Source organism: Trachypithecus francoisi, unplaced genomic scaffold (genome assembly GCF_009764315.1).
Source record: "Trachypithecus francoisi isolate TF-2019V2 unplaced genomic scaffold, Tfra_2.0 Lachesis_group10, whole genome shotgun sequence".
NCBI classification, from domain to species: Eukaryota; Metazoa; Chordata; class Mammalia; order Primates; family Cercopithecidae; genus Trachypithecus; species Trachypithecus francoisi.
Window position 1 is genome coordinate 82648595 of NW_022681455.1, and position 66616 is coordinate 82715210.

At 50.5% G+C, this 66616-nt stretch overlaps 3 protein-coding genes across 13 annotated transcripts; 1 reads left to right on the top strand and 2 right to left on the bottom strand.

Moving 5' to 3' along the window:
• Positions 1 to 9856: 9856 nt before the first annotated feature.
• On the bottom strand, positions 9857 to 26808 carry CLN3 (CLN3 lysosomal/endosomal transmembrane protein, battenin). 10 transcript variants are annotated; one of them, XM_033217991.1, is made up of 17 exons: positions 26670 to 26808; positions 25164 to 25339; positions 24857 to 24978; positions 24625 to 24703; positions 21871 to 21967; positions 21124 to 21195; positions 20073 to 20152; positions 19867 to 19952; positions 18982 to 19054; positions 18751 to 18894; positions 16619 to 16731; positions 15493 to 15539; positions 15344 to 15412; positions 15194 to 15249; positions 14972 to 15065; positions 10316 to 10456; positions 9857 to 10214 (listed from the first exon to the last, which is right to left on the bottom strand). In XM_033217991.1, the coding sequence occupies exons 3-17, from the start codon at positions 24900 to 24902 to the stop codon at positions 10095 to 10097; spliced, it is 1317 nt and encodes a 438-aa protein (XP_033073882.1). In that variant the 5' UTR covers positions 24903 to 24978; positions 25164 to 25339; positions 26670 to 26808; the 3' UTR covers positions 9857 to 10094. The 10 variants fall into 10 exon arrangements, with proteins under 10 accessions (XP_033073882.1, XP_033073883.1, XP_033073884.1 ...); XM_033217992.1 differs by having other exon boundaries at positions 25164 to 25429; positions 26670 to 26807; XM_033217993.1 differs by lacking the exon at positions 24625 to 24703.
• Positions 26809 to 27447: 639 nt separating this feature from the next.
• Positions 27448 to 32025, top strand: APOBR (apolipoprotein B receptor). Its single transcript, XM_033217990.1, is given in 5 exon segments — positions 27448 to 27922; positions 28275 to 30618; positions 30621 to 31069; positions 31154 to 31422; positions 31509 to 32025. Coding segments are annotated over 5 exon segments (3384 nt in total). The 5' UTR covers positions 27448 to 27670; the 3' UTR covers positions 31579 to 32025.
• Positions 32026 to 32431: 406 nt separating this feature from the next.
• IL27 (interleukin 27) lies at positions 32432 to 41749 on the bottom strand. Of its 2 annotated transcripts, XM_033218002.1 has the most exons (5): positions 41389 to 41749; positions 38448 to 38620; positions 38265 to 38363; positions 36686 to 36844; positions 32432 to 32984 (listed from the first exon to the last, which is right to left on the bottom strand). In XM_033218002.1, exons 1-5 carry the CDS (start codon positions 41417 to 41419, stop codon positions 32721 to 32723), a joined length of 726 nt encoding a protein of 241 aa, XP_033073893.1. In that variant the 5' UTR covers positions 41420 to 41749; the 3' UTR covers positions 32432 to 32720. The 2 variants fall into 2 exon arrangements, with proteins under 2 accessions (XP_033073893.1, XP_033073892.1); XM_033218001.1 differs by lacking the exon at positions 41389 to 41749 and having other exon boundaries at positions 38448 to 38827.
• Between the last annotated feature and the right edge of the window lie 24867 nt (positions 41750 to 66616).

The following is a 66616-nucleotide window of genomic DNA, read 5'->3' on the forward strand; positions in this document are numbered from 1 at the left end:
TTCTTTTTCTTCCTGTGTATTCTGTTTTACCATTTACATTTTGTAATAATGTACACATACTATTTTAAAGTAAAGAGAGCCAGGCGCGGTGGCTCACGCCCGTAATCCCAGCATTTTGGGAGGCCGAGGTGGGCGGATCACCTGAGGTCAGGAGTTCTAGACGAGCTTGGACAACATGGTGAAACCCCTTCTTTACCAAAAATACAAATATGAGCTGGATGTGGTGGTGTGCGCCTGTAAATCCCAGCTACTCAGGAGGCTGAGGCAGGAGAATTGCTTGAACCCATGAGGCAGAGGTTGAAGTGAGCCAAGATAACACCATTGCACTCCAGTCTGGGCAAGAAGAGCAAAATTCCATCTCAAAAAATTAAAAAGATATTTGTGGATTTACAGATGTGCAGTGAACCCTGAGACAGAATTTTGCTCTGTTGCCCAGGCTGGAGTGCAGTGGTGTGATCTCGGCTCACTGTACCCTCCACCTCCTGGGTTCAAATGGTTCTCCTGCCTCAGCCTTGTGAGTAGCTGGAATTACAGGCATGTGCCACCACGTCCGACTAATTTTTGTATTTTTAGTAGAGACAAGAGTTTCACCATGTTGGTCAGACTGGTCTTGAACTCCTGACCTCGACTGATCCACCCACCTTGGCCTCCCAAAGTGCTGGGATTACAGACGTGAGCCACCGTGCCTGGATGATACTCATTTATTTTTATATTTTTAGAGATGGAGTCTCGCTATGTTGTCCAGGCTGGTCTCAAACTCCTGGGCTCAAGTGATCCTCCTACCTTGGCCTCCCAAAGTGTTGGAATTACATGTGTGAGCCAATGCTCCTGGCTTCAATATCCCCTTTCTAAAATAAATATCTCAAAAGACATTCGGGCTGGGCATAGTGGCTCATGCCTGTAATCCCAGCACTTTGGGAGGCTGAGGTGGGCGGATCATGAGGTCAAGAGATCGAGACCATCCTGGCCAACATGGTGAAACGCCGTCTCTACCAAAAATACAAAAATTAGCTGGGCATGGTGGCACGTGCCTGTAGTCTCAGCTAGTCGGGAGGCTGAGGCAGGAGAATCGCTTGAACCTGGGAGGCGGAGGTTGCAGTGAGCCGAGATCACGCCACTACACTCCAGCCTGGTGACAGAGCGAGACTTCGTCTCAAAAAAAAAAAGACTGAAATTCACAGATAACATAACTTTCTGACACACACAATTTTATTGTATTTTGCTTTGTGTTTAATTTTCTCAAATAGACCTCGAGTACCTTAAAGACAGGAATGTCTTAGTATCCCCCTCAGTGCATTTCACATAGTACATGTTCAATAATGTGTTTTCATTATTATTATAAATTTTTTGTTTGGAAACAGAGCCTTGCTCTGTCACCCAGGCGTGAGTGCAGTGGCACGATTTCTGCTCACTGCAACCTCCGCCTCCGAGGCTCAAGCAATTTTCCTGTCTCAGCCACTGGAGTAGCTGGGATTACAGGCATGCACCACCACACCCAACTAATGTTTATATTTTTAGTAGAGACAGGGTTTCACCATGTTGGCCAGGCTGGTCTCAAACCCCTAGCCTCAAGTGCTCTGCCTGCCTCAGCCTCCTAAGATGCTGGGATTACAGGCATGAGCCACACACCCTGCCTATTATTGTAATTATTGAAAGACAACATACATATAGGTAAATGAACCAACTGCACTAATCAATCACTGGTTTAGTGTCTATCATCTTCTATTAGTTTTGCCTGTTTTTTGATTTTTTTTTTTACTAGAGACAAGATCTCACTTTCTTGCCCAGGCTGGTGTGCAATTGCGAGATCCCAGCTCACCAGCCTTGAACTCCTGGGTTTAAGGGATCCTTCTAGCTCAGCCTCCCAAGTAGCAGGGACCACAGGTGTACACCACCAAGTTCAGCTAATGTGTTTTGTAGGGGTTTTGTTTTTTGTAGAGATAGGGGCCTTACTATGTTCCCAGACTGGTCTCGAACTCCTGGCCTCAAGCAATCATCCTGACTCAGCCTCCCAAAGCACTGGGATTACAAGCGTGAGCCACTGCGCCTGGCCAGTTTTGCTGGTTCTTGAGCTTCATATAAACAGAATCATAAGGCATATCCTCTTTTGTACCTGGCTTCTTTTGCTGACCATAATACTTATGAGATTCATCCGTGTGAAGTGCACCAGTATGGTAGGACATTCTTGTTTGTTTGTTTGTTTGCTGAGACAGAGTTTTGCTCTTGTTGTCCAGGTTGGACTGCAATGGCGCGATCTTGGCTCGCTGCAACCCTGCCTCAAGCGATTCTCCTGCTTCAGCCTCACAAGTAGCGGGGGTCACAGGCATGCACCACCACACCTGGCTAATTTTACATTTTTAGTAGAGACGGGGTTTCTCCATTTTGGTCAGATTGGTCTCGAACTCCTGACCTCAGGTGATCTGCCCACCTCGGCCTCCCAAAGTGCTGGAATTACAGGCGTGAGCCACTGCGCCTGGTGCAGTCATTCTTTTTAAATTCCTGAATGGTTTTCAACTGAATGATGATACCACAATGTATTCATTCTCCTGTTTTTTTTTTTTTTTTTATGGAGTCTCACTGTGTTCTCCATGATGAAGTGCAGCGGCACAATCTTGGCTCACTGCAACCTCCGCCTCCCGGGTTCAAGAGGTTCCGGTGCCTCCCGATTAGCTCAGATTACAGGCATGCACCATCATGCCTGGCTAATTTTTGTATTTTTAGTAGAGACGAGGTTTCATCATGTTTAGTAGAGACCAGGCCAGGCTGGTCTCGAAATCCTGATCTCAGGTGATCCTCCCACCCTGGCCTCCTAAAGTGCTGGGATTACAGGTGTGAGCCACCATACCTGGCCACATTATAAATAAAGCTTGTATCAACATTTTTTTCAATATTTACATCATATGTTTTAAACTTTTATTATTAGGTACAGAGTAGTTTTTGTTATACATCCCTGTTGAATTGAATATTTTATTATTTATTTATTTATTTTTTGAGATGGAGTCTTGCTCTGTCACCCAGGCTGGAGTGCACTGGCATGATCTCAGCTCACAGTAACCTCCACCTCCTAGGTTCAAGCGATTCTCCTGCCTCAGCCTTCCAAGTAGCTGGGATTACAGGCATGTGGCACCATACCCAGCCAATTTTTGTATTTTTTAGTAGAGATGGGGTTTCGCCATGTTGGCCAGGCTGAGACTATTTTATTATTATGAGATGACACTGTTCATCTGCAGTAATACTTTTTGTGTGAAAGTCTATTTTTTCTGATATTAATGTAGCTTTTCCAACTTCATTTTAGTTGGTATTGGCCTGATGTTTTTTATTAATTGCTTTTCAATATTTTTGTATAATGATATTTATACACATCTTGAAATAGCATATAGCTAGTAGCTAGATTTTTTCTTTTTTCTTTTTTTGAGATGGAGTTTCACTCTTGATGCCCAGGCTGGAGTGCAATGGCACGATCTCAGCTCGCTGCAACCTCTGCCTCCTGGGTCAAGTGATTCTCCTGCCTCAGACTCCCAAGTAGCTAGGATTATAGGCACCCACCATCACGCTCAGCTAATTTTTGTATCTTTAGTAGAGACAGGGTTTCATCATGTTGGCCAGGCTGGAATCGAACTCCTGATGTCAAGTGCCTCAGCCTCCCAGATTGGTGAAATTACAGGCGTGAGATACTGCACCTGGCCTATGCTTACCATTTTTATACTTAGAATCATGGTGACTGAGGCACTGCAGTGCAGCTGGTAAGTAATGGATTTTACTATATGTGTTGCCTTCAGTAAAGGAATTGTCCAAGTACAGCGAACAACTCTTGGTAAAGATTCCAATGAAGCAAAATACATCTTCCTTCAATGACCTGAGATTTTAGTCAGCTCAGGCTGCTATAACAAAATACCATAAACAGGGTGGCTTAAAAAACAATATTTATTTTTCACAGTTCTGGAGGCTGGGAAGTCCAAGATCAAGGTGCTGGCAAAATTGATTTGGTGTCTGGTGAGGGCTCTGTTCCTGGTTTGCTGACAGCTGCCTTCTTGCTGTATCGCCACTTGGTGGAGAAAGAGATTACTTGTCTCGTTCTCTTTCTGCAAGGGCATTAATACCATCATGAAGTCTCCCACCCTCATGACATAATCTAGCCCCAATTACCTTCCAAGAGCCTCACCTTCTCACCTTCAAATACTGTCACATTGGGGCTTCAACATATGCGTTTGGCAGGAGAACACAAACATTTAGTTCATACTAATACATGATAGTTGGCCGGGCGCGGTGGCTCAAGCCTGTAATCCCAGCACTTTGGGAGGCCGAGACGGGCGGATCACGAGGTCAGGAGATCGAGACCATCCTGGCTAACACGGTGAAACCCCGTCTCTACTAAAAATACAAAAACTAGCCGGGCGAGGTGGCGGGCGCCTGTAGTCCCAGCTACTCGGGAGGCTGAGGCAGGAGAATGGCGTAAACCCGGGAGGCGGAGCTTGCAGTGAGCTGAGATCTGGCCACTGCACTCCAGTCCGGGCGACAGAGCGAGACTCCGCCTCAAAAAAAAAAAAAAAAAAAAAAAAAAAAAATACATGATAGTTGAATTCTTGAAAAATTCAATGTATATTAAAACCAAGTAAGAAATACTTTGGGTTTAGACTGGGCACAGTGGCTCACGCCTGTAATCCCAGCACTTTGGGAGGCTGAGGTGGGTGGATCACCTGAGGTCAGGAGTTCGAGACCAGCCTGGCCAACATGATGAAACCCCCTTCTTTACTAAAAATACAAAAATTAGCCAGGTGTGGTGGTGCATGCCTGTAATCCCAGCTATTCAAGAGGCAGGGGCAGGAGAATTGCTTGAACCTAGGAGGTGGAGGTTGCGGTGAGCTGAGATTGCGCTATTGCGCTCCAGCTTGAGAAACTGAGCAAGACTCCATATTGAAAGAAAAAAAAACTTTGGGTTCATATGTAATGTAAAAGGAAGTTAGATTCTTAGCACATATTGTTGGATGTCCGGGGGGGGGGGGGGATATTAAAAAACCACTAAAACGTAGAAGAATCTCTCTTCATCCAGGACCATACCATGCATGGCAGGATGGCTTTGCTCTCTCCCTTTAAGCACACTGTCATATTCACAGTGAGATCAAAGCCCCCACAAACAAGCTTCCAAAATGACCCTAGGGGGCAGTACTACCCCACTGAAAGAAAGAAAAAAGAAAATACAGGAGTAAATCCTCATGACCTTGGATTTGGCAACAGTTTCTTAGATGTTTGTGGGGTTTGTTTCTTTGTTTTTTTTTTTTTTTGGTGGAGTCTCCCTCTGTCTGCCTCCCAGGTTCACACCATTCTCCTGCCTCAGCCTCCTGAGTAGCTGGGACTACAGGTGCCTGCCACTACACCTGGCTCATTTTTTTGTATTTTTAGTAGAGATCGGGTTTCACCGTGTTAGCCAGGATGGTCTCGATCTCCTGACCTTGTGATCCGTCTGCCTCGGCCTCCCAAAGTGCTGGGATTACAGGTGTGAGCCACCGTGCCCGGCCCCTCTTTGTTTTTTAAGAGATAGGGTCTTTCTCTGTGCCCAGGTTGGGGTGCATTGGTATGATCATAGCTCATTGCAGCCTCGAATTCCTGGGCCCAAGTGATCCTTCCACTTCAGCCTCCTGAGTAACTGGGAGTCACGTATGCAGGACAACACCCGGCTTATTTTATTTATCTTATTTTTTGAGACAGGGTTTCATTCCTGTCACCCAGGCTGGAGTGCAACGGTTCAATCTCAGCTCAAAGCAAGCTCCACCTTTCAGGCTCAAGCAATTCTCCTGCCTCAGCCTCCTAAGTAGCTGGGACTACAGGCATACCTTGCCTGGATAATAATAATAATAATTATTATTTTACTTTTTGGTAGAAACAGGTTTTTGCCATGTTGCCCAGACTGGTCTTGAACTCCTGACCCAAGTTGTCCTCTCGCCTCCCAGAATGTTGGGATTATAGGTGTGAGCCACCACATCCAGCCTCATTTTATCATTTTTTAAATGTTTTACAGAGATGGAACCTTGCTATGTTGCTCTTGCTGGTCTCGAACTCCTGGTCTCAAGCAAACCTCCCACCTTGGCCTCCCAAAGTGCTAGGATTACAGGCACGAGCCACTACACCTGGCTCCCACTTAGGTATGTTACCAGAAGCACAAGCAACCAAACAAAAAATAGATAAATTGGACTTCATCAAAATAAGTGTCTTTCCGTACCAAAAGACAATATCAAAAAAGTAAAAAGACAACACAGAATGGGAGAAAATATTTGCAAATCATATATCTTATAAAGGACTTCTGTCTAGAATATATGAAGAAATCTCACAACTCAAAAAGACTTCAGATCTCTGGCTCTTCAATAAAAAAAGACAATCCCATTAAAAATGGGCAAAGATCTGAGTAGACATTTCTCAAAGAACTATATGTACAGTCAATAAGGACATGGAAAGATGCTCAGCATCATTAGTCATCAGGGACATGCAAATCAAAACCACAATGAGATACCACTTTACACTCACTAGAAAGGCAATAATAAAACCCAAACCAGCCAACCAAAACAAAACAAAACAAAAAACAGAAAAGAAGCTGGGCACGGTGGCTCACGCCTGTAATCCCAGCACTCTGGGAGGCCGAGGATGACGGATCATCTAAGTTTAGTTGAGACCAGCCTGGCCAACATGGCGAAATCCCGTCTCCATAAAAAATACAAAAATTAGCCGGGTGTGGTGGTGTGTGCCTGTAGTCCCAGCTACTGAGGAGGCTGAGGCAGGAGAATAGCTTGAACCTGGGAGCAGAGGCTGCAGTGAGCACAGATTGTAACACTGCACTCCAGCCTGGCGACAGAGCAAGACTTCATCTGAAAAAACAAAAAACAAGAATTAGCCAGGTGTAGTGGCGCATGCCTGTAATCCCAGCTACTTGGGAGGCTAAGGTGGGAGAATCACTTGAACTTGGGAGACTGAGGTTGCAGTGAGCCAAGATAACACCACTGCTCTCCAGCCTGGGCAACAGAGCAGACTGTTTCAAAAAGAGAAAAAAAAAGGCAGCGGAATCGCTTGAACCGGGGAGACCGAGGTTGCGGTGGAAAAAAAATGGAAAAGAGCAAGTATTGGTGGGGACATGGATAAATTAGAGTCCTCGTACACTGCCAGTGGAATGTAAAATTGCAGCCACTTTGGGAAACGGTAGGGTAGTTCCTCAAAGGATCAAACAAAATTACCATCGACCCAGCAATTCCACTCCTCGATATTATCCAAGAGAAATGGAAAACATGTGTCCACACAAAAACTTTATATAAACATTTATAGCAGCATGATTCATAGTAAGTCAAAAAATTGAAACCCAAATATCCATCAACTAACAAATGGATAAATAAAATATTGTGGCTGGGTGTGGTGGCTCATGAATAATAATCCCAGCTCTTTGGGAGGCTGAGGCAGTTGGATTGCTTGAGGCCAGTAGTTCCAGTCCAGCCTCAGCAACATAGCAAGACCTCGTCTCTACAGAAAACATTTAAAAATTAGCCAGGCAGGGCCGGGCGCAGTGGCTCACACTTGTAATCCTGGCACTTTGGGAGGTCAAGGTGGGTGGATCACTTGAGCTCTGGAGTACAAGACCAGCCTGGACAACATGGTGAAACCCCATCTCTCTCAAAAATATAAAAATTAGCCAGGTGTGGTGGTGCGTGCCTGCAGTCTTAGATACTCGGGAGACTGAGGCAGGAAGATCCCTTGAGCCAGGAGGTTGAGGCTGCAGTGAGCCATGATCATGCCACTGTACTCCAGCCTGGGTGACAGAGCAAGACTCTTGGTCTCCAAGAAAACAAAAACAAAAACAAAAACAAGGCCTCCAGTGCACCCTAAGGTTTGAGAAACACGGGTATAATGCAATGCAAAGGTGAGAGGCAGGAGTCGTATCATAGCATGATCAGAGCTGATGTTTATTGGGTGTTGACATGATCTCATGTAGTTTCCAAAAGCACCTTATGAAGTGCTGGTGCTATTATTATCCCATTGGAGAGATCAGGAAACTGAGGAGCAGCGAGGTGAAGTGACTTGCCCAAGGTCATACAGCTAGTGAATGGCAGGGTTGGCACCTGAAAGTCAGTTCCTTCTGCCCTCAAAGCCCATGCTATTAACCAGTGGGTCAGCATTTCCTAGATCTGGGTCCACAAACATCACTGGTCGTGATGGAGTAGTCTCAGGAGGAACTTGTATGTTCATTTTAAACTCCAATAGTTACATAACTATTTAAAGTGTAGTAGAAAATACATATATATCACCTCAAACTCATGATTTTAATAATGATGTTTCCCTTTAAAATAACTGAATTTATATTAAAGGTTAGTTGCTTTAATGAACTAGGTATGTTCATTTTTGAACTAGATATAAACTTAATAGTTTAAGTAAATAAAAGTACTGTTAGGTTCAAATATGGTAAATATAGTAGAAAGGGTAACAATGAAGTATGAGAAACACTAAGCCAGACTCAGTTGTTTTTCTTTTTGAGACAGAGTCTTGCTCTGTCACCCAGGCTGGAGTACAGTAGCGCAATTTCAGCTCACCACAACCTCTGCCTCCTAGGATCAAGCAATTCTCGTGCCTCGGCCTTCCAAGTAGCTGGGACTACAGGTGCGTGCCACCACACCTGGATAATTTTTTATATTTTTAGTAGAGACAGGGTTTGTCACATTGTCCAGGCTGGTCTCAAACTCCTGACTTCAGGTGATCTGCCCATGCCCGCCTTGGCCTCCCAAAGTGCTGGGATTATAGGCATGAGCCATGGCGCCTGGCCCAGACTCTGTTTACTGTAAAAATATGTAACAATTTATACTTTTTACTGTGTATATAAGCTGTACCTAATAACAGGACTATAGGCCAGGAGCAGTGGCTCATGCTTTTAATCTCAGTACTTTGGGAGGCCGAGGCAGGATTGCTTGAGCTCAGGAGTTCAAGATCAGCCTGGGTAACATAGGAAGATCGCATCTCTACAAAAAAAAAAAACTACCTGGGCTTGGTGTCGTGCACTTGTAGTCCCAGCTACTTGGGAGGCCAAGGTGTGAGGATTGTTTGAGTCTAGGAGGTCCAGGCCACAGTGAGCCATGACTGTGCCACTGCACTTCAGCCTGGGTGACAGAGTGCAACCCTGTCTCTAAAAATAAAAAAAAAATAATAAATAAAATGCCTCAGCAGGGTGTGATGGAACAGTGAGCGGATAGATTTGATGAGGGCTGGACTACATGATAAAGCAACTGTAACAAAATGTTAACATAGAACCTGGTAGTGCACACTCAGGGTGATTCACTGCACAATTCTTTCCACTTCTCTGGAAACTTTCATGCTGGAAAGAATGTCCAACATGATTGTTTATAGATTGTACCATACAATGAATACATGAATGAATGAATACATAAGGCCTAAAAACAGCAGAGGCCAGGCACAGTGGCTCACACCTGTAATCCCAGCACTTTGGGAGGCCAAGGCGGATGGATCACCTGAGGTCATGAGTTTGAGACCAGCCTGACCAACATGGCAAAACGCCATCTGTCCTAAAAATACAAAAACTGGCCAGACGTGGTGGTGCACAGCTGTAATCCCAGCTACTTGGGAGGCTGAGGCAGGAGAATTGCTTGAACCGGGAAATGGAGGTTGCAGTGAGCCAAGATCGCGCCGTTGCACTCCAGCCTGGGTGACAGAGCGAGACTCTTGTCAAACAAAACAAAACAAAACAAAACAAACAAAAAGAGAGGAATCTGCTGACATACCTTCTTGATGCTGTCTATATATAGGAAAGTGGTCATGTATTACTTTTATAATAAAAGTATTTTCTTTTTAGAGACAAAAACAGCACAAGAAGTCCATGGATAAAATCAGCATTTATTCAGAGGGCATGATGCCAGGAAGAAACTCCCTGAGCAGGAGACAATGGCTAGCCCCCGCTGCAAGGGGAACAAGGTCTCAGCCCTTCCCTACTCCCAGCCCTGCTGGAAAGGCCAGGAGCACAGTTCGTGGAGGGGCTCTAGGGTGGGCCTGGCTATGTGACCTGCCCCTCTGCCCACAGGTGAATGTGACCAGCGTCCCAAGGATCCCGAGTATCAGGAGAGCTGGCACAGGAAGTCGTGCAGAGGCAAAGCCAGGAGCCCCGACAGGGAGATCCCCAGCGTGTCAGAGATGCAGGTGGCCGCCATTGCAAACTCCCGGTGCTCATCACTGGTCTGGGAGGGCAGAGAACAGGGGTGAGGCTTCAGTCCCAGACATCCCTGCCCTGGGTGTCCCTGGACAGGCCACCCACAGCCCTTGCCCGGCCGGTGCTGACCTCCAGGGCGATGTTGTGGAAGGTGTTCACATAGGCTGCGCCTCCCAGGAGCCCCTCATACAGAATGATCAGGAAGACGAAGTAGATGCTTGGCAGAAAGCCGAACCACACGTCCGCCAGCAGGAATGCCAGGTTGAGGCACTGTGAGCAGAGGGAGAGGCTGAGCCTGGGCCCAGGGTGGGGCAGGGAGGGAGAGGGGGCCTCTCCTCCAGGGACCCTTGGTTCTAGGAGATACTGGTGAAGGACAGGGTTCCCAGGCCTAGATAAAATCTCAACACCAGCCCAGGGTGGTGGCTCAAACCTATAATCCCAGCACTTTGGAAGGCTGAGGCAGGCAGATCACCTGAGGTCAGGATTTCGAGACCAGCCTGGCCTGGTCTCTGCTAAACATGGTAAAACCCCATCTCAACTAAAAATACAAAAATTAGCTGGGTGTAGTGGTCCTGTAGTCCCAGCTACTTGGGAGGCTGAGGCAGGAGAATCGCTTGAACCTGGGAGGCAGAGGCTGCAGTGAGCCAAGATTGCACCACTGTACTCCAGCCTGGGCAACAGAGAGAGACTCCATCTCAAAAAAAAAAAAAAAAAAAAAAAAAAAATCCCAACCTCAGCCTGGTGCAGTGGCTCATGCAGGTAATACCAGCACATTGGGAGACCCAGGTGGGACGATCACTTGAGGCCAGGAGTTTGAGACCAGCCTGGGCAACATAACAGAACTCCGTCTCTATAAAAAATTTAAAAATTAGTTGAGCGTGGTGGCATGCACCTGTAGTCCCAGCTACTTGGGAGTCTAAGCAGGATTGCTTGAACCCAGGAGGTGGAAGCTGCAGTAAGCTATGACTGTGTCACTGTACTCCAGCCTGGGTGACAGAGCAAGATCCTGTCTCAAAAAACAAACAAACAAACAAACAAAACCGGAGGCTTCCTAAAGGAAGTGGGACCATCGAAACCAGGATTTCTCAATTGCAGCACTCTTGGCATTTGGTGCTGGTCGTTCTGTGTGGTGAGGGCTGTCCTGTGTACAGCAGTGCATTTAGCAGCATCCCTGACTCTGCCCACTAGATGCCCATAGCATCCCTTAGTTGTAACAACCAAAGAATGCCTGCAGACGTTGCCAAACATCCCCTGGGCAGCAAAATTGCCCGTTTGAAAAACCACTGGTTCACTATCGTAAAACAAGGTGGGAGTAGGCGGGCATCCTATTCAGCTGGGCTTGAACTCCTGGCCTCAAGCAGTTGCTGCCCCTCTGCCTCAGCCTCCCAAAGTGCTGGGATTATAGGCAGGAGCCACCGCACTTGGCCAGGAAGCCTCCTTGGTCCCCACTCCAGGGTGTAGGTCCCACCTCTGTATCCCAGTCTCTCAGGGAGGTGCCATTCTCCTAGCCCTGACCATGCTACGTTGCCTCTTGTGTAGTGTGTAGGCAACCTCCTGGCGGTTCATATATTTCGTATACGTAAACATCGCCTGGGGATCTAGGTACAAATGCCCCAAGCAGGGCTTACCCTAGAGGTCCCAATTCATTAAATCTGAGGTGGACTTAAAGATGAGCATTAAAAAGGACACACCCCTAGCCAGGTGTGGTGGCTCATGCCTGTAATCCCAGCACTTTGGGAGGCCAAGGTGGGTGGATCACCTGAGGTCAGAAGTTCAAGACCAGCCTAGCCAACATGGCGAAACCCCATCTCTATTAAAAAATACAAAAATTAGCCAGGTGTAGTGGCACGTGCCTGTAATCCCATCTACTCAGGAGGCTGAGGCAGGAGAATCGCTTGAATCCCAGAGGCGGAGGTTGCAGTGAGCTGAGATCACGCCATTGCACTCCAGCCTGAGCAACAAGAGCGAAACTCTGTCTCTAAAAAACAAAACAAAACAAAAAATTATCCGGGTGTAGTGGCGTGCACCTGTAATCCCAGCTACTCAGAAGGCTGAGGCTTGAGAATTGCTTGAATGTGGGAGGCAGAGGTTGCAGTGAGCCAAGATTGCACCACTGCATTCTAGCCTGGGCAATGGAGCAAGTCTTTATCTCAAAAAAAAAAAAAAAAAAAAAAAAAAATTATAGCTAAAAACATGTAGCTTAAAACCATAAGCTACATATTTCAGTGGTATCTAGAAGCACCCCAAATTATAAATCTGGGGTTTTGTGGGTACAAACCCTGGGCTTGCAGCACTGCTCAGATAAATAAGGAAAAAGGTTGGAGGATATTTACATGCTTTTGCCATAATATTAAAGTGTAATTTTTTCTTTCTTTTTTTTTGGGGGGGATAGGGTCTCACCCAGGCTGGGATACAGTAGCATGATTATGGCTCACTGCAGCCTGGAACTCCTGGGCTAAAGCAATCCTCCCGCCTCAGCCTCCCAAGTAGCTGGGATTACAGGTGAATGTCACCACACCCTGTTGTCTTTTGTAGAGATGGGGTCTCATGATGTTACCCAGGCTGCTCTCTCAAACTCCTGGCTCAAGCAATTCTCCCGCCTGTTTTTTTTTTTTTTTTTTAGAGATGGGGGTCTCACTATGTTGCCCAGTCTGGTCTCAAGCTCCTGGCTTCAAGTCATCCCCCTACCCTAGCCTCCAAAAGCATTGGGATTACAGGTGGGAGTCACAACACCTGGCCTAAAGTATAATCTCTATTTCTGTATTTTGCTATCACAGAATTGAATTCCTAAGGTTTTCTTTTCTTTTTTGGAGATGGAGTCTTGCTCTGTGTGGCCCAGGCTGGAGTGCAGTGGTGCGATCTCAGCTCACTGCAACCTCTATCTCCCAGGTTCAAGCAATTCTTCTGCCTCAGCCTAGCGAGTAGCTGGGATGACAGACAGGTGCCACCACGCCCGACTAATTTTTGTATTTTTAGTAGAGACGGGGTTTCACTGTGTTGGCCAGACTGGTCTTGAACTCCTGACCTCAGGTGATTCGTCCACCTCCAGCTCCCAAAGTGCTGGGATTACAGGTGTGAACCACCACTGGTGGAGTTCCTAGATTTCAAGAGCAGAGGACTTTCCTGTCACAGTTGACAGTTTATTGTAACAGTTACCTCCAGGGACTGTGGATTTGTAACCTTGAAACAATGAATACTGGTTATATGAAACTCCTTTTATTAGACTGTTGTAAGGAAGTGTGTTTGTGCCCTTAAAGCTGTAAACTACTGTTTGCCAAGGGCAGTGGGATTTGCTCACCACCCTTAAGATAAATAACCCATTGACTACAAAGTCACCAATTCTATTATAATTAACTATCTAGAATAAAGGAACTGTACATTTTCTTATAGTTAGAAACATTATTTGAAAGCCTGTCTCTTTGCATGAGGTAAGTGACCTATGATCATGCCACTGTACTCCAGCCTGGGCGACAGAAGAAGGTCCTGACTTTTTCTTTCTTTTTCTTTTTTTGGGAGACAGGGCCTCGTTCTGTTGCCTAGGCTGGAGTACAGAGGCATGACCTTGGTGCACTGCAGCCTTGACCTCATAGGCTCAAGTGATCCTCCCATCTCAGCTTCCTAGTAGCTAAGACTACAGGTGTGCACCACCACACCTGGCTAATTTTTGTAGAGATGTGATTTTGCCATGTTGCCCAGGCTGGACTTGAACTACCAGGCTCAAATGATCCACCTGCCTCAGCCTCCCAAAGTGCTGGGACTACAGGCATGAGCCACCTGGCCCAGCCCAATCACCACACAGCTTAAAACACACACACACACACGCATACATACACAATACAAACCCTTGTTCTTCCATTCTTCCTTTCATCTCTATTTCTTACAACTACTCTGAAAAATAGGTATTGGCCACACCCAATTTATACATGAGGAAATTGCGGCTCAGAGAGGTTCTGAGACCTGCCCTAAGTCACTCAGTGGCTGAGTACTGAAGCTCAGTTTTGCTTGGCTCCTGAGGCTATACATTTTACATGGAGCCCTGCTGGACTTCGGTACCCTGTGCTAAGAAATGATAGTGGGCCGGGCGCGGTGGCTCAAGCCTGTAATCCCAGCACTTTGGGAGGCCGAGACGGGCGGATCACGAGGTCAGGAGATCGAGACCATCCTGGCTAACACGGTGAAACCCCGTCTCTACTAAAAATACAAAAAACTAGCCGGGCGAGGTGGCGGGCGCCTGTAGTCCCAGCTACTCGGGAGGCTGAGGCAGGAGAATGGCGTGAACCCGGGAGGCGGAGCTTGCAGTGAGCCGAGATTGCGCCACTGCACTCCAGTCTGGGCGACAGAGCGAGACTCTGCCTCAAAAAAAAAAAAAAAAAAAAAAAAAAAAAGAAATGATAGTGTACAATTTATACTTCCCTGTAATCCCAGCACTTTGGGAGGCTGAGGCCAGCACATCACCTGAGGTCAGGAGTTCAAGACCAGCAAATATGGCAAAACCCCATCTCTACTAAAAATACAAAAATTAGCCAGGTATGGAGGGAGGCACCTGTAATCCCAGCTACTCGGGAGACTGAGGCAGGAGAATCACTTGAATCCGGGAGGCAGAGGTTGCAGTGAGCCAAGATCGTGCCACTGCACTCCAGCCTGGACAACAGAGTGAGACTCTGTCTCAAAAAAAAAAAAAAAAAAAAAAAAAAAATTACACTTCCTACTGATAGTGGGAAGCAGGGGAGTTTGGGGAAGCTGGGAGCCAAGGTGGGAACGGAGTGAGGGGCAGGGGTTTGGTACCTGCAGCAGGGCCAGGGCCCAGGTGAAACGGATGTGACAGCAGCGGAGAGAAGAGCGGGAGGCAAAGACGCCAGCCTGGTACAACATCTGGTACCTGAGGTCAGGGTAGGGAGTAGGAGAGGACGCTCCTCCAGGGACCATCCCACTCCCCCAGGTCCCTACTGAGCAGGGCAGCCCCATCACCACGGCACCCTCCCAGCCCACTGCCCTCGCTCCTCTTACCAGCGGTATTGCTGAGCGTGACTCAGGGAAGTGTTCCGGAAAAAGAGGAGTTCAAACTGCAGCAAAGACCAGACAGGGGAGATGGATGGGGCCGTGTGGGTCCCAGCCCCAGTCACCACCTCCACACCCCTCCCAGCACCCCTCACTCACAAGTCCCTGGTTGATGAAATATTCGGCAAAGTAAACCACGACCAAGGGGACAATGTACCACAGCAGACCCTGGAAAAGGCAGAAGATATAAGTGGGGGGCCCGGAGGTGAGCAACTCCCACGGGGACACACCCCAGCCATTATCCGAACCTTGAACACTGTCCACCTTTCCCGAAGGGAGAGGCTGGAGCTGGAGCCTGCAGGGGAACAGAGAGAGAAGGGCAGATGAAGTTTTCACACTGAAGACTCGGCAAAGAGGCGCCGGTGTGACAGAATTAACCAGACCACGCAACAGTGGGAAGTGACTTACATGCCACTGTATTGGACACTTAAAAATTGTTAAAATGGTTGGGCGCAGTGGCTCACGCTTGTAATCCCAGCAATTTGGGAAGCTGAGGCGGGCGGATCACCTGAGGTCAGGAGTTCAAGATCACCCTGGCCAACATGGAGAAACCCCATCTCTACTAAAAATACAAAAATTAGCCGTGTGTGATGGCGGGTGCCTGTAATCCCAGCTACTCAGGTGGCTGAGGCGGGAGAATCACTTGAACCCGGGAGGCAGAGGTTGCAGTGAGCTGAGATTGCGCCATCACACTCCAGCCTGGGCAACAAGAGTGAAACTCCGTCTCAAAAAAATAAAATAAGACAAAAAAATAAAATAAAATGGTAAACTTCGAGTAATATATATACTTTTTACCATGATGAAAAAAAAAAGCTAACCAGGTGAGACCTCTTCATGTCTCTTTTTAAATTGTTTTTATTTTTTGAGACAGAGTCTCACTCAGTTGCCCAGGCAGGAGTGCAGTGGTGCGATCTCGGCTCACTGCAACCTCCGCCTCCTGGGTTCAAGCTTATCCCTTTGAACACTTCCAAAGGATCACTTGAACTAGAACATCCCAGCTTATCCCCACCGCAGGGCCTCAGCACTTGTGACTGGAATGCCTGGCACATGGTAAGTACTCAATTAATACCTCTCCCTCCCTCCCTTTCTTTTCTTTCTTTCTTTTCTTTTTTATGACAGGGTCTTGCTCTGTTGCCCAGGATGGACTCAAACTCCTGAGCTCAAGAGATCCTCCTGCTTCAGCCTCCCAAAGTGCTGGGATATTACAGGCGTGAGCCTCTGTGCTGGGCCTCAACAAGTATTTCTCAAATAGACAAAGGCTTTTCCCATAACCAGTACCCTCACTCTCTTTCCCCTCATAACTGTGTCCATTGCAGAGAGGAAAAGGCCAAACCCAGAGAGAAAGTGACCTTTCTAAGGGTCTGTGTCTCCCACCTGGCTTCAACTCCGGGGCCTCGGTTCTTATGAGGGGCTGCCGGGATGAGCTCTCTGCCTCTTCTTCCCCTCCAGGGTCCTGGGCCTCAGGAGATGTGAGCAACAAGAAATAGCTAGGAGTAGGATGAAGGCAGGGTCAGAGACCCCTACTGACTGGGAAGGTCCCCAGGGGCTGTTTAGGCCACTCTTTTCCCAGGGAACACCTCTACCTTTGAACACTTCCAAAGATGGGTAGCTCACTGCCTCTAAGGTGCCTACACTGTGCTGGAGAGCTCCAATTGTAGACAAAGGCTCCCTTCTTTGGAGCTGAATTTATCTCCTTGTTGTTCCTATTCACGGGCCTTTGTTTTGTTGTGATTTTTTTTCAGAGACAGGGTCTTTCTCCATCACCCAGGCTGGAATGCAGTGGTGCAATCATAGCTCACTGCAGCCTCGACCTCCCAGGCTCAAGCAATCCTCCTGCCTCAGCCTCCCAAGTAGCTGGGACTACAGGCATGTGCCACCAAGCCCGCCTCATATTTTCCATTTTTTGTATAAATGGAATCTCGCTATGCTGCCCAGGCTGGTCTCAAATTTCTCACCTCTAGTGGTCCTCCAGGTTCAGTCTACTAAAGCACTGGGATTACAGCCATGAGCCACTATGTTCAGCAGGTCCTCGTTTGGACTGCTGGCTCATATCAAGCGAGTCAGTTCTGTTTTCTGGCCATTATTATTCTAATGGTTGCTCTAGTTCCCATTAATTATACGTTCACTCTGTGCTAGGCCAGAACTTCCTCGATTTTAGTCACTTAGGTTCTGGCTTCATGTTATTTGCCATATCCACTTTCCTCCTGTGTGTATATATATATATTTACTTAATATTTTCCTTTAAATGGACTCACTTTTTCTACCTGGACTTGTCCTAAGCACTAATCTTGTGAAGGGTCAGGTGTGATTGGCTAGTTCAAAGTGTTTCCTTTTTTTTTTGTTTTTTTTGAGATGAGTCTCGCTCTGTTGCCCAGCCTGGAGGGCAGTGGCATGATCTCGGCTCACTGCAACCTCTGCCTCCTGGCGATTCTTCTGCCTCAGCCTCCCAAGTAGCTGGGACTACAAGCAAGCGCCACTAAGCCTGGCTAATTTTTGTATTTTTAGTAGACACAGGTTTCACCCCACCACCATGCCGGGCCAAAGTGCTTCCTAATATGTATGAAAATACAAGAACTATATCAGGCCAGGCACAGTGGCTCACGCCTGTATTCCCAGCATTATGGGAGGCCAAGGCAGGCGGATCACTTGAGGTCAGGAGTTCAAGACCAGCCTGGCCAACACAGTGAAACCCGTGTCTACTAAAAATATAAAAAATTAGCCAGGCCTGGTGGCATGGGCCTGTAGTCCCAGCTACTTGGGAGGTTGAGGCAGGAGAATCACTAGAGCCCGGGAGACCGAAGTTGCAGTGAGCTGAGATCACACCAGCCACTGCACTCCAGCCTGAGTGACAGAGAGACTTCATCTCAAAAAAAAAAAAAGAACTAATCAAAGTCCACCCTCATCCTACTTCTAATCACCTTGGGAACCACACTGTGCTGAATGCATTACCCTCATCACCTCCCAGGAAAGCAAGAACGACTGCCATTTGAGATATGGGGAAACTGAGGGTTCAGAGAGGTGGAGTAACTTGTTCAACGCCACACAGCTAAAAAGTAGCAGCTCCAGGACTCACACCTGGGGCTATCAGAGTCCAGATTCCACCTCCCTTCAGAGCAAGGTAGGGATTTGAAGGTTGCAATCATAATCAAGTTTTCTTTCTTTTTTTTTTTTTCCTGAGACAGAGTCTTACTCTGTTGCCCGGGCTGGAGTGCAATGGTGAGATCTCGGCTCACTGCCACCACTGCCTCCAGGGTTCAAGCAATCCTCCTGCCTCAGCCTCCTGAGTAGTTGGGACTACAGGCACCCGCCAACATACCTGGCTAATTTTTGTATTTTTAGTAGTGATGGGGTTTCACCATGTTGGCCAGGCTGGTTTCCTGACCTTAGGCGATCTGCCCTCCTCGGCCTCCCAAAATGCTGGGATTACAGGCGTGAGCCACCACGCCTGGCCATGGCCAAGTTTTCTCTCCTTGGATCCCTCTCCCTCCTAGTTCAGGACAACTCACCTGGCCAGCAGCAGGGCAGGGATACCCAGCATGGAGAGCAGGGTCTGCTGGGGGGAGAGGCCAGCCTGGGTGAGGCCCAGGTAGGACAGGGCCCCCAGCAGCCCAGCTCCCCCAGTCCCTGAGGACCACCAGGAGATCACAGCCCTGGGAAGGAGAACACAGGAGCATTCAGGAGGACCAAGGCCGACCATGTGACAGCCTCTCCCCACATTCCCTGCTCCACCTGCTTACCTGGGGTAGAAAGCAGTGAGGGAGAGGAAGGTGACCTCCCCGAGGCCTGATGAGATGCTAGCCAAGACCACACCTGGGGGGAGGACAAGCAACAGGGTGGTAACACCTTGCCCTGCCACATCGCCCAGGCCCCTAAGGTGTCTGGCCATGGCCTCCTCCATATCACCTCATAGAGGCTCCAACAGATCTCGTGTACAGGCCAGGTTCCAGGTCTGAAGCAGAGTCCCCCTCCCCTGTGTGCCCCTTCACGGAGAGTGGCACCTCCATCCACCCAGTTATCAGACCAGGAGCAGACATGCACCCTTGATGTCTCTGCCCCTCCAACAGTCTTTTTCTTTTTCTTTTCTTTTCTTTTTGGAGATGGAGTCTCGCCCTGTCACCCAGGCTGGAGTACAGTGGCGTGATCTCGGCTCACTGCAACCTTCTGCCTCCCAGGTTCAGGAGATTCTCCTGCCTCAGCCTCCTGAGTAGCTGGGATTACAGGCTCGTGCCACCACACCCAGCTAATTTTTGTATTTTTGGTACAGACAGGGTTTCTCCATGTTGGCCAGGCTGGTTTCGAACTCCTGACCTCAGGTGATCTGCCTGCCTCGGCTTTCCAAAATGCTGGGATTATAGGCATGAGTCAACGTGCCCGGCCCATCACAGAGTCTTGACTTTGTTCACCTCAATCTCCATCTAATTCATCCATTTTTTCCCATCTCCTCCACTGCCTACCCCTTCAAATTGCCCCAGTATCCCATCTCCTACTGCTGATAGCCCTAGCAGGCCTCTAAGGGTGACAGAAAGAATCCCTTTCCTCTGGGAGGCTGGGAAGACTCTTCCCACAAATGCTCTGATGCGGTTCCTCAGGGACCCCCATCTGACACAGAATCGCACACTCACCACACAGGCTGGTCCCCACAGAATGAGAAAAGGCAACCAGGACGAAGCTTCCAGCAGCACAAATCCCACTGACAAGAACCCGGGGGCTGAGGGGGCCAGAACGGAAGAGAGAGGGAAGGTCAGTCTCTACTCTCAGCATCTCAGCCCTCCCGGCCTCCCCATTCTCAGCTCCTGCCTGCCCTGCCTCCTGCTACTCCCACCCAGACCTGTAGGGCAGCAGGTGAAGGCCAAGAGGAGCCAACAATTTGATGACGAGCGTGGGGAGGATGTCTGCCAGGAGCACGGCCTGGGACAGGAGAAAGGAGTGAGACCCCAGAGGTTCCAGGGGACAACCCTCCCAACCACGTGGCCAAGGAGAAGTAGGAGCCGGGCTGCTACAAACACAGGCTCTGGGGTCAGGCACACCTGGGTTCAAGTCTCAGCTCTGCCACTCCTTAGCTGTGTGTCAAGAGTTTATATTCTATCAGCTTCAGTTTCCTCATCTGGAAAATGGGGATATCATAGCACCTAGCTCACAGGACTGCTGTGTGGATTAAACGAGCTAATATATGCTACATACAGAAAGGGCTCAGAAACTGTATACATATATATAAAAACCTTTATATATATAAATATATATATAAATATAAATATATATATATAATATAAATATATATATATATAAAATATAATAAATATATATATAAAATATAAATATATATATATATATATATATATTTTTTTTTTTTTGAGACGGAGTCTTACTCTGCCACCCAGGCTGGAGTGTAGTGACTCGATCTCGGCTCACTACAACCTCCACCTCCTGGGTTCAAGTGACTCTCCTGCCTCAGCCTCCCAAGTAGCTGGGATTACAGGTGTGCACCACCACATCTGGCTAATTTTTGTATTTGTAGTACAGATAGGGTTTCACCATGTTGGCCAGGCTGGTCTTGAACTCCTGGCCTCAAGTGATCTGCCCGCCTCAGCCTCAGAAATTATATTAAGATCTCGATTATTACATATACCCTTTTTTTCTCTTTTCCCTTAAGATGGGGTCTCACTATACTGCCCAGGCTGGTCTCAAACTCCTAGGCTCAGGTGATCCTCCCACCTTGGTCTCCCAAAGTGCTGGGATTACAGGTGTAAGCCAATGCGCCCAGCCCAGGTCTCAACTGTTTTAATCATGACAGGCCCAGCTGGGTAGTGAAGGGCTGGGAGTGGGGTCTCTAGACCCAGGGGCCCTGGGTCAGGAGAGGACCAGGTGAGATTAGTACGCACAGCCGTAGAGACAGAGTTGCAGTCAAATCGTGATGAGCTGTTGTGGGGGATGGGCACTGGGCCTGGGTCCACCTGATGGAAGAAAACAATGTCTTTCACCCTGGAAGCAGAGGGATAGACACACAGAGCCAGCTCTCATCCCAGCTCTGCCTTCAGTTGAAGGATGGCTTTGGGTCAGCAGTGACTGACCTCTCAGGACCTCAGCGCCTCTGCATGCACAATGAAGAGGGGTTTCCATATGAGTCTCACCCTACTAGACCACAGGCCACAGATGACCCCGTAAATGGACTTTGTTTAGATAACACATTCAAGAGCTTTCTTTTTTTTTGAGATGGAGTCCCACTCTGTTGCCCAAGTTAGAGTGCAGTGGTGTGATCTTGGCTCATTGCAACCTCTGCCTCCTGGCTTCAAGCAGTTCTTCTGCCTCAGCCTCTTGAGTAGCTCAGACTATAGGTGTGTGCCACCACACCCAGCTAGTTTTTGTATTTTTAGTAGAGTTGGAGTTTCACCATGTTGGCCAGGTTGGTCTTGAACTCCTGACTTCAAGTGATCTGCCTGCCTCAGCCTCCCAAACTGCTGGGATTATGGGTGTGAGCCACTGTGCCCAGCCAGAGACTGGAAACTTTACCCCTCCTTGTGCCATCCCTTGGCCACCCCATTCCATGAGTTTTTCAAGGGGGCCTCTGTCCCACGCCCTCATCTTCCCACAGGGACTAACCATGGTGGTGGTGGTAGAGAGTCACTTACATGGCTCTGGTTTCCCGATGTCCTCTCGTGGCTAAGGATGTCATGGGCAGCACTCAGCATCACCACATAAGAGAAGTTGTTGCAAAGGCCCAGCAGCCTGGAAGGAGGACAGGTCTCAGCTCCCTCCTGATTCTGCAGCCATCTGTATAGCCTTTGTGCCAAACCTCCCCTTACCTGTGCCCTTCAATCAGCTCCCTCTTTTTTTTTTCCTCTATCACCAGATCCCATCTTCATTCAGTGTTGGGGTCAGAAATACAGGCTTTGGTGCTTGGGCAAGATAGTGAGACCCCCGTCTCTACAAAAAATTAAAAAATTAGCCAGGTGTGGTGGCTCGAACTGTAGTCCCAGCTACTTGGGCGGCTGAGGTGGGAGGATTGCTTGAGTCCAGGAGTTAGAGGCTGCAGTGAACTGTGATCATGCCACTGCACTCCAGCCTGGGTGACAGAGCAAGACCCTGTTACAAAAATAAAAAATAAAAAGGAAGAGGCCGGGTGCGGTGGGGCTACCTTGGCCAGCACTTTGAGGGGCCAAGGTAGGAGGATCACCTGAGGTTGGGAGTTCGAGACCAGCCTGACCAACATGGAGCCATCCCATCTCTACTAAAAAATACGAAATTAGCCGGGAGAAGTGGCACACGCCTGTAATCCTAGCTACTCAGGAGGCTGCGGCAGGAGAACCACTTGAACCTGAAAGGCAGAGTTTGTGGTGAGCCGAGATTGTGCCATTGCACTCCAGTCTGGGTTCAAAAGTGAGACTCCATCTCAAAAAAAAGAAAAAGAAAAAAAAAAGGAAGAAAGAGGGGCTTTGGGATCACAGAGTTGGATTCACTTCCAGCCTCCCAGGCCTCTCCCAGAAGGTCTCCATGACCACTCTCTCCTCTGAGTTCCCACTGTGACTCAGTTCCTGGGGCACTTCTCATCCTCTGATGCACTGCAGTACAGTAAAAAAAAAAAAAAAAAAAAAAAATCCGGGGAAGCCGGGCACGGTGGCTCACACCTGTAATCCCAGCACTTTGGGAGGCTGAGGCGAGTAGATCACTTGAGGCCAGGAGTTGGAGACCATTCTGGCCAACATGACAAAATCCCATCTCTACTGGAAATACAAATATCAGTTGGGCGTGGTGGCTCATGCCTGTAATCCCAGCTACTTCGGAGGGTGAGGCACAAGAATTGCCTGAATTGGGAGGCGGAGGTTGCAGTAAGTAAGCCAAGATCCTGCTTTTTTGAGACTCTGTCTCAAAAAAAAAAAAAAAAAAAAAAAAAATCCTGGGGCTGGAAACCAAAAGGACTGTGTTCAAGCCCCAAGTCTGCTGTTTAGTAGTCTCAGTCTACTCATGTGCAAAATAGGGATACAAATTCATCTCCTGACTATCCCCCCAACAGAATGCTATACGGATCAAAACAAGGTAAGATCAAAGGCCTTTAGGATTCAGGAAGGGTTTTGTTTGTTTACCCTCATCTCCCAGATTTGCACTCAGTGATGGGAGGGAATCTGGGTCTGGTGCCAGAGATTTCATTAGGGGCCTTTTCACAAGACTTTGAAGTAGAACTACAATACTACTCTTCCCATTTGACTGTAGAGGAACCAGGGTCAGAGAGGTTAAGTGACTCTTCCAAACAGTACATGGGAAGCCACTTCCAACCCAATCCGGAAGTGGGTGGAGGATCCAAGTCCTCAATGTTTAGGTTAATGCTAGAAGTATTTCCGGAGGCTTGGTATTTGAATGATTTTAGAAAGGTATATGGATGACCTTTTAAAAAGTTTCAGTGCGGGGCACGGTGACTCACGCCTGTAATCCCAGCACTGTGGGAGGTGGAGGCAAGCGGATCACCTAAGGTCAGGAGTTCCACACCAGCCTGACCAGCATGGTGAAATCCTATCTCTCCAAAAAATTAGCTGTGTCTGGTGATGCGTGCCTGTAATCCCAGCTATTCAGGGGGCTGAGACAGGAGAATCGCTTGAACCTGGGAGGCGGAGGTTTTGGTGAGCCGAGATCGTGCCCCGGCTCTCTAGCCTCGGTGACAGAGTGAGACTATGTCTCAAAAATAAAATCAAATTAAAAAAAGGTTCAGGCCCGGCATGGTGGCTCATGCTTGCAATCTCAGCACTTTGGAAGGTTGAGGTAGGAGAATCACTTGAGGCTACGAGTTTGAGACCAGCCCAGTCTTTTTTATAGTGAGACCCTATCTCTATAAAAAAATTAAAAAATTAGCCAGGTGCGGTGGTGCACGCCTGTAGTCACAGCTACCTGGAGGCTGAGGTGGGAGGATCACTTGAGCCCAGGAGTTCCAGGCTACAGTGAGCTGTGATTGCATCACTGCATTCCAACCTGGGCAACAGAGCAAGACCCTGTCTCAGAAAGAAAAAGAATAAGATAAAATAAATAAAAAAATAAAAGTTTTAGTAGTGATGCATTTATTTAAACGTTCATTAGGAAAATGCTGGTTTTCCATGTGGAGTCGTGATTTAAAGTTTTCTTTTAAAAAATATGTGCATTAAAAAACTTTAAGGCTGAATTGGTTGGAGAAAAAATGTAAATAATCCTACAGATGCTATGAGGATCTGGCGAAATCCGGAAGGTGATAAGGAGTGAAGTTTGGAAATTTTACATGCTGCCCCCGGGCAAACCAGTGGATTCAGTAAATATTTGTGGGTTCAGCTCCTTTGCGCAGCTTAACTCTTTCTTCCTCCTTTCCTCCTGTCACTTCCTTCTTCCCACGCCATTGTCACTTGCTGAACTCTCAGGCCACTCACCAGAAGCCCACCGCGTTCTTCCAATGGGCGCCCTGATGGTCCAACAGAGGGAGCCGTGGCTCCGGGACGGTCTCCTCACCTGGGAGAGCGAGAAGAGGGCATGACCCCCACCCACTCTCAGGCGCACGACGGCCCCAAGCGTGTCCTCCCGGGGTGGAGTCAACTCTCACTCCCCTCAGGTGGGCTGCGAGCCAGAGGTGGTCGCTCCAAGAGGGTGGGCCGGATTACTCACCCTCGGAATCCGAAAGGCGCCGCCGCGAGCCCGCACAGCCTCCCATCGCATCAAGTTCAGGTCCCCCAAGGGTCCAGGGTCATAGAGTGTCCAAAGGGGGCTCCCACGGGAGGGATGAGGGTCTGCGACAGGCGACAAGGATCAACGCCCGATTGCCGGTCCCAGCTCCGGCTTGTCTGGGGCACTCGCGCCCCGCAATCCATCAAGGAAGCTGGGGGCTCCATCTCGAGCGCCCTACGACCCACCACGCCCCACCCATCGTACTCTGCCCCCGCCCCGTCTACAGCAGGGACCCTGCGGCCTGTACCTTTAAGAGCAGCAGAACGTTCTGCACTATGCAGAGGCCGGCTGTCGGATCACGTGACAGCACCCGCGTGTTCCCCCATCACGTGCTCAGAGGTTTTCCCTACTTCCGGGTCCTCTCTATCTTCGCTTTGGGCCTTCTCGGCTTCGGAGCGTGAGAAAGGGAGGGGCCGGAGAACCCTGGAACCGCAGGTTTTAAACTGGAGCGGGTGGGAGCAGCAAGCGGAGCCATGACCTTAGATCAGTGGCGCTCAGGACCGAGACGGTATCCTGCCAGGACCAGTTATGGCTGTGGGAGGCTTCAGTTCCTGTCCTTCAGCACTCACTTGCCAGAAACAAATATGGACCTGCTTATTCCTCCCTTTTTGTTTTTGTTTTTGTTTTTGAGGCAGGAGTGTTTCTGGTTTCGAACAAAGACGACCAGTTTCAGGTCATTCTTATCCCCATCTGTTGACTTTACAAATTGTTTTAGAGACCTAAATAAACATAACACCCATCTAAGGGGATTTCATTAATTATCTACTGACAGTATCCAAGATGTTAAGAGATCCCTATTTCCAAATTATCCTAGAACCAAAAAATGTCACAGCAGTTCAACCCCTGGTGTTACAGATGAGAAAACCAAGGGACAAATATATATATAACTATATATATGTATAATATATATACATATAAAACAAAAATTAGCCGGGCATGGTGGCGCATGCCTGTAGTCACAGGTACTTTGGAGGCTGAGGTGGGAGGATCACTTGTGCCTAGGAGGTGAAGCTACAGTGAGCTATGATCATGCCACTTGCACTCCAGCCTGGGCGACAGAGTGAGAGCCTCTCTCAAAAAAAGAAAAAGTAAAAAAGAAAAGAAGATATATATATATATATATCTGTGTGTGTGTGTGAAAAATTGGAAAATTGTTGACGATCATACAATGTTATACCTAAAGGTGACCTTAGAGACCTGTATGGTGATAAGAAATAGAGCACCAGAGGGCCACTGGGTTGGCTCCAGGCTGCTGCAGGATTCCTGCCTCCATCAAAGGTGGTGCTTAGACCAGATTTCTTTTTTTTTTTGACAGGGTTTTGCTCTGTTGCCCAGGCTGGAGTGCAGCGGCAGGATCTTGGTTTGCTGCAACATTGACCTCCCAGGCTCAGGCGATCCTCCCACCTCAGCCTCCTGAGTAGCTGAGACAGCAGGTGCACACCACCATGCCCAGCTGATTTTTGTATTTTTTGTAGAGACGGGATTTTGCCACGTTGCCCAGGCTGGCCTCAAACTCCTGAGCTCAAGCAATCCACCTGCCTTGGCTTCCCAAAGTGCTGGGACTACAGGCGTGAGCCACTGCACCTGGCCAGACTAAATGTTTTTAAGGCCTAAGATTCCGATGCTGTGATTTCATCCAATTGCCCTAATTGGAATAGGAAAGTGGGGCTGGGGAGGGGAGAAGGAGGGTGTGGGGAAGAGAAGTAGAGCAAGGTCACTTTATGTAGTTCCAAACAAGGAATCATACTCTTACCTTCCCCTAGGTGGAAAGCGGCATCCTGCATTCTCTTCTTGTCCTTGGCCTCATCTCTGCTATGGGCTGTGCCACCTCTATCCGCTCTTTCTCACCACCAGGCCTTCAGAATGCTGTTTGAAATGTGCCCTCTGGTCTGGGCGTGGTGGCTCACATCCGTCATCCCAGCACTTTGGGAGGCCAAGGTGGGCAGATCACCTGAGGTCAGGAGTTCAAGACCAGCCTGGCCAAATGGCAAAACCCTGTCTGTACTAAAGATACAAAAATTAGCCAGCCATGGTGGCACGCACTTGTAATCCCAGCTACTCGGGAGGCTGAGGCAGGAGAATCACTTGAACCAGGGAGGCGGAGGTTGCAGTGAGCCAAGATCTCGACACTATATTCCAGCCTGGGCGACAGAGTGAGACTGTCTCAAAAAACAAAAAAAAAGAAAAAAAGAAAAGAAAAGAAATGTGCCCCCTCTAGTGTGCCTCCCAGGTCACTCAACTGATGGAAAATGGAATCCTACTACCGTGCAGGGCTCTAGAAATTCAGCAGCGTTTCACACATGGCATCTGCCATCAAGAAAGTCACAGGAAGGTGGGAGGAAGACACAGATAGCCACAATATAAAGTTTAGCCAAGTTCTCTTTTGCAAGGCTAATCATAGATGAGGGGATGCACCCTAGAGCCACCAATCCAGCCCCTTCCGCCTCTGGCGGAAGCATTAATGACACTGAGATGTGTCAGAGCTCCCACCAGCCCCCTCTTCACTGCTACTCTTTCTTTCCAGGCAAAATAGGAACCACAAACCCCAGCTTCCTCTTGCAGAGTGGCTGTGGCTTGTAGGGGAGACGGAAATGGCTGAGGTGCGCATGCAAGACCTGAGTCACTTGAGCTGCTATTGCCACATGTCCCCTCCCTCTCCCCCTCCCCAGTTCTAAGGTCTTCTGCTCCCACTTTGACTTTTCTGGCCTCTCCCTTACCCTTTATTTCCAAATGTGCACCTGAGTCCCCTGTGTGATGTACACCCATTTCCCGGGCTGCAGTGGGGGCTGCTATGGGCATCAGGGTCCGTGGGCAGGGCCCGGGGTGGGGACACATCAGGGAGACACAGGGGAAGAGGAAGTGCCTTCGGTCCTCGGGAAGATTGGCTTGTCTTGGTGGGTGGGGACGGTCATTGTCAGCTTTCTGGACACACAGACACAGACAGACAGGATGGACTTCCTCCGGCTACACCTCCCTGGGCTGCACCAGGCCTTGAGGGGGGCACTGGTGAGAGGGGCAGACAGCTGCCAGAGACTTGCACCCCATTCCCTGGGGCCTCACCTCCGGGCACCTCCCCTGGGGCCTCACCTTTCCCCTCCTCCTCCTGATCTCCTCAGACTAGGGATTGCTTTCTCAGGATCAGGCAGACTCCTGGCCTAATCTTTCTGAATTTTAGGCCCCACCTCCACCCATGCGTCCTCATACCCCTAATCGATGCCCTTTCTGGCTCCTTCTGCAAATCCTCTTCTCCTCTCAGATCTCAGTACCCTGTGCTGAGATCTGGGCTCCTCCAGCCAGGACCCCCAGGGAAAGGACTGGGACTCCCCTTAATGTCTCTCTCCTCCCTCTTTTTTCCTAGGATTCCCTTGGCACCTTTGTCTCCTACCTCTTGGGAGATGCAGTCCCCACTGTAGAGCGGGAGGCACAGGAGGCTGAAGAACTGGGGGCGGTGGCCGTGGGAAGGACAGGGAAGATTGTAGAGGAGGAAGCCCAGGAGGCCCTGGAGGGCCTTAGAGGCAGCCAAAACGAGGGGGCTGGAGGGCTGAGAGGGCCTGGAGAGGACAGAAGACCTGAAGCGGGGAGCTCAGCTGTGGAACAGACCTGGGGCTCGGGAGATGGCAGCTCCCATGGGTCCCAAGCAGAGAGGCAGGACAGTGGGGCTGGTGAGACAGCCAAGGCTGCCAGGTGCCAGGAGCCAAGTGCCCCTTTGGAGGCCAGAAAGAAATCCAAGGCAGGGTCTGGGGCTTGCCAAGAGAGGAGTGGCCAAGCCCAGGAGAGGCAGGAGCCCGACGAGCAGGAAGTGAACAGAGAGGAGAGGCTGAGAATCTGGGAACAGGAGGAGGAGGAGGAAGAGGTCAGGGCAAGAGAGCCAGGGATGGCCAGAGGGGCGGAGTCAGAGTGGACCTGGCACAGAGAGCCAGAGGGGAAGGCTGGTGCTGGCGGGCCAAAGGCGGCAGGGGACAACCGGGAGACGGAGCAGGGGGTCAGGAAGGCAGATGCAGGGGAAACTGAGGAGCCTGGGGCCGAAGGGGCTGGGAAAGGAGAAGAGGTGGTGGTGGTAGAGAAGGCCTGTGAAAGCACTAGGGCATGGGGGACGCGGGGCCCAGGGGCAGCGCCTGAGGACTGGGGAATCTTAGGCAGAGAGGAGGCCAGAACAACCCCAGGCAGGGAAGAGGCCAGGACAATTTTAGATGGGGAGGAAGCCAGGACAATCTCAGGTGAGGAGGAGGCCGAGACAGCCTCAGGCAGGGAGGAGGCTGGGACAGCCCCGGCCAGGGAGGGGGAGGCCGGGACAGCCTCAGGAGGGGATGAGGCCTGGACAACCTCAGGCAAAGAGGAGGCTGACCTCCCGGGAGTCAGACAGACAGAATATGGAGCAGTCCCAGGAGAAAGGCTCCTAGAGGCTACTGGAAAAGTCTGGGTCCTAGAGGAGGAGGGGGATGAGGAGAGAGAGGCTGAGGTGAGCCCTTTCCCCAAACAGGTCCAGGTCCTGGGCACTGAGAGAACAGAAGAGGCTGCTGACAGCCAGACAGCAGGGAGGGAGGCTGTGGGAGGCCAGGAGGCAGGGGAGAGTCTTGAGGGTCAGGTGGACCTGTGTGGGAAGGAGGCTGAGATGAGGTGGGACTTGGAGATCAGGGCTGACCGGGCCAGGCTGGAGGAGCTGGTACAGGCAGAGGAGGCCCAGGAGGAGAGAGGGAGCGGCAGGGATCCAGCGGCTGAGCTGCCCTCAGATGGAGAGGCTGAAGGCGCTGCCGACTTGGAGGTGACTTCAGAGGCCAGGCCTGAGGAGGAGCTCACAGGGGAGGAGAGCGAGGCGGCCCAGACTAGCTGCGGCCCACGGGGGGTGGAATGGGGTGGCCTCACACACAGGGTCACCAAAGGCCAGGGACCTGAGCAGATGGGAGGCGCCCAGACCCCAAGTAAGCAACCCGAGGAAAGGGAGGCAGGTGAGGTGGAGCTCCAGGGAATTCTGGCCTGGAGCAAAGAGGAGCAGGAGAGGAGCCTGGAGGCAGGTCCCAGGCACACGGAGTCTGTAAAGCCGGAGGCCTCCGAGGCCTTCCCAGGAGCCTGGGAAAACCGCACGAGAAGGGACATGAAGAGAGGAAATACCCAGGAGGATGCGGCCGATGGCGAGCAGTGGGAGGAGGAGGCTGTGGGAGGCCAGACCCTGGTGGCTGAGGCTGAAGGAGACCGAGAGTCTGAACTATCAGAAGTCCCAGAAGCAGGCGGGGAGGGGCTGCTGACAACCCAGGACACGGGATGTGGAATTGAGGAGGGAGAGGCATCTGTCTCAGAGAACCAGGATCTGGATGGAAGCATGGGAGCAGACGCAGGGCCTGGGCTGTCACTGGGAGAGGCCTATGCCAGAGAAACCAAGGATGGGGGGGCGGAGGCTGACAGAACACCCAGGAGAGGCTGGAGGCTGCAGGCGGTGGCTGTGGGCCTCCAGGACCCTGAGGATGCACAGACTGGCACTGTAGCTGCTGAGGTTATGGGGGGTGAGGTGGACCCAGACGTCAGCGCTGCTGGTGCTGGTGAAGCTTTGGAAGGGGCGCTTGGGCAAGGCTGGGACTTGAAAGAAAGGGAAGAGACAGCAGCAGGAGAGCATGCAGGTGGGCAGGAATTTGGCCTGGAGGGCTCAGCAGAGGAAGAGGTGGCTGGCAGAGGTGGCCAAGCAGAGGCTTTTGAGGCCAGGGAGGGAGGACCTGGGGAGGGCGGGTAGAGGCAGAGGAATCCGTAGGTGCAGAGGACAGCTGTGGGCTGGATCGCGTGGGCTCCCAGACAGCGAGGGCAGACGGGATGGGAGCCATGGTGGAGGCTGCAGGCCTTCTAGGAGAGTGGATGCTGTTGGAAGAAAAGGCTGTCGGATGGCAGGAGAGAGAACAGAGGAAAGACAGTGAGGGGCGGCGTGGGGACCACCACCCTGAGGGAGAGGCACCAAGGCTCCTTGATGCAGAGGGTCTCATGGTGACCGGGGGCTGGAGGGCAGAGGCCAAGGAGACTGAGCCAGAAAGCCTGGAAGACGTCAGGGGCCAGGAGGAGTGGCCAACACACCAGACCCCTACAGAAGCTGCACCAGGGTCAGTCGGGGAAGCCGAGACAGCTGAGGCCACAGGCAGTGCCAGAGGAGGTGCTGCCAGCAGCTGGAGTGAGGTGAGGGCTCTTAGTGGGGTCTGGGGGGGAATGAGTGGAATCCCGAAGCCGGTCCCATGGTCCTCTGTGCTCCCTTTCCTGCAGGTCCCGCTCCCTGGGTCCCTCCTAGATGTCTCTGTCCCAAGGAGCCGCGTGCACCTCTCGAGAAGCTCCTCACAACGTCGCTCCCGGCCCTCTTTTCATCGGACTCCAGTCCTGGAGCAGCAGGAGGAGCCCCCAGCCCCCAATCCTCCTGAGGAGGAACTGTCGGCCCCTGAGCAGAGACCCCTCCAGCCGGAGGACCCCCCAGAGCCAAGCCCTCTGAGGCATGATGGGACCCCCGTGCCAGCCAGGAGAAGGCCCCTGGGACATGGGTAGGCACAGGGCAACTCGGTTGGGGTGGGGAAGAGACCGTGGGCACCTGGGAACCTGTTCTCATGGGCCTGACTTTCGCCTTCAGGTTTGACCTCATACACCCTGGTATGATGCAGGAGCTGCAAGCCCGTCTGGGCCGGCCTAAGCCCCAGTGACTGAAACCCAGCGCTCTGGGAGCCAGGCCCTGAGTGGGGGCCAGAAGGCTTGCTCCGACGCCGCTGAGCCCTGTTCCCTCTGCCACCGTGGACACATCCTCTCCACCCTCTGGGCCCCAGTGTCTTGATGTATCATTCATGCAGCAGGCAAAACCAGACGTCTGGGAAGACCTTGACTTAAGGAGTCTGATTCTCCAACACAGGCTGGTGTACCACCTACTCCACTGAGACCACTTCTCAGGGTGCCTGCCCTGGTTCCTCTCCAGCCTGAGTCAGCTATCTGGACTGCACGGAGGCTGGGCACGGGGGCTCATGCCTGTCACCCCAGAGCTTTGGGAGGCCAAGGTGGGAGGAGCGCTTGAGACCAGGAGTTTGAGACCAGCCTGGGCAACATAGCAAGACCCCCATCTTTTAAAAGCAAAATAAAAAAATAAAGACTGCAAGGAAGACTGAGAGGGAACGACCATTCTCCTTACAGGCCTCCCTCTCTGACTTCCGCTTCCCAGCCCAACTCCCTGCACCAAGACCCTCAGAACTGAGCAGGGGTAACACAAACCTCTGGAGTCGCATCCAGGTCAAAGGAAGGTGGTTAGGAGGGCTTAAGGAGCACTGCTCAGAATCAAAGACGAGTTGTCTTGAGCTTCCAAAACGGTAGCTCGGCCTCAGGATGCCACTGTTTACTATGGCAACTGCCTGGCTGAGCAGGACATAGTAGGGGAAGATGGGCCAGGGACCCCAAAAATGTAGGAGCAGAGAGGGGTTCAGGATGGCTAGAGGTTGCTGACTCCGTTCCAGGCTGCCCTGCCCTCTGGGTGTCAGCAGCCCTTCCCTGAAGAGAAGCGGAGGCCAGGGGTGGATGAGAGTGCTTTATTGGGCACCCAGCATAGGGGCTCAGCCCGAGGAGGACCAGCAGGCTCCGAAACAATAAATAAACCATCATCTCTCTAACAATAAATAAATATCCAAGAAATAAATAGCTGGCAAGGACCAGAGGGGCTTTCAGTTACTGGGTAGGGCCTGGGGCAGGGGGCTGGAAGAGCCCTCCCTTGTCCAACGCTGATGATGCAGAGGCTGCCCTGATGCCAAGACTCCAGTCCTAAAGTACTAAAGGGTGAGGGGCAGGGGGCTAAGAAGCCACCCAATCAGGGCTGGGGGCCCAGTGTTGGGAACCCCAAGGGCCAGACTGAGTGCCCGGCCTTGGACAGCAGCAGCAAGTCCCGCACGGCCCGAGATAAGATGAGCTCCAAGGAGTGCAGCAGGCGGTACGTGGAGAGGAGTTGGGGCCAGGACACCTGGGCCGGCCCCTGTGAGGCACTGCCCAGTGCCCCTGGGAGCAGCCCACTCCTCTCCTGCTCCTCTTCCTCCTCCTCCTCCTCCTCCGGGAGGTGGAATCCTGCAGCTAGCACCTGTGAGGAGAGGCCATGGGTTAGGGAGGGGCCAGGCCAAGAACCTGAGCGAATCCTCATTCCCTATTTTTGCCCAGCGGCTCCTAATGACATCAGTGACCACAAGGTCATGATTTCCCCGGACATTCCCTACTTGATTTTCCATGATGTCACCCGCTAACGCGTCTCACCTCATCTTTCAGTTCGAAAAAATGGAAGTCAAGGAGCAAGAGGATGCTCACAGAGCTAGATCACCCCAAGGACTGCCCCGAGGGGTGGGTTCAGGAAGTTTCTGCTGTTAAGGTTGCTCTTGGGTTGGCTCAGCAACAGGCAGAGGGTGACACAGCTCAGATTTACTGCTGCTTGCCCTTCCTTTCTCTCTCTCTCTCTCTCTCTCTGTCTTCCTTTCTTGGAGTCCCGCTCTGTCGCCCAGGCTGGAATGTAGTGGGGCGATCACGGCTCACTGCAACCTCTGTCTCCTCAGTTTAAGCAATTCTTTCCTACCTCAGCCTCCCGAGTCGTTGGGATTACAGGTGCCCACCACCACACCTGGCTAATTTTTGTTTTTTTTTTTTTGAGGCGGAGTCTCGCTCTGTCGCCTGGACTGGAGTGCAGTGGCCGGATCTCAGCTCACTGCAAGCTCCGCCTCCCGGGTTTACGCCATTCTCCTGCCTCAGCCTCCTGAGTAGCTGGGACTACAGGCGCCCGCCACCTCGCCCGGCTAGTTTTTGTATTTTTAGTAGAGACGGGGTTTCACCGTGTTAGCCAGGATGGTCTCGATCTCCTGACCTTGTGATCCGCCCGTCTCGGCCTCCCAAAGTGCTGGGATTACAGGCTTGAGCCACCGCGCCCGGCCAATTTTTGTATTTTTAGTAGAGATGGGGTTTTACCCTGTTGGCCAGGCTGGTCTTAAGCTCCTGACCTCAAATAATCCACCTGCCTTGGCCTCCCAAAGTGCTGGGATTCCAGGCATGAGCCACCACGCCCGGCTCTGCTGCTTGCATTTTCTATTCTCATTTCATTAAGTGTAAAATTCTGATTTCCCTTTGAAAGGTTCTGGAAGATCTGGGTGACATCAGAGAATCACAGGGAGAAGGGAAACAGGAGGCAGATGCTGTGCTGGGCGCTCAGGACAAACCCCGAGTGACTTCCCAGCCCAGTGGCCTCCTGTTCAAGGTGGAACCCCAGGAGAATGCCAAGATTGAGGGGCGGCACCAGGGCCTGGTGTGGCTGCACGTGACCACACACACACACACACACACTCACACACATACTCATTCTCACAACGCAGTCACAGTCATTCCCATACAGTCACATTCAAACAAAACACATTCATGGCTGGGCACAGTGGCTCACGCCTGTAATCCCAGCACTTTGGGAGGCCGAGGCGGGCAGAGCATGAAGTCAGGAGTTCGAGACCAGCCTGGCCAACATGGTAAAACTAAAAATACAAAAAAATTAGCCAGGCGTGGTGGTGCATGCCTGTAATCCTAGCTACTTAGGAGGCTGAGGCAGGAGAATTGCTTGAACCAGGGAGGCAGAAGTTACAGTGAGCTGAGCGTGCCACTGCACTCCAGCCTGGGCGACAGAGTGAGACTCAGTCTCAGAAAAAAAAAAAATTCATTCACGTACTCACACAGTCACACTCACACTCATCCTCACACACTGACACACCTATACCCAAACTCTCACCCACACACCTCACTTTGACACAACACTCACATTTACACACCTACCCCCACACACACTCTCACACTCACAGACCCACACACTCACACACTCTCACACTCACAGACCCACACACTCACACACTCACACTCACAGACCCACACACACACTCTCACACTCACAGACCCACACACACACTCTCACACTCACAGACCCACACACTCACACACTCACACTCACAGACCCACACACTCACACACTCTCACACTCACAGACCCACACACTCACACACTCACACTCACAGACCCACACACTCACACACTCTCACACTCACAGACCCACACACTCACACACTCTCACACTCACAGACCCACACACTCACACACTCACACTCACAGACCCACACACTCACACACTCTCACACTCACAGACCCACACACTCACTCACACTCACAGACCCACACACACACAGACCCACACACTCACAGACCCACACACTCACTCACACTCACACTCACAGACCCACACACACACAGACCCACACACTCACACACTCACAGACCCACACACTCACACACACACACTCTCACACACTCACAGACCCACACACTCACACACTCACACACTCACACTCACAGACCCACACACTCACACACTCTCACTCACCCACACACTCACACTCACACTCACAGACCCACTCACACACTCTCACACTCACAGACCCACACACTCACACACTCTCACACTCACAGACCCACACACTCACAGACCCACACACTCACAGACCCACACACTCACACACTCTCACACTCACAGACCCACACACTCACACACTCTCACACTCACAGACCCACACACTCACTCACACTCACAGACCCACACACTCACACACTCTCACACTCACAGACCCACACACTCACACACACTCACACTCACAGACCCACACACTCACACACACTCACACTCACGGACCCACACACTCACACACTCTCACACTCACGGACCCACACACTCACACACTCTCACACTCACGGACCCACACACTCACACACTCTCACACTCAGACCCACACACTCACACACTCTCACACTCACAGACCCACACACTCACACACTCTCACACTCACAGACCCACACACTCACTCACACAGACCCACACACTCACAGACCCACACACTCACACACACACTCACAGACCCACACACTCACACACTCTCACACTCACAGACCCACACACTCACACACTCACACTCACAGACCCACACACTCACACTCACAGACCCACACACTCACTCACTCTCACACTCACGGACCCACACACTCACTCTCACACTCATGGACCCACACACTCACACACTCTCACACTCATGGACCCACACATACACAGTCACGCCCACACACTCTCACACTCACAGACCCACACACAGTCACACACACATTAATGGACCCACATACGCAGTCACAGTCACATTCATACAGACCCACACACACACACCCATATACTCTCACAGTCACATACACTCACACAGACCTACACACTCACACTCATGGACCCACACACACACAGTCATGCTCACTCATACAGACCCCACACACACAGTCACACCCACACACTCTTACACTCACAGACACACACACACTCATGGACCCACACACTCACAGTCATGCTCACACTCATACAGACCCACACACACAGTCACACCCACACACTCTCACACTCACAGACCCACACACTCACACACTCTCACAGTCACACACACGGACCCACACACACACAGTCATGCTCACACTCATACAGACCCACACTCACTGTCACACCCACACTCTCACAGTCACACACACACTCTCACACTCACAGACCCACACACTCACACTCTTACAGTCACACTCTCACACTCTTGCACCCACACTGTCACACTCACACTCTCACACTCATGGACCCACACAGTCACAGTTATGCTCACACTCTCACACTCACACACACTCAGAGCATGGGATCACTGGATGAGCCAGCGAGTCTTCTTTCCCACGTGGTCTGGGGTGGCCAGGCTTTACCTGGAAGCGCAGGTGCCGCTGCAGATCGCGGAGGTCCAGCCTCATGGCCCACAGCTGCATCCTCTCCGTGTTGGTCCAGCGGCCCTGGGTCCCCAGCCCTCCCAGCAGGGCACGGAAGGGCTGAAGCGTGGTGGAGAGGAAGCAGAGACGCTCCAGGTCCTGAAGGGAAGGCAGATGGTCAGGAAAGGCCCACAGGCCAAGGATGGCCACGTCACACCCACCCCCTCCCTATCCGGGTCTCCTTCCCATTCCACACTCCAGCCTCCAGTCTATCCCCATAGCTCTTCCCCACCTCAGCCCAGCTCCGTCCCCATTCCTTCCATCTCCACTGTCTGGGACATTTGCCCCATCTCCTTTTCCAGCCTCCCTTTCACTCCCATGCCCATGGTCTTCTCTAACCCACCCCTCTCAGTCCCTGAAGCACTCTCCTTCTGCAGCCCTGTTCCCTTCTCTCCTTCACCACCCCATCATACCTCCTGCCTATGCATTTCCATCCCATCTTCAGCCCCATTCCCATGCCTAACCCCAACTCCATCCTTCCTCCATGTGCCCAGACTCACTCTTTCAATTTGTCCATCCCATCTCCAACCTCATTCCCAACCCCATCCATTCCATTCCCCACCAGCAACTCCCATCCCTTCTCCATCCCCTGCTTAATGTTCACCCTCATCTCCAACCTTCTCGTCTCTAGCTATCCGCATTCTCACCCCCAGGGCCACCTCCACCCACCCTCCATGCTGCTGTGATCTCTCTCCAGTCTCATGCCAGTCCCATGCCTGCCGCGTTCCACGCCCAGCTCCACTCTTACCTCTTCCCAACCCCACTTCCTTATTCCGGCTTCATCTTTATTGTTTGTTTGTTTGTTTGTTTGTTTTGAGATGGAGTCTTGCTCTGTTGCCCAGGCTGGAGTGCAGTGGCGCGATCTCATCTCACTGCAACCTCTGCCTCCTGGGTTCAAGCAATTCTCCTGCTTCAGCCTCCTGAGTAGCTGGGATTTCAGGCACACACCACCATACCCGGCTAATTTGGTATTTTTAGTAGAGACAGGGTTTCTCCATGTTGGTCAGGCTGGTCTTGAACTCCTGATCTCAGGTGATCCGCCCTTCTCGGCTTCCCAAAGTGCTGGGATTACAGGCATGAAGCACCACACCTGGCAGTTTATTTATTTTTCTGAGACAGAGTCTCCCTCTGTCCTCCATCCTGGAGTCCAGGATTATAACTCACTGCAGCCTCCAACTCCTGAGCCCAAGCAATCCTCCCATGTCAGCCTCCTGAGTAGCTGGGACCAAAGGTGTGTACCACCATACCTGGCTAACTCTTAAATTCTTTTGTAGAGACAAAGTCTCTCTATGTTGCCCAGGCTAGTCTTGAACTCCTGGCCTCATGCAGTCCTTCCACCTTGGCCTCTCAAAGTGCTGGGTTTATAGGTGTAAATCACCGTGCCTGTCTTTCATCTTTATGTCCAATGACATATTCAACATCATCCAGGTTCTATCCCCAATGCATCTCCAGCTCAATCTCCAGCCTCATCACAAGTCTATCACAAGCTTCCCGCCCCATTCCACCAGCCCTCACTCACAGAGAGGCGGCGCCAGGCCTGGAAGGTCAGGGAAACATCAGGGAGCTGCTCTCCCAGGGGCAGGAGGTCCAGGTTCACTCCTGGCAGGTGAGATTCCGCCTGGGGAGCAAGGTCTGTTAGTGGGGGCCAGAAGGGATTGGGGGTCTGCCTGTCCCCAGCACCAGCTGCATTGCGGGGACTTACAAAGTGGTGGGCCTGGCCCCGAACCTCAGAGAGCAGCTTCCTGGCGAGATGCAGGCTGACCGTGAACTCCCTCTGCAGCTTCTGCACGCTCAGCTGGGGCCTCCCTGGGGGCCTTGGGAATCCCCAGACACCAGCTTGAACCAGGAGCAAGGGAAGCAGCAACAGGCTGAGCCCTGGAGAGATGGGGAGAGGGTGGGCGAGACAGGGAGAGAGCTTGAGAACTCGGGAGAAGGAAGGGAACATGGCTTTTCTGAGCCTGTGCTAGCTGTGAGCATGGTACAGGCACTGTCACCATCATCATTCCTCTGCCTCCTCAAAACCACAGTGGAGGCCAGGTGCGGTGACTCATGCCTGTAATCCCAACAATTTGGGAGGCCGAGGCGGGCGGATCACCTGAGGCCAGGGGTTCAAGACCAGCCTGGCCAACATGGCAAAACCCTGTCTCTACTAAATATACGAAAATTAGTCAGGTGTGGTGGTGCATGCCTGTAATCCCAGCTACTCAGGAGGCTGAGGCAGGAGAATCGCTTGAACCCGGGAAGCAGAGGCTACAGTGAGCTGATATAACACAACTGCACTCCAGCCTGGGCGACAGAGCCAGACTCCGTCTCAAAAAAACAAACCAAACCAAAACAAAACCAAACCCCATGATGCAGCCAGCATGGTCCCCATATGGCATCTCTGTATGGAGTGCCCACTTTTGCAAAAAGACCAGAAGCCTGATCCTGTTTTTTTTTTTTTCTTTTGAAACAGAGTTCTGTTCTATCACCCAGGCTGGAGTATAGTGATTTGATCACAGCTCACTGTAGCCTTGAACTCCTGGGCTCAAGTGATCCTTTCGTCTCAGCTTCCTGAGCAACTGGGACCAAAGGGACACACCACTGTGCCTAACTGTTTCTATTTTTTGTAGAGACAGGGTCTCACTACATTGCCCAGGCTGGTCTTGAACTCCTGGCATCAAGAGATCCTTCCGCCTCAGCCTCCCAAACTGCTGGGATCACAGGCATGAGTCACTGTGCCAGGACAGAGGCTGGATTTTGACCCCCATAAACTCCCTTGGCCAAATGCTTTTTTCAGTGAGCAACCTGCACAACCACATGTGGCAGCTTCAGTGCTATTGTTCTCCCCATTTTGCAGATGAGGCTCAGTGAGGTTGACTTGCCCAAGGTCAAATAGCCAGAAGGTGGGAAGCCAGGACTGGATTCCAGATTTTTCCAAATGCAAGGCCCATGGGTTTTCCCCAGAGAATGCAGAGGGAGGCAGCCACCTGCCCCGGGAGTGGGCACACCATGTTCTGCCAAGGATTCTTTGGGCTCAGTCAAGCGGCTCTAATGGCTTGAACTGGCCGTGAGGTCCCCAGGGATGGGCTAGCAATGCCAGAGGCTCTATCCCAGGGAGTCAAAAGCACAGGTTGGTCCAGTTTCCATCACGGCAAGTGGATCCTGGCAGGGTAACCTGCCTGGGGTGAATCCACAGTGTGGGAGCTTTTTTTTTTTTTTTTTGTAAGACAGAGTCTCACATTGTCACCTAGGCTGGAGTGCAGTGGTGCGATCTTGGCTCACTACAACCTTCATCTTCTGGGTTAAAGCAATTCTCCTGCCTCAGCCTCCTGAGTAGCTGGAATTACAGCCATGCGCCACCACGCCGGGCTGATTTTTATTATTTTTAGTAGAGAGGGGTTTTGCCATGTGGGCCAGACTGGTCTCCAACTTCTGACCTCAGGTGATCCACCTGCCTTGGCCTCCCAAAGTGCTGGAATTACAGACATCAGCCACTGTGCCCAGCCCAGAATGGCTGATTCCGAGTGTGCTTCCTGACCTGTGTTTTCCTGGAAAGAGGGGCAGTGGATGGGTGCTGTAGGAAGAGGGTAGCATTCATCAATTTCCCCCTCAGGGAGAGGAAATCTAGCAAGCACAAGAGTTACACAATTCTCCTCGAAACACAAACCAAAACTGGCCCGAAGTCCATCCTGCTCTCCCTACTCTCCCTGCCTCTTCCCTGTCCTCTCTCAATCTCTAATCCCTGAGCTCTGCTCTTCGAAATGTCCCGATAAAGGTGAAGGGGAGCTTTTAGGGACATCTACCTCCCTCATGGACTTCTAGATGTGGTGGGCATTGCCTAACCTAAGATCTCTGGCATTCAGACTCCCTGGCTTGGGGGCCACTCGGACCCTCTGACATCCTGGAGACTTACGGCAGAGTGGGGTTCTTCCTAGCTCAATGTTGGGGACAGGGTGGGTGCCCCCAGGCCCTGGTGGATCAAGCCCAACCATAAGTGAGCTGTGCCATCTCCGACCTGAGCTCTGGAGCCCCCAGACCCCCTCCTTACCCTCTGCAGCCGATCCTGGGTCATTGGCTCTGGCCTTTGAAGGTTCTGTCTCCATCGTTCAGCCTTTGGTCCCTACCTGCCCTATGTAGCATGTTATCTTCTCCTCTGCCTACTGCTTTGGTTCTAGCCCCTGAGTTCTGCAGCCACCAGCCGCAGATTGGACCTCCTTCTAACGTCAAACTAAAGACCTCTGACCCAGTGAGGCTGCTGACATCTTGGTCCCAGCGCCCCACTTGTGCCAGCACTTGTTCTGTTCTTCCTTCAGCCGGCCTCATTCTCAGTCTTAGCCAAACTGTTTGGCTTCTGCTTATTCACTCCAAACTCTTCATTTATCTGCCTAGACCTGGTCCTTGTCAAATTGCTGGTCCCACCCTCCCCATTCCTGCTAGCCAAGGCTTCCTTCCCATCCTCTGCCCAGCCCTGGGTCAAAACACCACCCCACTGCCCCAAGCCCCCACCCAGTCACGCCAGCCTCCCTTCCCATCCAGCAGCCAGCCAAATCCTCAGTCTTGGCCAAGTTGCTGCTCTCAGCTCTCGACCCCATGCACCAGCCAAGCTCATCCATCCTCTGCCCAAACTCAACCAAGCCCCCCATCCCTGGCTTCAAACTCACGCCAGCCAAGGTTGCCTGCCGTCTGGCCCATGGCGGGGCCCGGCCTCTTTGGTCAGCCATCTCCTGGGTAGGGGGGGTCTTATACTGGGGGCTGTGCCCGGTTTCACTTTCCGTCCTGCTTGTACTTTCAGCTTTGTGTTCACTCACTCTTCCCTCTCGCCACCCCTTGCTAAAATGGGGAAATGTAATTTCCCTTCCCGGAGGGGGTGGGAGGTATGATGGGGGGTGACGGGAAGCTGGAGTTTCAGGACACCCAAGCTCCAGACCCACTGCTAAGCTCCCACGGCCAGCTCTGCCCTCAGTGCCCCATGCTTGGGTGAGCCATCCAGCCCTATTCACTGGTTGATCCCAGTGTCCCAAATCCCCTCCTGATTCTCGGCTCTGCCACCACCATCCTAGGGCCTACTGTCCTTCCAAAGATGGATGGCCAGGTAAGGGGATTGCCCACCCGAGGGGACTCGGGGTTTTGAGTCATCTGACTCCCTTATGGTTTACCAGATGGCTGAGGGAGGTGGCGCAAAGAGAGTCAGTGCTTAATGGGTGGCTGGGATGCACCCTCGCTTGGGGCCAGGCAGAGGCTCAGTGTGATGGTGGGATTGGAGCTCAGTTTGTAACTAGGATCAGGGCTGGATAAAATTAGGTCCGAGGCCATATCTGGGACCAGGGTTAGGGCTTTTTCCAGGGTCAAGGGCTCTGTCTCCATCTTTAACCAGAGTCAGATATAGGATTTGAGTTCAGTCTATAATCAGGATCAGGGACTCAGTGTACAGCTGAACTCGCTGCCTAGTCCCGGGCCAATGTCCTGGCTGTGTCTGTGTTTAGGGTCACAGCTATCGGTGACCTGGGGCTTTGCTTGTGGCCTGTAGGGTTGGGTCTAGAGCTTGGTCTTTGGCCAAGGTGCTGACTGGGACTGGGACTCAGTAGGGGGTCCAGGCCTGGGCTGGGATGAGAGCTCAGTCAATAACCAGGATTGGGGCTCAGCCTGTGGCCAGGCTCAGGTTGAGTGAGGTCAGGATCAGCGCTCAGCCAGGCCCAAGAATAATCTTGGTGTTTCTGCTCTGTAGAGGCCATGGTCAGGGCTGGGCCGCATGGACCACAGATCTCCCTTCCAGCACAGCCCCACCCTTAGCCCCGCCCTGGATTTCCCATCTTCAGGGAGAGGATGGGGTTTCTTGGTCTTCCCCGAGAACAACTGCTGCCACTTTCTTTTTAGGACTTGTGGGGTTTCCCTGCCGGGTCCCTGGTGTGAGATAGAAACCAGGGGGGGCTTCCCCTTCCTGCTGTCTGCCTCCTTGGCCTGCCTGGGCACTGCCCACCAGGCCACGTGGGAACAAGTGCGCCAGGGAAATACCAACATCTGCTGAGGGAGCAGCCCCACGGGCCACTGGAGACGGACAGGGAACTGGGGCTGTAGTCCAGACAGGTTTCCCCTGCAGCACCCCCCAGTGGTGGCAGCTCACTCCCCGGCAGCCCATGCAGCTGGGGCTCCCCACAGCGGGTCCTAGAGGCATGCCACCTGCTCACCCCCTTGACCACATGGGGCCTCCCTTTGGCTGTCTCCATGGTCCCTCCCAACCTCTACTGTCACCCAGGAAGTTGAACCCTGGCTGGGCGACTTGGCTCTCACCTGTAATCTCAGCACTTTGGGAAACTGAGGTGAGAGGATCCCTTGAGGCCAAGAGTTCCAGACCAGCCTGGCCAAAATAGCAAGACCCCATCTCTATTAAAAACAAAATAAAATAAGGCCAGGAAAGGTGGCTCACGCCTGTAATCCCAGCACTTTGGGAGGCCAAGGTGGGCTGATCACGTGAGGTCAGGAGTCTGAGACCAGCCTGGCCAACATGGTGAAACCCTGTCTCTACTAAAAATGCAAAAACTAACCAGACATAGTGGTGGGCGCCTGTAGTCCCAGCTACTTGGGAGGCTGAGGCAGGAGAATTGCTTGAACCTCGGAGACAGAGGTTGCAGTGAGCCAAGATTGTGCCACTGCCCTCCATCCTGGGCAACAGAGCAAGACTCCGTCTCAAAAAAAAAAAAAAAAGAAAGAAAAACAAAGGGTAGGGGGTGGTTGGCTGGGTGCTGTGGCTCATGCTGGTAATCCTATCACTATGGGAAGCTGAGGCAGGAGGATCACTTAAGCCCAGGAGTTCAAAGTCAGCCTGGGCAACATAGTGAGACCCCCCTTCTCTAATTTAAAAAAAACATTCTTAGGCTGGGCGCAGTGGCTCACGCCTGTAATCCCAACACTTTGGGAGGCCGAGGTGGGTGGATCACGAGGTCAGGAGTTCGAGACCAGCCTGGCCAGCATGGTGAAACTCCGACTCTACTAAAAATACAAAAAAATTAGCCAGGCATGGTGTTGCGCACCTGTAGTCCCAGCTACTTGGGAGGCCGAGGCAGGAGAATTGCTTGAACCTGGCAGGCAGAGGTTGCAGTGAGCCAAAGTCATGCCATTGCACTCTAGTCTGAGTGACAGAGCAAGACTCTGTCTCAAAAAAAAAAAAAAAAAAAAGAAAATCTTGAACCCTATCTTCTCTTAGGGCTCCCTGACACACCCCAATCCCTTGCTGCTCCTTTGCACTTCTGTTTCTTTTTTGAGATGGAGTCTCTATCACCCAGGCTGGAGTGCAGTGATGCGATCCCAGCTCACTGCAATCTTTGACTCCCAGGTTCAAGTGATCCTCCCGCCTCAGCCTCCTGAGTAGCTGAGATTATAGGAGTGTGCCACCATGCCTGGCTAATTATTTTATTTTTATTTTTATTTTATTATTATTTTTTGAGACAGAGTCTTGCTGTGTCACCCAGACTGGAGTTCAGTGGCACGATCTTGGCTCACTGCAACCTCCGTCTCCTGGGTTCAAGTGATTCTTGTGCCTCAACCTCCCCAGTAGCTGGGACTACGGGCATGCACCACCGCGCCTGGCTGATTTTTGTGTTTTTAGTAGAGACAGGATTTTACCATGTTGGCCAGGCTGGTCTCGAACTCTTGGCTCCAAGTGATCCACCCGACTCAACCTCCCAAATTGCTGGGATTACAGGTATGAGCCACTGAGCTTGGTCTGTAGTTTTAGTAGAGACGAGGTTTCACCATGTTGGCCAGGCTGGTCTGGAACTCCTAACCTCAAGCAATCCACCCACCTTGGCCTCCCAAAGTGCTGGGATTACAGGCATGAGCCACTATGCCTGGCCTCCTCTTCTCTTCTTAACCTGGCTTCAGCCAATGCCTCCAGCCTCATGCCTCATTTCAGCCTATGCCAGCTCCAGCAACTTGCTGCTTGTGTGAAGGTGATGAGCCATCTGGTACTTCCTGGCCCTTGTGCAAGCTCTTCTCTCTGCCTGGAGTTCCCTCTCCCCAATCCCTGTACCATACCCCTCGTCTCTGGCTCCCCCACTGAATGGCTATCCTTTCCTGCCATAATTCTTGTCTCGAATGAACATTTCACTTTTACATTTTTTTTTTTTTACATTTTTAAAAGTTTTTTCACTTTTACATTTTATTAATTTAAAAAATTATGTATGTATTTTTGTAGAGACTGAGTCTTGCTCTGTGCCCAGGCTGGAGGCAGTGGTGCAATCACGACTCCCTGAGGGCTCAAGCGATCCTCCCACCTCAGCCTCCTGAGTAGCTAGGACCATGGGTGCGTGCCATCACACCTGGCTATTTTTTAAATTTTTTGTAGAGATAGGGTCTTGCTATGTTGCCCAGGATGGGCTTGAACTCCTGGCCTCAAGCAATCCTCCTACTTTGGGCTTCCAGGATTCTAGGCTTCAACCAACACGCCTGGCCCCATTTACTTTTTTGTCTGTCTCCATTCATTAGAATACAGTTTCTACAAGCCGGGTGGGTCTCGGCTGATGGGCTGAGGCTTGGATTAGTGCCAGCAGGAAATGGAAGGAAGGTAGTGAGGGGTAAGGACAAAGAGAAGGGAAATCGGGAAGCCTGGGATGTAGACACCTGTGTGTAGCCACCCCTTCTGGTCACCCCAAGGGAGTCACTGGCCTGCTCTGGACTTCATTTTCCTCATTGAAAAGTGAGAACAGGCTGGGCATGGTGGCTCATGCCTGTAATCTCAGCACTCTGGGAAGCTGAGGAGGGAGGATCACTGGAGCTCAAGAGCTCAAGACCAGGCTGGGCAACATAGCAAGACCTCGTCTCTACTAAAAACCAAAAAAATTAGCTGGGCGTGGTGGTGCACACCTGCAGTCCCAGCTACTCCAGAGGCTGAGGCAGGAGGATTGCTTAAACCCAGGAGGTCAAGGCTGCAGTGAGCCATGATCGCACCATTGCACTCCAGCCTGGGTGACAGAGCGAGACCGTCTCTAAATAAAATAAGAAATAAATAAAAAAGAAAAGTGATAGCAAGCCATTATTATTACATAGGGAAATTAAAACGTGGACAACAACAAAAAAAAAAAAAGAGAGAGAGAGAAGAAAAGAAAAGAACCACGCACTAATTTTCGGGTTATTTTCCAAGTCCTGTTACGGCTCTGACCCTGTGGGGCACTCTGTGGGCTTGCCTGGGAATCCTGAGCTCAGTACAGAAGTTGGAGGCTTCAGATGTGATATGAAGATGGAATCAGGGAGGGGAAGTCTTGTTCAAGGTCACAAAGCCGGTTGGTAGCAGAAGGAAGACTGGAACTCGAGTCCCTTATTTTCAGCGTGGGCCAGCTCGGGGAATCCCTGCACTCCATGATGTCAGCTGCAAGGCCTGGAACTAACCCCTCGGTGAAACCAACATGGTTTTGTGAAGACAGGAAGGCTGGGGGAAGGTAAAGCCAGGCTGGAGCGGAGCTCTCGCCTCAGAGGCTCCCGAGTACAGATGGTGAGATCCCGAGGCTACGACAGCTCGTGTCCCCCAGGAAAGGTGCTGTGGCTGAGACCCACAGTCCCTGGACCTCTGATACCTGGACCTTCCTCCCTTCATGCACACAAACCTCACACCACACTAGGCCTGGACTCTGCCCAGACTTCTCCAGCAGTGTGCACTCTGACAGCAGCAAGAGGCTTTTGTATCTAGCCCCCTCCAGCCCACTGTTGGGACTGTCCCTACGTGTTTTTTTGTTTTGGTTTGGTTTGGTTTGTTTGTTTTTTTTGAGACGGAGTCTCACTCTGTCTCCCAGGCTGGAGTGCAGTGGCACAATCTCAGCTCACTGCAATCTCTGCCTCCTGGGTTCAAGAGATTCTTCTGCCTCAGCCTCCCAAGTGGCTGGGATTACAGGTGTGTGCCACCACACCCAGCTAATTTTTATATTTTTAGGAGAGACAGGGTTTCACCATTTGGCCAGGCTGGTCTCGAACCCCTGATCTCAGGTGATCTGCCTGCCTCAGCCTCCCAAAGTGCTGGGATTACAGGTGTGAGCCACTGCGCCCCACCTGCCCTTAAGTGTTATATCTGTCATGGGACCAACAACCCTGGGAAGGGGGGAAGGGTTCTCTCCCTTGGTCTCATCTCTTTTTTCCTTTTAAGGGGGATGCCGGCTACCCCCATACTCTGGCAGCCATGGCAGGCACCTGGGGAGGCCTGAGAGGAAGAGATTGAGGGGCCACTCTTCCCGGATATAAATGACATGTGAACGCAGGCCTGGGAAGACTGAGATCTGAGGGTGTGGGAAGGTGAGAGGCCAGGGCTGTTGAGTTCGGAGAAGGAAGAGCTTGCAGGAGGCAGGGGCTGCAGAGGAAGATTACCAGCCTGCGCATGAAAAGTCCCAGTTCAATTTCTGGCTGGGCTCTGCCACTTCCTGTGTGTGCCCTCTTGGGCAAGATGGCCACACACTCTAGGCTTCAGTCAAGGCCTGACCCACAGGAAATTCTCCAGACACATCAGTTGTCATAAATAAATGCAAGGGAAAAAATAATTAGCTGGGCTGGTGGCACATACTCCCTCTGTCAAATGAGGCCTATGCTCCCAGCCTTGCCCACCATCTGTCCCAAAATGAACTTGGAGCCGGGTGCGGTGGCTCACGCCTGTAATCTCAGCACTTTGGAAGGCCGAAGTGGGTGGATCACCTGAGGTCAGGGGTTCGAGACCAGCCTGGCCAACATGGCCCTGTCTATATTAAAAAAAAAAAAAAAATTAGCCAGGCGTGGTGGCAGGCATCTGTAATCCCAGCTACTAGGCAGGCTGAGGCAGGAAAATCACTTGAACCTGAGAGGCGGAGGTTACAGTGAGCCCAGATCGTGCCATTGCACTCCAGCCTGGGTGACAGAGGAAGACTCAGTCTTAAAAAAAAAAAAGACGAGGTCGGGCGCGGTGGCTCACATCTGTAATCTCAGCACTTTGGGAGGCCGAGGCAGGCGGATCACGAGGTCAGGAGATCGAGACCATCCTGGCTAACGTGGTGAAACCCCGTCTCTACTAAAAATACAAAAAATTAGCCAGGCGTGGTGGCGGGCGCCTGTAGTCCCAGCTACTCGGGAGTCTGAGGCAGGAGAATGGCGTGAGCTTGGGAGGCGGAGCTTGCAGTGAGCCGAGATTGCGCCACTGCATTCCAGCCTGGGTGACAGAGCAAGACTCTGTCTCAAACAAAACAAAACAAAAAAGACAAACTTGAAAGTGGTCATGGATCCAAGACCCGCCGGCTGAGTCGGGAGCCAAACAGACCTCCACCCGTTCCCTCAGAGCTGCAGCACTTCCCAGTGTGTGACCTTGATCAAGGCCTGAAGCTGCTCTGTGTTTGCCGGCTCAACTGCCAGTTGAGGACCATGCTTATGGCGGTTGGAAAGGACCTGCTGTGACCATTATGCATCTAAAACGGCTCTGCCACTGAAGAGCTCTGTGATCTCAGACAAGTTACTCAACCTCTCTGTGCCTCAGTTTCATCATCTAGAATGTGAGGGAAATAATACAAATGCATACAACTGCTTAAAGGATTCAGTGAGTTACTGTGTGTAAAGCACTTAGAAGAGGGCCTGGCCTGTGGTAAGACTCACAGGTTTTAGCTGTTATTAGCAGCACAAGGCCTGACCCACAGGAAATTCTCCAGACACATCAGTTGTCATAAATAAATGCAAGGGAAAAAATAATTAGCTGGGCTGGTGGCACATACCTGTGGTCCTAGCTACTCGGGAGGCTGAAGTGAGAGGATTGCTTGAGCCTGTGAGTTCGAGGCTGCAGTGAGCTATGATTACACCACTGCACTCCAGACTTGGTAACAGAATGAGACTCTGTCTCCCACCTCCCCCTGCAAAAAAAGGCAAAGGAGAGCCACACAGGGAGAAGTGGATGGAGTCGTAAGTCAGAACAGAGTTCAGGCCAGAGGCAGAAATCTCAGGGGCCCGGCCAGTCAGGCCCTGGTACAGGGTGTGCGCAGCCTCAGATGCAAGGACCACTGGGTGGGACTCAGCTCCCAGACCAGCTGGGTGGGGTGGGCTCTACCCCAAGTGCCGCTTGTATTCAAAGCTCTCTCCTTGCACAGCGGCAGGCACCTCCAGCCGGCTCATCAGCCTCCCTGGGATGAGGACACAGACAGGCTGAGCCCCCAGGACAGGCCCTGCCTAGGGTCTGAGAGGGCAGCAGGCCCTGGGCTGACACGCCTGGTCCTCCAGTGGCCCCTGGCTCCCAGGCTAATACGGGGCCCCATGCCTGTCCCAGCGCCCTCAGCTGGCTGCCTCCATGGGGGCTCAGTCACTCCTGACTGTCATGTCCTGTCCACTGCCGTGGAACCCCCAGGCGAGTGCACCGTTCACTCCTCGAGGACACACTTGGAACATGTGTCCACTCGCTGCTCATATTTTTATGTATTGGTTGATTTGTACAAAAGAATCTACGGGCCAGGTGCAGTGGCTCACGCCTGTAATCCCAGCACTTTGGGAGGCCGAGGTGGGTGGATCACCTGAGGTCAGGGGTTCGAGACCAGCTTAGTCAACATGGCAAAACCCTGACTCTACCAAAAATAGAAAAATTAACTAGGCATGGTGTCTCAAGCCTGTAATCCCAGCTACTCAAGAGGCTGAGGCAGGAGAATCACTTGAACCCAGGAGTCGGAGGTTGCATTGAGCCGAGATCCCACCACTGCACGCCAGCCTGGGCAACAGAGTGAGACTCCGTCTGAAAAAAAAAAAAAATCTATGAACCAGTATGTTTCTGCTGCCCCCTCTACCTTGCTTCCTCTGCCTCAGTTCTGGTTTGGGGTCCCAACAGGCTGCCTGCAGGATTCGCTTCCTAATTCCCATGGCTCCACATTCCTTTTCTCTTTTTTGAGACAGGGTTTTGCTCTGTCACCCAGGCTGGAGTGCAGTGGCACAACCTCAACCTGCTGTGCTCAAACGATCCTTCCGCCTTAGCCTCCCCAGTAGCTAGGACCGCAGGCATGCACCACCATGCTAGGCTAAATGTTTTATTTTTTGTAGAGATGTGGGTCTTACTATGCTGCCCAGGCAGGTTAAACTCTCGGGCTCAATCCTCCCGCCTTGCCCTCCCAAAGTGCTGGGATTACAGGTGTAAGCCACTGTGCCTGGCAAGAAGTTTTTTTTTTGAGACAGTGTGTCCCTCTGTCACCCAGGCTGGAGTGCAGTGGCACAATCATAGCTCTCACTGCAGCCTCGAGCTCCTGGGCTTAAGCAGTAAGAATCTTGATTATTATTTACTCTGAGCTCCTAGATACAACCATTTCTGAAGTAATTACTTCTGAAATGTTCAGTTTCATGAGTTAGTCCTGAGTTTTTGTTAAGCCAGTTCGATCTGTTTCTGCCACTGGCACCACATGTTCCCCTTCATTTTGATCTACTCTTCTAAATTAATTTTCTAATGTTAAAAATCAGACTAGATAGGCTGAACGCAGTGCTCATGCCTGTAATCCCAGCACTTTGGGAGGCCAGGGCAGGCAGATTGCTTGAGGACAGGAGTTCAAGACCAGCCTGGCCAACATAGTGAAGCCCTGTCTCTACTAAAAATACAAAAATAATTAGCTGGGTGTGGTGGGAACCTGTAATTACAGCTCCTCAGGAGGCTGAGGCATGAGAATAGCTTGAACTGGGAGGTGGAGGTTGCAGTAAGCCGAGATTGCACCACTACACTCCAGGCTGGGTGACTGAGCAAGACTCTGTCTCAAAAAAAAAAAAAAGAAATCAGACTAGATCAAGAAATCATGGCCGGGCACAGTGGCTCATGCCTGTAATCCCAACAATTTAAGAGACTGAGGCCGGTGGATCACTTGAGGTCAGAAGTTTAAGACCAGCCTAGCCAACATGGTGAAACCCTGTTTCTTCAAAGAAAAAAAACCCTAAACACACAAAATTAGCCAGGTGTGGTGGCATGAGCCTATAGTCCCAGCTACTTGGGAGGCTGAGGCAAGAGAATCGCTTGAACCCGGGAGGTGGAGGTTGCAGTGAGCCAAGATCATGCCATTGCACTCCAGCCTGGGCAACAGAGCGAGACTTCATCTTAAAAAAAAAAAAAAGAAATCATGACGAAGTCAAACAGTATATTACCGTGGAAAGAGCACTATGTCAGAAGCCAGCAGGGAGGGCAATTTAGATAAAAAAGTGTCAATATTTCAGTCAATATTTACTGAGCACCAAGTCAGTATGCCCCAGTCATTGTTCTAGGCATTGGAGATACAGAGGTGAATGAAGCTGATACAAAACTCTGTGTGTTTATATGGAATAAAATAAAATAACCATTAAAATAGAATCAAACACTTATATGTCCCAGGCACTTCTCAACTATTGGCTTATTTAATCCTCACAATAGGCCAGGCACAGTGGCTCATGCCTGTAATCCCAGCACTTTGGGAGGCCAAGGTGGGAGGATCACTTGAGGTCAGGAGTTTGAGACCAGCCTGGCCAATGTAGCGAAACACCATCTCTACTAAAAATATAGAAAAAGTAGCCAGGCGTGGTGGCAGGTGCCTGTAATCCCAGCTACTTGGAAGGCTGAGGCAGCGCAATCGTTTGAACCCAGGAGGCAGAGGTTGCAGTGAGCCGAGACTGTGCCAATGCACTACAGCCTGGGTGACAGAGTGAGACTCTGCCTCAAAAAATAATAATAAATAAGTAAATAAATAACACATAAATAAAATCCTCACAATAGGTTATCTATTATCTAGGTTATTGCATGTTTTACCTACAAGTAATATTATTGTTTATGTTTTTGAAATATTTTATTTTATTAATTTTATTGCATTGTATTATTTTATGTTTTATTTCATTATTTTATTGTTTCCCGAGGCTGAAGCCAGGGCTGGAACCAGGGCTGGGGCTGGTTATGTTCATTTTATACAAAAGATGAAACAGGCCCAGAGAGGTTAAGTGACCTGCCTATGGTCACAGAGCTAGGCTTCAACTCTAGGCAGTCTGGCTTTCTTTCTTTCTTTTTTTTCTTTTTTTTAGACCGAGTCTCACTCTGTCACCCAGGCTGGAGTGCAGTGGTGCAATCTCAGCTCACTACGACCTCTGCCTCCTGGGTTCAAGCGATTCTCCTGCCTCAGCCTTCTGAATAACTGGGATTACAGGCGCACGCCACCACACCCGGTTAATTTTTGTATTTTTAGTAGAGACAGGGTTTCACCATGTTCGTCAGGCTGGTGTCAAACTTCTGACCTCGTGATTCACCTGCCTCGACCTCCCAGAGTGCTGGGATTACCGGCGTGAGCCACCACGCCTGGCCAGCTTTCTTAACTACTGTACGATGCTGCCTGGTGTGGCAGCCAGCATTTACTGAGCCTCCCCTGTATGCCAGACACTCTTCTAGCAGCTTTACATGCAAAACTCATGTACAGTAGCCCCCTCATCTGAGGTTTCATTCTCTTGCTTGAGTTATGCCGGGTCAACTGTGGTCCCAAAATAGGTGAGTCCGTGAGTTCTAAGTCAAGGCCAAGTTAAAGATAGGTGAATATATTACAATAAGATATTTTGAGAGACAGAGGGAGAAAGAGAAACTACGTTTACATAACTTTTATTACAGTGTATTGTTATAATTTTTCTGTTTTATTATTACTTACTATTTTTAATCTCTTAACTGTACATAATTTATACATTAAATTTTCCCATAGGGGTCGGGTGCAGTGGCTCTCACCTGTAATCCCAGCACTTTGGGAGGCCGAGGTGGGCAGATCACTTGAGCCCAGGAGTTCGAGACCAGCCTGGCCAATATGGCGAAACCTCGTCTCTACTAAAAATACAAAAATTAGCCTGGCATGGTGGCAGACACCTGTAATCACAACTACTCGGGAGGCTGAGACAGGAGAATTGCTTGAATCCAGGAGGTGGAGGCTGCAGTGAGCCGAGATCTCACCACTGCACTCCAGCCTGGGCGATAGAGCAAGGCTCTGTCTCAAAAAAAAAAAAAAGAAGAAAAAAGAAAAAATTCCCATGGGTATAGATGTATAGAAGAAAACAGTATATATAGGGTTTGGGACTATCCGTGGTTTCAGGCATCCACTGGGGGAGAGGGGAAGTCTTAGAACATGTGCCCCATGGATAACAGGAGGCTACTCAGACAATCCATTTTACAGATGAAGAAACTGAGATTAAATAACAGTGACAGAACTGACATTTTTTTTTATAGAGATGGGGTCTCACTCTTACCCAGGCTGGTCTTGAATCCCTGGGATCAAGTGATCCACCCTTCTTGGCCTCCCAAAGTGCTGGGATTACTAGCGTGAGCCACTACACCTGGCCCAGAACTGAACTTAAAAATTTTTATTTTTTATTTTTTATTTTTTTTCTGAGACAGTCTTGTTCTGTCACCCAGGCTGGAGCGCAGTGGTGCGATCTCAGCTCACTGCAACTTCTGCCTCCCAGGTTCAAGCAATTCTCCCCCCTCAGCCTCCCGAGTAGCTGGGATTACAGGCATGTGCCACCATGCCCTGCTAATTTTTGTATTTTTAGTAGAGACGAGGTTTCACCATGTTGGCCAGGCTGGTCTCGAACTCCTGACCTCGTGATCCACCTTCCTTGGCTTCCCAAAGTGCTAGAATTACAGGCATGTAGTTCCAGCACTTTTTTTTTTTGTTTGTTTTGAGACACAGTCTCGCTCTGTTGCCCAGACTGGAGTTCAGTGGTGTGGTCTCGGCTCATTGAAACCTCTACCTCCCGGGTTCAAGCAATTCTCCCTGCCTCAGCCTCTTGAGTAGCTGGGATTACAGGCACCTGTAACTATGCCCAGCTAATTTTTGCATTTTTTTTTTTTTTTTTTAGTAGAGATGGGGGTTCGCCATGTTGGCCAGGCTGGTCTTGAACTCCTGACTTCAGGTGATCTGCCTGCCTTGGCCACCCAAAGTGCTGGGATTACAAGTGTGAGCCACTGCGCCCCGCCCAGAACTGAAATTTGAACCAAAGCAGCCTGGCTTAAGTGTCCACATGCTTAACCACTAGTCCACACTGCCTGTAATGGATGAACAAGAGAATGAAGAGAGGGCAGGGCTGGGCCCAGTGGTTTATACCTGTAATCCCAGCACTTTGGGAGGCCACAGCCGGCAGATCGCTTGAGATCAGGAGTTTGAGACCAACCTGGCCAACATAGTGAAACACCGTCTCTACTGAAAATACAAAAATTAGCAGAGTGTGGTAGCAGATGCCTGTAATCCCAGCTACTCTGGAGGCTGACGCAGGAACACTTGAACCTGGGAGGCGGAGGTTGCAGTGAGCTGAGACTGGGCCACTGCACTCCAGCCTGGGCCATAGATTGAAACTCTGTCTCCAAAAGAAAAGAAAAGAAAAGAAAAGAATAGAAAAGAAAAGAAAAGAAATGATCCTACGCATATTCATTCTGAGAGCGTGATGCAGCCTACTTGCCCTACCTCCCACATCTTGACCCAATGGCTGGACCTGTCCGTGTTCCCAGCATGGAGTCTTGCTGTGATGACAACAGTGTGTAATGGATGTCAAAAGCAGGCAAGGGACTGGCGGTGGTGGCTCATGCCTGTAATCCCAGCACTTTGGGAGGCCAAGGAGGGTGGATCATGAGGTCAGGAGTTCGAGACCAGCCTGGCCAACTCTTTGAGCCCCCGTCTCAAATTAAAAAAAAAAAAAAAAGCTAAAAAGGCAGGTAAGGAATGGAGAGACAACGAGAGGGTAAAAGGGAAGAGTTGGGCGTGGTGGCACACACCTGTGGTCCCAGCTACAGTGACTCAGGAGGCTGAGACAGGAGAATCACTTGAACATGGGAGGTGGAGTTTGCAGTGAGCCAAGATCATGTCACTGCGCTCCAACCTGGATGACAGAGCAAGACTCCGTCTAGAAAAAATACAAAAACCAAAACCAAACAAAAATAATAAATAAAAAACATAAATGAGAGGGTGAAAGAGAAGACGGTGTGGGAGTCAGGAAGTCTACCAACCACCTGGGACTCCACACATTCCCCACCAGAAATCTCATAGCCATTCCCCTAATTCTCCTATTGCTCTGGTAATTCAGGGGTATGAATATGCATTCCAAGCTTTCTCAGTAAATGCCAGGAAATTCTTAAGAACCTAGCTGTCAGAGAGGGAGCTGGGGCAGGGGTCAGAGGTCACAGTTAGGCTTCCCCAGTGCACTTCTTTGACCCCCGTCCTGGCTCACACCCACCTCTGTAGGTGATACAGCTTATAGGTAAACTGTTCCTGCTCACCAGGTGTCTCCTATGCAGAGCTAGTTGGTCAGGACATCAATGTCTTCACCACCATTGTTGCTGCTCTGAGCCTCAGAAGACTACAGTCCCACTTGGTACTGAAGGAGAATAGAGCAGGCCCACCTAACTCAAATAGCAGCAGCAAAGTTATGCCGACCACCCCCGTCACTCTGTTCTCATTTAAAGGGGAAGCAGGCCTGTGTGGTGCCTCATGCATGTAATCCCAGCACTCTGGGAAGCCAGGGTGAGCAAATCCCTTGAGGCCAGAGTTCAAGACCAGCCTGGCCAACAGAGCAAAACCCTGTTTCTACTAAAAATACAAAAAATTAGCTGGATGTGGTGGTGCATGCCTGTAGTGACAGCTACTCGGGAGGCTGCGGCAGGAGAATTGCTTGAACCGGGGAGGTGGAGGTTGCAGTGAGGTGAGATCGCACCACTGCACTCCGGCCTGGGCGACAGAGTGAGACCCTGACTCAAACAAAACAAAACAAAACAAAATAAAACAAGGGGAGGCAGATATAGACACAAACTACCCTAAAGTAGGTGGGACTGTAGCAAGAGGTGCAACGAGTATAAGCTCTGGGTAAGGAGAGAGTCATTCTTATGAGGAGATGTGGCCGGTGAGCCTCCTCCACCTGTGGGCAAGCCATGCGCGATGTCACTCATACAAACTTGCTGTCTTTCACTGTCCACTCGAGGGAAGCTAAGAACCCTGCGGAGCTGAGGGCTTTGCCTGCATCATCCTGGCGACTACAAAGGGACGAACAGGATACAGGGGTCTTTGCTCATTGCAGATGGGAGCTGGGGAGCTGTAACTCTAGGGCTGTTATCACTGGAGAGCTGCGCTGGACCTAAGGGCTCTTTTCAGAGTGGTTATCTTTCCTGGAGACGAACAAGCCATGGGAACCCTGGGAAAACCTTACCAGGACCCCAAATTAAAGGCCATGGGCACCATTTGGCGTCCATGGACAGGTGAGTGTCCTCTTTGCCTCCCCTCGAGACCTGGTGAACCAGAACATGAGAACAGGGCCCCTGGCTTGGTGGCCAGTTCATTGTCCCTATGCTCAGGATGGGAGCACACCTCGCTGGCTACATCCTCGTTCTCCCTCCCGTTTCTCTCTCTCATTCTCTCTCTCTCTTTTTTTTTTTTAGAGACAGGGTCTTGCTCTGTGGCCCAGGCTGGAGTGCAGCAGTGTGATCTCAGCTCACTGCAGCCTCGATGTCCCAGGCTCAAGCGATCCTCCCACCTCAGCCTCCTGAGTAGCTGGGACTACAGGTTTGTGCCACCATGCCCATCTATTTTTTATTTTTTTAGAGATGGCTGGCTTGAACTCCTGGGCTTAAGTGATCCTCCCATCTCTGCCTCCCACAGTACTGAGATTACAGGCCTGAGCCTCTGTGCCAGCTCCATCACCCCTTCCCTCAGATGTTTTTCTCTTTAGTTTCTAATAACCAAGCGATTGGCTATTGCACTTTTCCTGTTCTTAGTGCAGAAATGCATGCTTATACTTATTTTGTGCCTTTGTAGTCTGCTTTGGCTATGTGTGCAATTGTTTTTATTTTATGTTAGGAAGGATATTTTGAATCTTTTTTTTTTTTTTGAGATGGAGTTTCCCTCTTGTCGCCCAGACTAGAGTGCAATGGTGGGATCTCGGCTCACTGCAACCTTCGCCTCCCAGTTCAAGCGATTCTCCTGCCTCAGCCTCCCGAGTAGCTGGGATTACAGGTGCCCGCCACCACACCTGGCTAATTTTTGTATTTTTAATAGAGACGGAGTTTCACCATGTTGGCCAGGCTGGTCTCTAACTCCTGACCTCAGGTGATCCACCCAAACTGCTGGGACTACAGGCGTGACCCACTGTGCCCGGCCCTGTTTTGAATCTTTTGTTATTTTGAGAGGTCCCACACTGGGGTGACTCTTGGACACCAGAGTCATGTGTTTCCTGCTAGGATTGTGGGCTGTTAGTCCCACTGTAGGGGGATATTGTGGGCTGGAGTCCTACTGTGACTGTTGGCTGCACCCTTCCCCCCACCTTACTGCTGGCAGTGGGGTGGTTTCCAGGCCCTCGGTGGCTGAAACCTGAATGCTCTGAATTCTTTGGCATCTCTCTATGCTCTGTTAGCGTCTTTTTTGGTCATTTTTGTCATCCCTCTTTTGCCCAACACCATAACATTATCTTTGCTTTTGGTGGAACTCAGACTATGAGTCCTGTCCCCTATTTTCACCTCTCCTTCCTGTTTTCACTGCTCTATCTGTACTTTGCTTATTAAAACACCTCTTTGGTTGCATTCCATTTGCTAGTCGTGTCTCATAAGTCACTTTGGTTGCACCCTGCTGACTATACTCACTCCCTCTTTGCAGGAATTGGTAGTGATTTCCCTGCTGAGCTTTCTTGAGGAAAAAGAGAGGTGGGAATTTGAATGGGAAAATAACTACACTCTAGCTAGACTTAGAAAACTCCCTGTGTCTAGCAGAGATCCTCGGTGTTTTTTTCTATTTTTATTAGATATGGTCTCGCTGTGTTGCCCAGGCAGGTCTCAAACTCCTGGCCTCAAGTGATCCTCCCACCTCGGCCTCCCAAAGTGCTGGGATTACAGGCGCGAGCCACTGTGCCCAGCCTAGTAGTAGAGATCCTTGTTAGACAGGGGGACAAGAATGAATGACTTGCCACCAGAGTGCCTTTTAGGCTATTGGAGCAGATTCCTTCATGAAGCCTTCCTATCTGCTTCCCCTAGGACACCCATGCCTGCCCCTCTGCCTCCTCAGTTCCCTGATTCTCAAGAGGGTTCTTCCAGTCTTCTGGTGCAGGATTCTACACCAGGTCATCAGACACCCCTCCTTATCCAACGAGCCCCAGCCTATAATCCCTGCTTCTGGAGGAAGTAAGTTTAACCAGTACCACCAGGAGTGGACCCCATATCAGCCCCTGAAGTCGAACCTATGTTCATTGAGGGAGGTAGCTGACAGAGTTGGAAGGACAATCAGAGCACACGTGCGTTTTTTTATGTCTGATTTAGCTTTCTGCCAGGAGAAATTTGGCCGGGTTTTGGAGGATCCAGGGAAGTTAATAGAGGAGTTGTTAAGTCGACCATGTCCTTTGACTTAAGTTGCCATGACTTGCAAATATTGTTTGCAAGTAGGTCACTCCTGACTTCAAGTGATCTGCCAGCCTCAGTCTCCCAAAGTGCTGGGATTACAGGCGTGACCCACCATGCCTGGCCTGGGACTTACTTAATAGAAGGTATGAGGCTGGGCAAGGTGGCTCACGCCTGTAATCCCAGCACTTCGGAAGGCCGAGGCAAGTGGATCACCTGAGGTCAGGAGTTCGAGACCAGCCTGGCCAACACAGCGAAACCCCATCTCTACTAGAAATACAAAAATTAGCTGGGCGTGGTGGTGCATGCCTGTAATCCCAGCTACTCAGGAAGCTGAGGTAGGAGACTTGCTTGAACCCAGGAAGCAGAGGTTGCAGTGAGCCAAGATCGTGCCACTACACTCCAGCATAAGTAATAGGGACTCCATCTCAAAAAAAAAAAAAAAAAAACAGGATGTTGCAAAGAAGCCAGCTCAAACCAGCTAGGACTAGGAATTATAATACATTTGCATAAGACACTTCCACCAGCACCATGACAATTTATAAGTCCCATGGCAATAAACCCAAAAGGTACCTTATCTGGTTCCAGGAACACCCTGCCCCCTCTCCAGAAAGTTTGTGAATAGCCCGCCCCTTAATTAGCATGTGATTAGAAGGAGGTATCAGTAGAGCCAGGGAGTGCCCTCTGCCTATGGGACAGCCCCGCTCTGTCTGTGGAGCAGCCATCTTGTTGTACACTGTTGCACAAATAAACTTGCTTGCTTTCACTGTCTGCTCACTCTTGAATTCTTTCCTCCGTGAAGCCCAGAACCCTCCTGAGCTGAGCCCTGATTTTGGGGTTCTCTTGTATCCTCACCAATGGCTGATCCTCCAGGAGGCCTTTCCTGGTCATCTGACAAAGATTCCCTCCTTGGCCAAGCTAGCCAGACACCAACATAGTTTTTTCTGTATTTTTATTTTGAGACCAGGTTATGATGTAGCAGGACCAGCCGCAGACAAAATTCCTCAGATGCCGGATTAAAGAAGGAAGAGGTTTATTCAGCTGGAAGCGTCAGCAGACTTGTGTCTTAAGAGCCAAGCTCCCTGAAAAAGAAATTATTGGCCTTTTGAAAGGCTTCCAGCTCTAAGAGGTCCATGTGAAAAGGTGATAAATCGAGCAAGCGTGGAGAACGTGACTGGGGGCTACACGCATCAGCTAAGAGAACAGAATGTTTTGCAATGCTTTTTCATACAATGTCTGGAATTTACAGATAACACAAGTAGTTTAGGTCAGGGGTTGATGTTATTATTATTACTTTTTTAACTCCTAGGGCTGGGTAGTGGTGCCAAGGTTGTCTGGCTATTTATCTTACTTTTGTTTCTTTTTAACTTTTTGCTTTTTTTCTTTCCTCCTGTCTTGTAAACTAGGCAAGGTGGGGGAAGGAGGACAGCAGGAGTAGTAGTGGTCTCCTTCCTTATCCTGCCCTTATTAAAAAAGTAATAATAATAACATCAACCCCTGACCTGAACTACTTGTGCTATCTACAAATTCCAGACATTGTATGAAAAAGCATTGCAAAATTTTCTGTTCTGTTAGCTGATGCGTGTAGCCCCCAGTCACGTTCCCCACGCTTGCTCGATTTATCACGACCTTTCACGTGGACCCCTTAGAGCTGGAAGCCTTTCAAAAGGCCACAGATTTCTTTTTCAGGGAGCTCGGCTCTTAAGACACAAGTCTGTTGATGCTCCCAGCCAAATAAACCTCTTCCTTCTTTAATCTGGCATCTGAGGAGTTTTGTTTGTGGCTCATCCTGCTACAATGAGACTGGCTAATTTTTGCATGTTTTTGTAGAGATGGGGTTTCACCATGTTGCCCAGCCTGGTCTCGAACTCCTGGGCTCAAGTGATCTGCCCACCTTGGCCTCCCTAAGTGCTGGGATTACAGGCATGAGCCACTGTACCCAGCCAAACACTGACATAGTTTCTAATAGCTCAAGGTCTCATCCCTGGAATGATCCCCTAAAAGTTACCTGCATGAGAAAACTCAAGGCCGCCAAAAGAACTCACTGTTGTTCCAGCCAACACCTGAGGATAGGGCCCGTCTCCCAGCCCCTGTGGGAAAGTACGAGCCCAACGTCGCTGCTGATAAGCACGTTAGCAAGCCCAGATGGGTTTCATCTGGGCCAACACCTCCCCTCTTCATGTATTTTGTAACTTTTCACTGCCTTAACTTTACTGAGGCCCTGCTCCTCACCCCCACTCCTGTTCCCTCATTCTCTGTACGAATAGAAGTTGAATTCAGTTCATGCTGGACTCTGTTCCCTATTACAACAGTATATTACAGATTAAGACTGTCCTTGTGACTTTAACTGCTATTTGGCTTTGTTTCCCTCTCTCTTGCCCTCTTCTTTGGTTTTTGGTGTTTTTCTTTTACAGATAGGGTCTCGCTCTGTCACCCAGGCTGGAGTGCAGTGGTGCAGTCATAGCTCACTGCAGCCTCAACCTCCTGGGCTCAAGTGATCCTCCCACCTTAGCCTCCTGAGTAGCTGAGACTACAGGTGCATGACACCATACATGGATAATTTTTTTTTTTTTTTGTAGAGGTGGAGTTTCACCATATTCCCAGGCTGGTCTCAAACTCCTGGCCTTAAGCAATCCTCCCACCTCAGCCTCCCAAAGTGCTGGGACTACAAGCGTGAGCCACTACGCCTGGCCCTGCTTATTTTCTTCAAAGCATTATTAGTCCATCAATATTTATTAAGCACCTACTATGTTCAGGCACTGAGGAGACAATAGTAGAAAAAAATCAGCCAATAAATAAATAAGTAAAATACATAGCATGCCAGATGGTAATAACCTGCTCTTAAGGAAACAAACAGGAATTTCAGCATGACTGAAACTTCCTTCTGACCTTTGCTGAAGTGCCTCCTCAGTGAAGCGTTGCTGAAATTCTTATTTGTTTGTTCACTTATAATTGTTTGTCTGTCCCCACTGGAAGGTAAGTTCCACAAGGAAAGGACAGTGTGTGTAGTTACCATGGTGTCTGCAGTTTTAGACTATTCCCTGGCGTATGATAAGTACTCAGAAAGTATTTGTTGAAGGAATAAGTGATATTTCCCCGAACAGTTAAAGAAATGAAACTTTCCAGTCAGGCGCGGTGGCTCATGCCTGTAATTCCACTACTTTGGGAGGCTGAGGCAGGTGGACCACCTGAGGTCAGGGGTTCAAGACCAGCCTGGCCAATATGGTGAAACCCCGTCTCTACTAAAAATACAAAAATTAGCTGGGTATGGTGGCTCACACCTGTAATCCCAGATACTTGGGAGGCTGAGGCAGGAGAATCGCTTGAACCTGGGAGACGGAGATTGCAGTGAGCTGAGATCATGCCACTGCACTCCAGCCTGGGCGACGGGGCAAGACTCCACCTAAAAAAAAAGAAATGAAACTTTCCGAACTAGTTTCCAGAAAAGAGAACAGGATATGGTTGCACAGAGCTGATATGAGAATTCCATGAAGTACTGATTCCATGAAGTGCTGACAGAGAAACATTAATTTTATAATTTAAATGTTTTTGCAGGCCTGTCATGGTGGCTCATGCCTGTAATCCCAGCACTTTGGGAGGCCAGGGCAGGAGGATCGCTTAAGCCCAGGAGTTCGAGACCAGCCTGGGCAACATAGTGAGACCCACCCCCTACCCATCTCTACACACACACACATACACAAATATATATATACACATACAAAAATTAGCAGGGTGTGGTGGCATGTGCCTGTAGTCCCAGCTACTCAGGAGGCTGAGGTGGGAGGAACACTTGAGACCTGGTAGGTCAAAGCTTCAGTAAGCCGAGATTGCACCACTGCACTCCAGCCTGGGCGGCAGAGCAAGAGCCTGTCTCTAGAATAAAACATAAAATAAAAGTAAGTGTTTTGCAAAAGTTGGAGTTCAGTCATGGGGACAAAGGACAGACAGACCAGAGGATGGGGATTATCTTGCGATTCCACAGCAATAACTTCTTTTGTAATCAGAAAAGAAAAGAAAACTTTTGTTTTACAAAAAGAAGAAAATGTTTCTATAATAGTTGACAAAGCCCTGGGTGCTGATTCCAGCTGCCAAGGAGAGCTCTCCTCTGTCAAGGCCGCTGATAGCAGGGTACTTAACGACTGGGTGCTCTAATCTTGCTCCCCTGGGACTCCCTGAAGGCCACAGAACTCTCTAGAAATCAGAGGCATGGGTATCAGCACACTTGGTTCGCTCTTGGCTCAGCCTCCAACCAGCAGTGAACCCATGACCCAGGTGTTTTTCCCTCCTGCAGGCTTCGGTAAATATCCAGTGTGATAATAATTGCTGTGGCTGGAATTTTTTTTTTTTTTTTTTTTTGACGGAGTCTCACTCCCAGGCTGGAGTGCAGTGGCGTCATCTTGGCTCAGTGTGACATTTGCCTTCTGGGTTCAAACAATTCTCGTGCATCAGCCTCCCTAGTAGCTGTGATTACAGGCACGAGCCACCATACCTGGCTAATTTTTGTATTTTTAGTAGAGACGGGGTTTCACCATATTTACAGTTAATTTCTTTATTTTATTTATTTATTTTTTGAGATAGAGTCTCCCTGTGTTGCCCAGGCTGGAGTGCAGTAGCGCCATCTCAGCTCACTGCAACCTCTGCCTCCTGGGTTCAAGCGATTCTCCTGTCTCAGCCTCCCAAGTAGCTGGGATTACAGGTGCCTGCCACCATGTCCAGCTAAATTTTTTTGATAGTGATGGTGTTTCACCATATTGGTTAGGTTGGTCTCAAACTCCTGACCTCAGGTAATTGACCCTCCTCAGTCTCCCAAAGCTGGAATTACAGGCGTGAACTGCCGTGTCTGGCCTACAAATAATTTCTAATTATGACATATGACCGTGGGTTTCCATTGGTAGTGGTTATATGCTGTAGCTTCCTTTTTAAGTAAATTTGAGTGAAAAGGATAAGGAGGTAGTTTTGTTTTTTGAAACAGAGTCTTGCTCTGCTGCCAGGCTGGAGTGCAAGGGAGCAATCTTGGCTCACTGCAACCTCTGCCTCCCGAGTTAAGCAATTTTCCTGCCTCAGCCTCCCGAGTAGCTGGGATTACAGGTACCCACAACTGCGCCTGGCTGATTTTTGTATTTTTAGTAGAGATGTTGGCCAGGCTGGTTTCGAACTCCTGATCTCAGGTGATCTGCCTACCTTGGCCTCCCAAAGTGTTGCGATTACAGGCATGAGCCACTGCGACTGGCAGGAGGTAGTTTTTAAATGCTAAGGAAATATAGCATAATAAATAAAGTATAGTTTGAATGTACAGACAGCAGAAATCAATCACAAAAGTGCTATGGGAAAAATTAAGTTGGGAAAACCCTAAGGTAGATCATCAACAATGGTAGCTGGGACTATTACTGTCATTGGCATTAACTTTAGGGGATTCTACTTACAAAATCAATTTTGGGGCTGGGCACAGTGGCTCATGCCTGTAATCCTAGCACTTTGGGAGGCCGAGGCAGGAGGATCACTTGAGGACAGGAGTTTGAAACCAGCCTTGGCATCATAGCAGTGAGGCCTTGTCTCAACAAAAAATTTAAAAATTAGCCCAGGAGGTCGAGGCTGCAGTGATTGCACCACTGCACCCCAGCCTGGGTGACAGAGTGACACCCTGTCTCAAAAGAGAGAAAACTCAGGGTGATTCTGAAATTTAAAAATGTACTCCCGTATCTGTGAGCTGGCCTTTGAGAAAGGGGAAGGTGGAAGAGAATCAGGTTGTTTGCAGAACAGACAGACAATCCCACAGTGAGTTTCTCAGTCCTCTGCAGGGAGTCGGGAGTCCTTTGAGTTACAGAAGCCTGACAGGGCCGATTCTGTAAGCCCCTGGGGAGGAAGAGAGGTCAGTGATGGCTCTAGTTCTCGGGGGATCTCCCCAAAATGGGGAAACAGATATTGCATGCAACCAGAAGAAAAAGAAAGGGTTTAGGAAAGGGGATGGAGACAGAAGAGGAAGATTCTGGGTAGGATCACTTTGGATCCAAAAATTCTGCAATTCCAAAAATTGCCTTAATTCCCAGAACAGCCACTTAAAGGCCTCTTAGGCAGAGGCTGTGCCAGGCAAGGGCGAGACCAGGAAAGGCCAGTCAGAGGTCAGGAGGGAGGGGCACTGTGTGAGGCCTCCTGGCTGGTGTCAAAGGACCCAGGACAGGGAGTTGCCATTCCAGCTAGGGACACAATGCTTCCCAGCCTTCATTTTCTCTTTTGACACAAGAGAGGCCAGTCTCACCATTTGACCTGTGAGGAATTCCAGGCCCAGAGGAGTAATTTACCAGAAATTAACGAGAGTTTAGGATTCCTCATTGTCAATACATGGTTCTTCCCAGGCATGTAGCAAATGAGAAAAAAAATCCAGGCTTTAAAATTCAGACAGACCTGAGTTCATAATTCCAAGTCCTACAGGTTGTGGCTGTGTGACTTTGGGGAAATTACTTAACCTCTCTGAACCTCAGTATTCTGGTCTGAAAACAAAGGGGATCATTAATAGTATGTCCTATTGGGTTATTGTAAGGATTAAATGGAGCAAAGCCTATAAAACACTTGTCACAGAATAGGAGCTCCAAACACAGGAGAGATGTTTCTAGGATTTTCTGAAGCCAACACACCAGGTCTGTGCTGGGCTGCGGGCCGACTGCCTGGTGTTGTTCCTGCCATTTGCTCCCTGCATTCTAGAGCTGATGGTGGCCGTAGACCTGGTTCCAGTCATATCAGGATTATATTTGTCCCTCTCAGCAGCACAGGCCTCCAGCAGGGTCCTGGTAACTCAGTAGGCATCCAATAAGCATTGATTGAGTTAATACGTAATTGGTATGGAAAGAGGAGTTGGAGGCAAAATCTGAAGGATTTCCAAGATACATTGTAAGATTCTGGGCCCAGGCTTCTGTGTGATCCCAGAGGAGGGGTCAGCCCGGGGTGGAGGTCAGGAGTTGGGTGGAGGATTGCAAGTCAAGGAAAACTTTGGTTTTTGGTTTTTGTGGGTTTTTTTGAGACAGGGTTTCACTCTAACGCCCAGGCTGGAGTGCGATCATGGCTCACTGCAGCTTCCACCTCCCAGGATCAAGAGATCCTCTCTCACCTCAGCCTCCTGAGTAGGTGGACCCACAGGCACAAGCCAGCAAACTGGCTAATTTTTAATTTTTTGTAGAGAGAGGGTCTTGCTATGTTGCTAGGCTGGCCTAGAACTCCTGGGCCCAAGCAATCCTCCCACCCGGCCTCCCAAAGTGCTGGGATTGCAGGTATGAGCTTCTGCACCCAGCCATCAGGGAGGACTTTGAAGAGACGGAAACACCTAAGCTGAGCCTCATGAGGTGGGGTGGGGGGAGGAATTAAAGTCATCTCAGACAGAAAGGACCAGAGAAACATAAGCTTATTTAAGGGCAGGTATGAGAGACAGATTTCAGCCCACATGAACGATTTGCCCTGAGCTAGAATTAGGCAACCTTTGTCGGGCGGTGTGGCTCAAGCCTGTAATCCCAACACTTTGGGAGGCCGAGGCGGGAAGATCATCTGAGGTCAGGAGTTCGAGACCAGCCTGGCCAACATGGTGAAACTCTGTCTCTACTAAAAATACAAAAATTAGCCGGGCATGGTGACACACACCTGTAGTCCCAGCTACCAGGAAGGCTAAGGCATGAAAATCGCTTGAACCCAGTGTTTGGACAAACGGAGGCAAGATGGCGCAGTTCCGGGTTCTTCATTGTCAAGTTTCCCGCGCCCGGGAAAGACACGGGTCGACTGCGCAGGCGCAACCCGACCTCCGACGGAGAAAAACCGGAACCCGCCTAGCCACGCCTACCGCCCCGCCCCTGACCCGCCTATGTCCCGCCCACTGCCCGCCCACTCCTGGGCCCAGGACATAAAAGCCGCTCCCGGCGGGCTTGCGGTGCGAACTTCCTCGGCCCCTCCTAGTCTGCGCGGAATCCGGGAACCTCTTCCGAGAACGCCGGAGCGAGCTTCCTTGGCCCCTCCTCCTGCGTGGGACCCAGGAACCTCGCCTGAGAGCGCCGGCGCGAGCTTCTTTGGCCCGTGCTCCTGTGCGGACCTAGGAACCTCGCCCGAGAACGCTGGAGCGACTTCCTTGGCCTCCACCGACGGAGGCCGGTGAACCTCGCCCCTCCCTCACATTTGGTTTGTAAATAAAGGTTTTTTTGCCTTGCCTACTTGCCTTTTCTCTGGCATTTGCTCTGGGGGTCGCATTAAAGCCAATCACCCGGGAGGTGGAGGTTGCAGTGAGTTGAGATTACACCACTGCACTCCAGCCTGGGTGACAGAGCGAGACTCTGTCTTCAAAAACAAAACAAAACAAAACAAAAACATTCGGCAACCTTCAAACACAGCAAGTTTCCCCTCCATAAGTGGTATTCAAACAAGCAATACCCACTGTTGAGTGGGGAGAGTTGGGCCAGAGGTCTTTAAATGTCCTTTCCGGTCATGGATTCATTCTATGACTGTGATTAGGCTGGACTCAAGGGAAGCGGATGGATACAGGTCCCCAACGGTTCAAGCTGGTCGTAGTCTGACGTGCATCTGTTCCTGCTCTATCAGGTACCTCGGTC

Excerpts from the sequence above, each read along its gene's own strand:
- CLN3 (XM_033217991.1), bottom strand. The coding sequence starts at position 24,902 with ATGGGAGGCTGTGCGGGCTCGCGGCGGCGCCTTTCGGATTCCGAGG. Across the intron at positions 19,953-20,072 it reads CTTCACCTGCTGCCCTACAG|CCCCCGGGTTCTTGTCAGTG; the intron begins GTCTGGGTGGGA and ends TGGCCCCCTCAG. Across the intron at positions 15,413-15,492 it reads AAAGGTGGACAGTGTTCAAG|GGTCTGCTGTGGTACATTGT; the intron begins GTTCGGATAATG and ends TGCCTTTTCCAG.
- IL27 (XM_033218001.1), bottom strand. The coding sequence starts at position 38,690 with ATGTTCCCTTCCTTCTCCCGAGTTCTCAAGCTCTCTCCCTGTCTCGCC. Across the intron at positions 36,845-38,264 it reads AGGCCTGGCGCCGCCTCTCT|GACCTGGAGCGTCTCTGCTT; the intron begins GTGAGTGAGGGC and ends CCTTCCCTTCAG. Across the intron at positions 32,985-36,685 it reads AGCGGCACCTGCGCTTCCAG|GTGCTAGCTGCAGGATTCCA; the intron begins GTAAAGCCTGGC and ends CTCTCCTCACAG.